The 72089-nt window shown below is 36.6% G+C and overlaps 1 protein-coding gene, 1 long non-coding RNA gene and 1 pseudogene across 2 annotated transcripts; all 3 read right to left on the reverse strand.

Moving 5' to 3' along the window:
• Positions 1-8237: 8237 nt before the first annotated feature.
• On the reverse strand, positions 8238-24235 carry LOC103092282 (uncharacterized). Its single transcript, XR_464885.3, has 3 exons — positions 23752-24235; positions 11244-11340; positions 8238-9438 (listed from the first exon to the last, which is right to left on the reverse strand). It is a non-coding gene; the product is annotated as an uncharacterized LOC103092282 (long non-coding RNA).
• LOC100020165 (tRNA wybutosine-synthesizing protein 2 homolog) lies at positions 14290-23757 on the reverse strand. The gene has a single exon (XM_001372731.3). It carries the CDS (start codon positions 23619-23621, stop codon positions 22248-22250), a length of 1374 nt encoding a protein of 457 aa, XP_001372768.2. The 5' UTR covers positions 23622-23757; the 3' UTR covers positions 14290-22247.
• A 7576-nt stretch (positions 24236-31811) lies between the features above and the next one.
• LOC100015102 (V-type proton ATPase subunit D-like) lies at positions 31812-32718 on the reverse strand (annotated as a pseudogene).
• Positions 32719-72089: the final 39371 nt, after the last annotated feature.

A 72089-nucleotide genomic window follows, 5' to 3' on the forward strand; every position in this document is an offset into this window, starting at 1 on the left:
TCTGCCTTAGTTTCTTCATCTATCAAATAGGGATGATAATAGTTCTTACTTTCTAGAGTTGTTGTGAGAATCAAATAATATTTATAAAAGCTTTTGTAAATCTCCAAGTACTATAAAAATGCTAGCTATTATTTGGGGGCATCAGGCATCAAGAAGCAGTTTTCCTGGAGTACATAGTACCTGGCTTAGTCCCTGAATATAGAATGATAATTTGAAGGATTATCAAGGTCAAGTAATCGGTTTTAGTTTTTTAGTTTCTTTTTTTCTTTTGTTTTTTGGAGCTATAGAAGAGTTGGATATGCTTTTAAGCAGCAGAGGAGACAGTAGATAAATATAGTCTGAAAATGAGAGACAAGAGTGGGGAGAAAATTGAAGAGGCGAGATCTCAGAGAAGGGAGAGCATTGAATCAAGGAAATAAGTAAAGGTTGTCTTTGACAAGAAAAGAGCTAGCAGAAATGCAGACCTAATGAGAGTTGATATCGAAGATTTTTGAGGTGTTCAATAGGATAGAAGAACAGGCTTCTGTTTTCTCAGTAAAGTAGGAAGTAAGGTCATCTGCTAGCAGTAAGGATGAAAATTGTTCTAGGAAAAGTAAGACAGGAGGAGGACTCAAAGGAGGGGGTCATGATCAAAGAGAGAAATTTCAGTTTTAGTGCATGAAGGTAGAACAGTTCTGGATAATTCTGAGATGAAGGGTATATATGGACATCTTCATGTGTGACTGAAATGGAATATAATTACAGGTCACAGGATTACCAAATTGATGCCTAAAAGACCAGTGTGTTTGAGAGAATATCAACACAGATTTTAAACTCCCAAGTATGAAGGAAGGAGAAGGTATGGAGGGAAAGACTATGATTAAAGTACTTCAGAAAGAAGAGGGAGCTAAATGAGGGACAGCTGAGGGCACGGAATATGTCTCCTCTCCTCATTGCTCCTGGCCCAAGGAATCAATGAACATAATAAAAGATGTACCCATAATACAGATTTAAATTAGACACAACACACTGACACAGATAACAATACTCTAGCTTTTATCTTTCAGGTAAATATAGTATGTTGATTATATCTCATTTGTTATCAATTCTCATTTTTAAAATTCTAAACTTAATACATAAAGCTGAAATGAACACTCCAGGGTTCAGAGTAGAACAGAAAAAGGGGACTGGATAGGCAAATGAGGATCTTTTATATACAGCTAGCTTTTCCTTTCAAGTACATATGTATTCACTCAGTAATTTTCAAATTTTTCTAGCTTGTCTGTGTTTCCTTATGACTTTACTTCTCTTCTTTTCAGTGCACTTTTATTTTCTTCTTTTTTTCTTTATGAAGAAAACTTTTGACACTGTTGAATAATACCTCCTTCTGAATACTCTCTCATCCCTTGGCTTTCAAAGCTCTGATCATTCCTACTTATCTTACTATTTTTCACATTGTTCCTTTCTCAGGATCTTTCATTATCCATTCAAGTCCTAAGGTTCCCCCCCCCCCCGCATTTATTATATTATACACAAACATTTATGTATAGCATGTATACACACATGTGAATATAATAATATGCATATGCACATATATGCTTATATGTGTGAATGTGTGTGTGTGTGTGTTTTTCTCTCCAGTTATCAAGGATTCAGTTATTTCTATGACTCACCACTATGACTCCCAAATCTAAATATCTAGCCCTCTTTTCTTCCTGGACTCTTTTTTTTTTTAACCCTTACCTTCCATCTTGGAATGAATACTGTGTATTGGTTCCAAGGCAGAGGAGTGGTAAGGGCTAGGCAATGGGGTCCAAATGACTTGTCCAGGGTCACACAGCTGGGAAGTGTCTGAGGCCAAATTTGAACCTAGGACCTCCTGTCTCTAGGCCTGGCTCTCAATCCACTGAGCTACCCAGCTGCTCCCCTCCCCATGGACACTTTCTTGAATAGATTATTAGACAAATACCCATAGATAGTATGAAAAAAATCTCTGCCTGTCCATAATGGAACTTTTTTCTTCTTCCCTAAATGTGACACTCTTATTTAATGCAATTATTCTGATGTTCTAGTGAACATATAGAGCTTTTTTTTTTTAACTTTTAAGTGAGTGAGGCATTGTCAGCTATTATTATTATTACTCTTCATAGTGATAGTGATATTATTATTATTAAATATAGCATAGCATAATGGAGAGAAAAGGCCTGCCTTGGAGTCAGAAAGACCTGGACTCAAGGTTAATCTCTGACACCTCCTGTGAAGATTGGATTTGGCTATCTCCTGATTATAACAATGAAGGTACTTAGTGCTTCCTTTATTGTGAAGATTAAATTGTCATTCCCTGTTTATTTTTAGATTTTAATCCCCAAAGTGTTAATTCAGTATTTAAAGTAGATCTACCAATTTTAACTACAAAAGGTGTTAACTAACCACAAAAAGGTGTTAACTAACTACAAAAGGTGTGACACTCATTTCATACATTGAGTGGGCAGTCCTGGAGAGGAGAGTCTGCTGTGATTGGTAGACATAAAAATTTAGGGGGGGTGACACAAGAGAAAAAGGTCTTTAAATAGAGGAAATAGAGGCACACAAGGATCAATCAAGGATTCAGTCACTTGGAGGAGAGATTGGAAGATGAGTCACTTGGAGTTGGACTGGAAGACAGACACTCAGACTTGGAGTGAAGACACTTGGCTGTGGAACTGGACCCCTGGAGGAACTTGTGCAGGAGACCTCAGACTGCTTCCTTTTTAGACAGTCACCATGGTGAGTATAAAGGCTGACTTCTTACCTTGCCCTTTCTGGAGGTGTGAACCTCCAAGAAAGGCCCATTGTCTTGAGACTCCTTTCCTCTGACTGGTGCCTTAAAATTTCTACCTGGCTCAGAGGAAGCCAGAGCTCTCTCTCTCTCTTTCTTTCCCCTTTTCTCTCTTAATATCTTCCCTCTATTGCAAAATAAACTACAATAAATTTCATTTACTTGAGTAATTCATTTTAGGATTTAGAAATTAAATCCCTGGTGACCACAAATTAATATTCAGTCCAACCATAATAAATTTAACACTGTAAAACCTTCAGCAAGTCATTTACTATCTCACAGCTTTCAGACAATTCTGTAAGACAAAATTTCAGAGAAGGTGCTGATCTACATTGGTAGAGGCAGTTTCCTTATGGAGAGTTTCCTATACCAGTGAAATCACTGCTTTACTTTTATTCCCTAATAATAATGACAGTTGACATTTATATGGCACTTGGAAATAAAAGGTATAGCTAACTTTGCCCTTTTAGCCAAAAGAAAAGGGGAAAAAAATCACAGGTGAAACAGATTAAACAGCAGACTTCCATCTAAAACATTTTAGTGCTTGAGACTTCTGCTTTCTTTGACACTTCTCAGTGACATACCACCCAATGTAATGTAGCTGAGTGAAATGTCATTTATTTTTAAATTTTCTATTACTTGGAAGAAAAAATATTGAATTTTATAATTCGATGAACCAAGCTCATACTGAGCATTACTTAGAAGCAAATGAAATTCAATATATTATGTCAGGTTGAAAGATTAAATTAGGGATATGTGGAATTCATTTTATTCTCTGTGTGGTAATATGCCATGAATACACCACATACCATGAGACTAAATTATAAAAGAATGAATAAAAATATATCAAAAAAGAGAAGAGATATAAAAACAATATCAGTAGAAATTTAGTTATACATTTTCACATGTTTCAAGAATGAAAACACGTGAATAATAGCTTATAATATATATCATCTCACTTTCTTAAATGAAAACTCCTCTAATTTGCTTGTACTTTGTGAAACATAATAGGAAAAACCAATATGGAAAACCTAATATATTCTATAGTTGCTTTTATTTCTAGATGTATTTTCTTATGAGAGATATAAATTAAATAATGGATTGAGTTGAGAATTAGAAAGGTGAGTGATGTAAAACTTAAGCCATTCATACAAATATTAAAAATTAAGCAGTGAATTAGACTCTAAATAAAAAAGTGAAGCAGAAACTGTAGATGTTATAGACCAAAGCTTACAAAAAGAAAAGATGATGCATTTTGGAATAGTGGTTGTATCATCAGGAGTATTTATTTCAATTCTGGAGTATCAATGTGCCTAATATTAATTTTGAACTGTATGGAGTGGAAAATGAGGGGACCTTGAAAATTCCAAAGTTCACCCTCTTTAACCAACATTATATGACTGGGGAAATCTATCATTTAGAATACAACGCTTTATTGAGAAAGAAATGTGGAGGCACTGTCTCATCATTGACCTAAGAGAAATGCTCCCTAAGTTTTAGAGAGAGAGAAAAATGACCATGTCTGACTCAGACTCAGCAGAGACAGCCTCACTGACTTACAGACAAAATCCTCTCAATACAAAACGTTCCTCAAGGTTTACAGAAATACTCCCAACTTATAAGAAGATACAATAGAAATAATATTTCTAGAGTCTGGACACATTCAAGCAAATTAACATATTCAAGAAATTAGAGAAAAGTTTTATTGTAGGATGTGAGGATCAGTCAAGCCATTGGGCTTGACTTCCTGGAAAAAGCTTCAATAGTTACCGTATAAAGCATTGGTACTTCAGGGTCCAAGAATAGTCCAGTCTGGGACTCCTGCCTCAGACAAATTAACTTAAGGCTTTAAAGTCTTTGTAAGGATGGGGGTAGGGGACCAGCTTTTACTAATTTTTTGGCTATATATAGCCAAAAAATTATATATATATATATATATATATGGAAGGAAGTGAGGAAGAAAGAAAAACCATGGTCCTTGCCTCAGAGAACTCCATTCTAATAGGTTACTTAACATACAAATAACTATGTATAAATAAGACAAATTGAGGGAAGCCACAAGCCATTGTTTCTACATTTACCTTTTGGGGCCAAATAGAACAACACATCTAACCATTCTTTCATAATAGATTTTTTTTTAAATCCTTACCTTTCATCTTAGAATCAATACTGTGTTCCAAGGCAGAAGAGTGGTAAGAACTATGCAAAGAGGCTTAAGAGGCTTGCCCAGGGTCATACAGCTAAGAAGTGTCTAAAGTCATATTTGAACCCAAGACTTCCTGTCTCTAGGCCTTGATCTCAAACCATTGAGCCACCTTGTTGTCCACTCATAAAAGATATTTAAACATCTGAAGATATCTTTCATATTCTCACTCATAATACTTCCCCTCCTCTTCTATAAGCTAAACATGATTCATTTTTAGTCAGTTTTAGCACAGGTGAAATAAAGTACAGTGAAGGAAAAAGCAGTTTTTCAATATTTTTGACATATTTAGAAAGTGAATCAGCATGTCTCAGGTTCTAAAATCCCTGTTTTCCCCAGTGAAATGTTTGCTTGAGGAATGATTCAGACATCTATTTTAGTCTATCTTTTTATACTCTGTTTTTACATGAAGTGAAATATTTAAATTGAAATCAAAATACCTCTGATATTTCATCTCACATGCAATATATTAGTAAATATGACAAAAGACATGAATAATTAATGACAGAGGGGCTAAAGAAGGAGGAGGACATTGATATATTTTTGGTGGACTGGTGAATTAGGGTAACTATTGGGAAAAACAATTTGCAGTGTCAACTTGAAATCTGAAGACCCCAATTTTGTCCCTGTTGCCTGAGAACTCACTCTGAGGGAAGTCCCATACTCACCCAGTTCAGACTGAACAATAGACCTTAAAGTACTTGATGATCCCTGCTTAGGTGGGGCTAGCAGATCTTATCAAATGTTAAATGTTTTAATGTTTTGTACATGTTTTAGTCTTAGAAGTTTCCCCCATTGTATCAGAGATCTGTTCCCAAGAAGACCAACCTATGCAGGAGCCATCCTTTTAGTATCCATTGTAAGTAGACACTCCCAGATACCCCCAGCCTCTGATGATGGCCTCTTTCTCGAGCCTGCTTACAACCTGTCAGTGTATGTTTGATGCCTTGAGTTCCCCAAAAGGTATATAAGATCCTCATGTTCTTTCGTTTCTTTGGAGAATCTTCTAGTGTGTTGATCCTTCCAGAGATACTGACCCCAGAGCCCTAGGATTTTGACACCAGTGTAGTATTTTGGCGCTTGGCTCTGTGATAGCAGCCGATTCTTATGGACTCTTTCCTGATTAAAGATTTGTTTTTTCTGATTACTTTAGTAGTTCTGTATTTTTACAAGTTGACAGTAGTTACAGGAAAAGAAAGGTAAATAAAAGATACATACACTTTGAACCAGAAATTCCCTTAAAAGACATATACCCCCTAGAAGTTTAAGGCAGAAGAAAAAGTTCAACATAAGCCAAAATATTCATAGCAATCCTTTTTTATGGTAGTATAGAACAGGAAACAAAGTAAAAAAAATGGGCAGGATTTTTTTTGGGGGGTAGTCACTGAAGCACCTCATTTAAACAAAAATGACTATGTGAACAATCTAAGAAATCAATTCAGTTTCTGGCCATGCATGAAGCAGTGACATATTGTTAGATGATGAAAAGTCTTCTAATTGACAAAAGCAGAAAAACTGATGACTCAAGAGTTGCTAAGCCAGGTAGCTCTAATCAGATCATAATGACTATAAGAACTGATTCAGTGTAAATTAAGTAGAATTAAGAAAATAATATACAAATGATAATAATGTACTAGAAAGAACTTTTCGTAAAACCAAAAAATGAAACTGAATGACCAAACTTGACCCTAGAAAGAGATGAGATAATCTATTTTCCTTCCTTCATTGCAGAGTTGAAGACTGTTAATGTGGAATGTTGTATTTACTAGTTGATATAGTTGATATGTTTAGTTTATGTGAATTCTTTTTCTCTTTCATTTCATATTTTTTATAACAAGGGTTTGCACCCTGGATAGGGAAGAGTAGGGAATATATTTGAAAAAATGCAAAATCAATATCTGTCAACAAAAATGAAATGATTAAAAAAAAAAGCCTTATCCAATCTTAACGTCTTTCTTGATTTGGTTACCTTATTTATTTGTAGTACAGAATATTTATTTTTATTTCTTTGCACTCTTCCTATGTATAATATTATTGAGGATATATGTAGCTTCCTCTACCATTTCTATTTAATAGGAAGTGGCTATAATTAATTTGAATCACTCCATATCTTGAGAACTTGAGAAACCATTGGGGAAATGGTGGGGCCTTCTTTAAGGTTCCAAATATATGGAGAAAACTTAGGTGGGAGACACATAATTTGAGTCCATAGGAAAGAGAGGATGTCAGGCTTTGATGTCATTTTTCATCCTGGTGTCCAAAATGAAGAACTCCCTGAAGATGAGAAGGAAGGGGTATTTTCTTTCTTTTTAAAATATTATTCATTCTTGTAATATAGTAATCTTTTAAAAATCAAAACAAAGGGGTATTTTCTTTTTTTAATTAATTTTTTTTAGAAAATCTTTTTATGGTTACATGATTCATGATTTTTCCTACCCCTCTTCTCTCTCCCTTCCCTGAACTGAGAAGCAATTCCACTGGATTATACATGTATCATTTACTTATTTCCATATTATTCATATTTGCAACAGAGTGATCTTTTAACCAAAACTCCAATCATTTCCCCCATCGAGCCATATGATCAATCGTATTAAATGCCTTTTATTAAGAGTTTCTTTCTCTATGCCCATTCATATCTGGTCATTCCCTTTTTCTTCTTCTGAAATGATAGCTACTACTCCAAATAGTTTTAAAAACTATTTTATTTGCAAAGGAAGTTGGTAACAGTACAGTGAAGATAATTTTATATAGTTAAATTCTTAAATTTCATTGATGAGGGAAATAATTCAATGAGATAAAAAATCCCTCTGAGCTGGGCTTGGATCTTCTGTGATGTGAGGGCCTCTGACAAAAAAGTTTGGATATTAATATGGCTATGACTCAGTTGTATGAAGATTCCCATAGTGTGGTAAAAATGCCACTGGATTTGGAGTCAGAAGTACTGTTTCTGTTATTTACTAGTTCTGTGATATTGGGTAAGTCATTTCACCTCTGTAGGCCCCAGTTTCTTCGGCTATAAATCAAGGCACCTGTAATCAATAATGTTTAAGTTTCTTTCTAATCTCTAGGTCCTGAGAAATACAATCAAAGCTTTAAAAAAATATTACATTTAAAAAATTTTAATTAATATAACATTTTTGTTTTATTAATTTTTATTTAATTAATTTATTAAAACTATAATTTTAAAATTAAAAAATAACTACACAAATATACCTCAAACAAAAAGCATACCTCAAACAGAAAACTTTTTGTTAATTTTAAAATGTATTTATTTGTTACATTAAAATCTTGATGTATCTCCCTTTCCTTCTTGCATTAGAAAAGTAGCACATGACAAAAAGACATATGTATTTATAAAACTATGACTTGCTTATTTCTATCAATTCTTTCTCTGGAGGAGGACATAAATGAGTAGTTCTTCAAACAACATTTCTGTTGCTACATATAATGTTCTCTTTGTTCTGCTTACATTATTCTTCATAATTTCATGTCTTTGTTTTTCTAAAAAAATTAACCTGTTTGACATTTCTTATAACACATTAGTACTCCATTACAATTATATACCTCAACTTGTTTCACTATTCCCCAATTAATGAGCATTCCCTTAATTTCCAGTTCTTTGCCATCATAAAGAGAGCTGCTACAAATATTTCAAAATATGTAGGGTTTTTTTCCTCTTTTCCTCTGATCTCTCTGTGAAACAAACTTAATAATAGTATTTCTGGGTCATAGCTTCATAACTCTTTGGGAAAAATTTCAGCTTGCTCTCCAAAATAATTGGATCACTTCACATTTTCACCAACAGTGTATTAGTATCTCCATTTTTTACTTCCCTCCAATATCTGCCATTTTGCCTTTTTATCATTTTAGCTAATCTGATACACACAGAAAAACTTTTTCCTACATTGTGAAATGAAGAAGGGGCAATGCAAAAATGTCCCAGAAATTTACAAATGATTCTATTTAGAATGACATGAATATTAGAGTTGCAGAGCAAGTTGGTAATGATAATGGTAATCTAACTGATCATCTACAGCTCCAGTATTCTTATTGAGATGCTTGAACAGCATCTAAATACATTAGAAGGAAAGAAAAACTGGAAACAAATTACTGTACTGTCATCTCCAGTCATAAGTATTACAACTTCCAGTTCTAAAGCAGCTAAAAGTTTTGATATTTCCCCAATGGTTGAAATAGTTTTGCTTTTACTTCAGGAGTCCAGGAACAGGTCAAGGAGAGAGAGAAATTTCAGGGAAAGATCTGGATGGCTCTGGCCAGAGTGAGTCCAAACCAAATCCAAACTCTTGAGAATTCAGGTAGCTGATCTTGAAGAGTCTTAGTGGAGGTATTTTGGGGTCCCAGAAGGAATAACAGGCCCCAAATGGATGGGCTCTTTTTCAGCTTTCAGGAAAACCACCTTCCTCCTCCATGTCCCAGGCTGGAAGAAAACCGTTGACTGTTAACTTCAGAGTTTTAACCCCTTTAGAACTCAACTCCTAGGCTTCCCTTTCTGCCCCCCCCCTCCGCTGCTCTTCAGCTGATCTCTCCTTCAGCCTGGCTCCTCATTGGAACCCCCTGGACCTCTCTCTTACATTACAAAATTCATTGGAACCCAAATCTTGTGAATACTATAACCCAATCTATTTTTGCTCATCTCACATTTAAAGGTGGAGTTTTTTTCTCATTCCTAAATGCCTAAAAGAATATTATGAAATTTCTGAGATATATTATTTATTTAGTAGCCAAAAAGCACCCAGACTAAATAATGATTATGATATAATTCTACAGAACCTGTTCTTTTTGTTTGATTTTTCTTTTAATTAAAAAAAAAACTATCTATACAATCTTTAATGACCATATCCTGACATTTTTGCAATTCATATTTTGTCTCCCTTCCTCTTCTCTCTACCCACCTCAGAATTTGATCTTTTTTGAGACTATTTCCAGTAGGAAGAATTACTAATGTTGAAGGCAAAAAGTTGCCTATTTCAAAGTCAATAATTTCTTCCCCCTCCAGTTAATGTTCTTTACTTTTTTTGTTACAAGGTTGAGAAAATTAATGTAACTTATTTTTAGGAAAGCCACACACTGACTTGAGAATTATATACCATTAAAAAATATTCCACTCTTTGAATACAGAGATAGTGCCACTACCCACTATTACTAAGACATGTAGTTAAGGCAGGGTTTTGTTTTTCCTCCAGCAAAAGATGTTGTATTTGTGATTTTCAAATTCATATCTTATCTACATCATGAAATTTTCTGAGATGAGGGAGGCATTAAGAAGGTAATGGTCTTTACAAAGAGTTGAAAAAAACTTATATCTGTGAGGCGACAATGGAAACACAAAAAAAGCTGGCCTCTTTTCCTGAAGTATTTGTCTTATAAAATGCTTAAAATTTGTCACTAATATAAAATTATTTCTTTGAATGGAAATGTTTCTGACGTACCAGGCCATGAAAGAATTAAGCAAAGTCGGATACTTTTGTTATGGAGATGATGACAAGTTGTTTGGCCAATGAAGTAGACACAGTTAGGCAAGGTGTCACCATAAAGAGTCCTAGAGAGCTGGGTGGCAACGTTAGGGTTCTCAGTCTGATGTGGAAGACCAGAAGGTAGAAAGGGAAATAGGAAATCTCACTTATTTCAAGATTTTGCCTATGGCCAACACTAGGTAGGGTCTATGGAAGAGAAATAAAATGAAATAAAGTGTCCTCCATTATGGAAGGAACCTAAAAATTTGGCTTTAGTAATGCCAAATTAACTAACTGTTTGATCTAATAGGACACACAGAGCCATCAACTGACTGCATTAATTAGGTGGCTGTCAGGTGTTAAGTGTGAGGAAATGTTCACTTTTCCAAGAACACAGTCAAATCTTCTACGAGCATCTAATCCTGTGTCATAGACCTTCATGTACACGTAAGGGGGGACGGGGATCTTTTCCATGGTGATAGAAGGGGAGGATAAAGACTGCCAATTCTGTCTCATTCTATGCCTTTGGTGTTTCTCGTGTTTTCTCTGTGTTTCTGGAGGCTTATTGGAGCTTCAGGAATATTGTGAATATTTGTATGAAATACTGGGAAGTTTGACCAGATATGAAAGAAAAGTTGGAAAAAAGTATAGGTGATTATCTCCAGGATAAGAAAGATTCAATAGGAGATGTAAATTATGAATGAAGGGCATGATGAAAGAGTAGTTTAAATTCAATGATACTAAATCAAGTAGGAGTCAAGATTCTCACCTAGGAAGAAAGAGCTGGAGGAGTCCTGTATGTTTGCCCGAGTGGTCTCTTTTATGTGTCAACAGGGTGGAGGCTGTAGCAATCATTTATGGTAGACCTGAAAAATATATGGAGTAGTACAAGGCAGGTGATCCTGGAGCTCTCACAGATAAAGAAATGACATTTCCCATGGAGGCAGCAATGGGTTATGGCAGAAATGGGCAGAGAGTAGCAGCAGAAGAAAGAACAGCAAATAGTGGCCATAAAGTCCAAAGAGCAGTGGAGAGAAATAGTAGATAAAGGACATTCAGCAAATGATAGTTACATTGGTGGAGAAGCAGAATGGCAAACTAAAATACATTAGGCAGATCTATTTCAGTGAATTCTTTCAAAGAAGTTTCCTCCCCCATCATGCATAAGCCTATGGGAGATGTACCCTCAAGAATGGGCAGAGGAAGACAGGAACTGATGTTCTCTATTTCTCCTCAACATTTACATTGCTATTTTGTCCCAATAAACTATTTTGCTGTATGATTTGTGGTTTCTGCTTGCTCTATTGATAAAATGTATAGTGTATGGGGTCAAGGAGAGAACAGTAGCCTTGATTAAAACAGGATATGGCTTATGCTTGTGGGGCCTCTTTCATGCCGAATAATACAGGCTAAATATACCCTCTTTGTGATCAGCACTTCCCTCTGACTTCTCTGAGGTTGGAGATAAATTTTGTACCCCTTTCTGGTCTTTCAGATCCTGTTACTTCCCTTCTTCCCCTTCCCCACTGGCAGTCAATATCTGATCATGCAAATAGCTCTGAAGTGAAAATAAGCCTTCAGAAAGAACTAGAAATACTGGAGGGGAAAGAGACAGTGCTATCAGTCTTTGTCCTTTATCATTACCCCCAAAGCTGAAGGTTTCTCCCCTCACTGATAAACACACAACTCATCAACTGAGGCACAAAAAAATAAATTTCCTGTGACTTAATAGGAGTCTCCTGACACCATGACTTTCTCCTGTCTGCTAAAAATGGAGTGAACTACATTGTAAATAAATGACCCTTTGAAATATATTTGAAAGGGAATAGTGTAGACAGATCATAGATAAGAGTTGTCCTTACCCAAGCCTATAATTGTATTCTTGAGAAAGAGGCAAATGAGTGGAAGGGATTGAGGCCTAACTGCAGTGGCTAAGCAAGTGCCTGCCAAATGTTTCTAGTTCTGTCTTTGGTCAAGGATATAACTATGTTAACAAGCTATTTTTTTCCCCCCTCTAAGGTATGCTCACAATAGGCAAGCTTCTATAGTCTCTTTCTAGGTTTCCAGAATTTACATTCTTGTCGCTGTCTGAAAGATGTGAAAAATTCTCCCTTGAGTTTAAAGGGTCAGTGAGCTAAATAATGGGCAAAATTTGCTTTGTCAAAATATCTCTGGGGTTGTCTAGATATTTTCTAGAGGAAAAGAGTTGGGAGTTTTATTCATATAGACTTCTTATATCTCTTGTATGTCCTTGAAACATAGGAAGATGATACTTGTCAAAAGTTCCATCCTGAATGTGACCTTTCAATTCTTATTATGCCTATATATATCCAATGGTCAGCTAAGAGGATAAACAATGAATGGAATCCAGAATCCTTAGTGGGTACTATTTACTATAGTTTCTAGAGCCACAAATGGTAGAAGGGTGCTATTCCAAGAACCATTTGTAGGGTCATATGGATCTGGTGAAATGTAAATTTCTGCTTGGGTTTGGGCTACTTGGGAAAAGGGGGAAGAGTAGATTTGAATGAAGGACAGATGGATGAGAAGTTTCCTGGATTATTTCGCCTCTTAATTTGAGATAGTTCATTTAAGTTTTTAGAGAATATTGTTCTATTTTATAAGCTTATAACATGATGGGTATTTGGAAGCACAGGTTCTAAATGTCAGAAGGGACCTAAAGATCATCTTGTCCAATATCCACCTGAATGAACAGAAAATTGATCTTCTCTAAGAAGCAGTGGTATGATGGAAAGGTCATTGGCTCTGGATTCAGAGAGCTGGATTAGTCTTAAATCTTACTGCTGATCTATGTGGCTCTGGGAATACTATTTGACCTTCCTGGTCCTCAGTTTCATCTGCAAAATTAGAAAGTGGGACTAGATGGACTCTGAGATATCCTTCATCTTTAAATCTATGATTCTCTAATCTGTGACAGGAAGCTCACTATCTCTTAAGTAGCCTGGTCTATACTACAGAGCTATAATTGTTGGATAAAGCAGCAGCAGCAGGAGTAGTAGTACCACCATCAACAAATATGACTCACAACTTTTAGCCATTTATCTTAGCTTTGCCTTCTGATTCAAAATAGAACAAGTCTAATCCCTTTTCTATAGCATAGATTTTCAAATACTTGGAAGCAGGTCTAAGGGTCCCCCTAAGTCTTCTTTTCTCTAAGTCAAATAGTTAGCCATTTCTACCAGTGAGGAAACATGCCTACAAAATGATTTTTTCTCCTCTTTTCATCCTGGTCACTCTCTTTTAGAGCTACCCTGGCTCATCAGTATTAGTCCTAACATGTCACATTCAGAATGAAACAATATCCTGGAAAGATTCTGAAAAAAGCAGAATACAATAAAACTGTCCCTTCTAAAATTTGCCTTAGACTTGGAAATCAAGTCTTATAATCCTGTAACATGCAGAGACATTCTCATCTTAATGCTTCAGAAATTGGTTCAGGCTCTAGTAAGTAGAAAATTCAGAAGCGTGATGGAACAAATACAGGTCTGACATGTTGTATGTCTTTTTGGGCCTTTTCTTATTACTTCTGCCCAATGATCTACAACTTGCTTTGATGTTATGTGTATCTTTTAATTTTCTAGTGTCCTACCTGCTTGATCTCCTATTTCTGGAGGTATACCAGAAAGAATATAATTAAACAGAGGCTTTTCAAATAGAAATAGTAACAACAAATTAAGATGGATATTGTGGAAAGAAATATCTTTCAGATATGTGATATTGAAATCACTTTAAAATGACTGATATATATATTAATTTAAGGTTGCCAAGGAATTCACTTATGTAATTCCTAAATGAAACACTCAAGATAGCTGCCAATTTTTTTTTATGGTGTTTAATTAAAAAAAGGAGGAAGAAAGTATCAGAGGGGAGGGGCGGGGGGAGAGAGAGAGAGACAGAGAGAGACAGAGAGACAGAGACAGCAAAACCAATGTTTTGCTGGGCGCATTGACAAAAGCCAATTGGGGGCAGTCCCCTTTGGCAGAAGTGTACATTCAAAATAAATTCAATCAACCTTCAGTTCAATCAACCACACCCCAAGGTTCATTCTTGATCTTGATGTAATGTATGTTTTCTGGCATCTTTCTGCAACAGTTCATTCTCTGGATTTAGGAGTTAGCAAGTTCCTTCTTTGAAGATCTTTCTCAAACAAAAAAAGATTTTCAAAATCTTGGATTTTTATTAAAATACAATCCCCCCTAACGCGGGTGTTAAAAAATCCAGTTCAGCTCAGGATGCATTGTTGAATTATGGGGTGTTGTGAGTCAGTTATTAAAATAATTCAAAAACAATAAAAACAAAACAAAGAAAAACAAAACAAAAATATATAAAGGGAAAAAATATGGAAGAAAGTTAAACTTTTGGGAGAAAGGGAAGAAAAAAATTCAAAATCAGAATCAAAATACCAAAATCTATGTATAAAATGTTGAGTAATCAAGAATAACTTCATAATGAGCTCTTGTAAAGGTCCAATTTAAAGTAATTTCTATTCCACAAGTCTGTAGGACAGAATGCAGTAATATTTCACTTACCCATCTTAGCCAAGACTACAGGAAGTTGCCATACTATAAGAAGGAAAGGAACTAGAATTCTATTTTGATAGGGAAGCGTCATTCCATGGTCTGACTTTTTTCATTCTCAGGGATATAGGGAGCCAGCATGATAGTCAAATTTTGGTACTTGTATGAGTACTTCATAAAGAGCGTAGATACAAGGAAGTCCTACAACTTAACGTATGTCAAGTGTCGCAACCTCGGGTCCACATTAGTATTTCCTGTGTGCTCTTTTGGCACTATTCAGATTAAGTCTGTGCTCCTTGTTTTTATCCCATTTCCTGGAATCAGACACAAACATTAATAATAGTCCCATAACATTTTATCAAGAAATGGCAGGTTCCCACAGTATAAAGCTGTTTGGGTATGTATTAATAATATAGTAAGTATGTATATTTAAACTTATATTACTGCAGAGAGAGAGAAAAAAATTAATTTTTTTGTACCTTTTGTACAAGAAATGAGGAAAGGGGGAAAAATCAAATATTCAAAAGAAAAGCAATAATAAAAAAATAAGGGAAAGAAAAAAATCAGGAATTCAATGTGTTTTTGAAAAACAGCATCTACTTGTCAATGGATTATTATCTTCAATGCATGTGATAGGATATAGTCAATCAGTCTCAACAGAAGATGCTCTCTTTACATGTGAGCAATGAATCCAAGAGTCCTTCTCTCCAACCTTTATAGATGTTGAAGTAGTTAAAAATATTTGGAATGGTCCTTCCCAGGAAGGCCGAGTTGCTCCAGTACGCTGGAAATTCTTAATATACACCTTGTCTCCTTGGTTTAGGTCGTGAAGTGAAAAGTTTAGTGGTTCAGCTTGTACTGCAGTTCCGGGTTCATGGAATTCATGCAGTTTGTGCTGTAATTCCTATATATAGGAAGCAATAGTAGTATCTCCCCCTAATAGTGATGTATATACCAGGAAGAAAGGATTAGCCTGTATAGGTGAATGTCCAAAAAGCATCTCAAATGGTGAGATATGTAAGTCTCTTCTAGACCTGCTTCTAAGATAAAATCGGGCCAGAGGGAGAATTTCAGGCCATTTTAAATAGGTCTCGGTACATAATTTGCCAATCATAGTTTTAAGTTCTTTGTTCATCCTCTCAAATTGGCCTGAGCTCTAGGGATGATATAGAACATGGAATTTGGGAGTTATCCCCAAGCAAGAATATATTTGGTTTAAGACAGAATCAATAAAATGACATCCTCTATCTGAATCAATACGTGCTGGCAGGCCAAAGTGAGGAATAATTTCTTTTAAAAGCACCTTAGCAACAAAAGCCACTGTGGCTCAGGTCTCAGGAAAAGCTTCCGTCCATCTGGTCAGTTGATCTACTATGACTAGACAAAATTTATAATTTCCGGCCTTTGGCATTGTTATGAAATCTATCTGTAGGTGCTCAAAAGGAGTATAAACCGAAGGATGCCCACTAAAAGCTTTGCCACGCAAGGTGTGTTGGTTATATGTCTGGCAGGTAGAGCAGGCTAAACAAACTTTAGAGGCTATGGTAGTTATACCGGGGGCTATCCATACTCTCTTAACAGAGTCCATGATTCCCTGGGTATCAAAGTGACCATTTTTATGAACAGATTGGCAAATTTGGTGATAGAAACTTATAGGGAGCAGGAGTTTCCCTTCAGATGACACCCAGACTCCATTAATCTATTTTGCTTTAAATTTTTGTTTCCATTTTTCCACTTCCTTTTCATAATAGGAAAGTGATAAATTTAAATCATCAGTGGTTGTTAATGTTAAAATTAATCCAGGCCCTTCTATGGCTGCTAGCTTTGCAGCAGTATCTGCTTGGTCATTTCCCCTAGAGACAGGGTCAGAGCCACCTGTATGGGCAGAGCAATGAACTACAGCTAGGGCTTTAGGCAGTTTGAGAGCAGAAAGAACTTCATTAATAATTTCTGCATTCGCTATGGATTTTCCAGCTGAGGTTAAAAATCCTCTCTGGAGCTTAGCATCCTGAATGAGTGACAAATGCCGAAAGCATATCTAGAATCCGTATAAATTGTTGCCTTTTTACCCTTGGCAATTATACAGGCATGTTTGAGAGCTCTGAGTTCTGCCCCTTGAGTGCTAATATTAGAGGGCAGCAAAACTGACCACTCAGTGGCAAATTCTGTGACTACAGAAGCTCCAGTGTAGCATATGCCATCTTTCATAAAAAAAGAACCATCAGTAAATAAGACCAGATCTGAGTTGTTTAAGGGAATGTCCAAGAGATCATCTTGAGGCTTTTCTGCCATGGACACTAGCCTCCAACGGACTCTAGCCCTCTTCACAGGAAGTCCTGAGAACTCCAGAGGCTGTTTTCTACCTTACTTCCTGCATCTCACATGTGCCAGTGGTGGCTATAGCTTGACCCAGAACCGCCCAGAGGTCTGTCCTTTTTTTGCACATGTCTGTTGAAGGCCATATTCTCAAATAATTAAATCTTGAGTTTGCTGCAGCCTTTCGTAATCTTGTTACCCTGAGGTGGGTGGAGAATAAAGATCTGATTCTGTTATTCCAAGTATCTCTATTGTTATTGATCAGGAAATAGCTAAATCTGATCTTTTAAAGAATGGTCTGAATAGGGTGGAGTAGTTTTGAAATTCACAGATATGAAATTTAAAAAGTAGAGATGAAACTAAGACTTTAACATCTCCTTACATCTTCCTTTTTGGGTAAACACATTACCCATATGAATTGCTACGGGCCTCCTCTGATTATCATTGGATCATTTTTGTAATCAGTTACTTGCTGGGACTGTGTCAAAATGAACCAATTTGTTCTTATGAATTGATAATTTGTGACGAGAAAACAAGTGTGGATAGATATATGTATTGTACCTGGCGTAGATAGTAGAGAGAAATATATCTACATGTGTCTGGAAGGCCATGGTAGAAAATGCATGCTAGGCTCAAGAAAGAAGTGGGTTATTATTATTGTTTGTTTTGGTGTTTTTGAGTATGTATGTGTATGTGTGTGCTTTTGCAAGAGACCTCAGAGAGGAAGCAAAGGAAATTTCTTTGGAAATTTGCTGTTAGAAAAAGCTGCTTCTTACATTTTTTGCAAATACTTTGGTCTGTGTTTAGTTGAATAAAATGGATTTTTTAGACATTTTTGTAAATTAACTAATGGGATATCAAGTTGTACTGAATACAGATGATCTTGGTTTCCTCTATAAAATGAATGTTTGGTATAATTTTGTAGATCTTTTCCAGATCTAGACTCTCCTGTGATCTTTTTAGGCATAGTTCCATATGATTTAGTTCATAAATTAAGATGCCAGTTGAATTAATGATTTAAAATTCATTTTTAACATATAGAAGCATTTTTTTCTTTTATATTGTGAAAATAAACTACTCAGTGAATGAAAGCTGGTGAATTTTGTTTTTGTTTCCTATTTACTTTGTCTATCCCCAAAATGTAGGAAGATTTAGTTTCATATATTTCTGACTTTAAATTTAGACTTTGAATATGATTGTCAAAGAAACAGTGTTTTGCTTTTTAGCTCTAAAGCAAATTTACTTGGCAATCTCCCATCTTCTCTAAGTAACAGTGTCTTAAGAGGAAAGTAAATAGGATAGCAAGACTTATTATGTCTCTACTCTGAAATATACTTTAATCTTTTAAGGGCTACATATGACTCATAATAGAAAATTTTGAAATATCTCTAAAATTGCTGCAGTGTTATCTTTGCTAGAAAAATGTCACTGAAACTACAGATTCATGTAAGCTAAAATGTCTTGTCCCAGATTTGAAAGAATTATGGAAGTATGAGGAATCCCTTTAGGTATGAATTTGATATATTCATGTAATGTGTGAGACTAGTAACAATTGCTAATACTACAGTACTTTCAGGATTGAAATAATTAATAACAATAATAGTTATTATTTGTACAACATTTTAAGGTTTGCAAAGTGCTTTACAAAAACTCCAAGAAATAAGAACTATTATTATCTTCATTTTACAGATTGTTAAGCAGGCATTCAGAAATTAAGTGACTTGAGTAGGTTCATATAACTAGTAAATATCTGAGGCTTATGAAGCACTTTGCTCATAAAAACTCTGTGAGTTAGGTAAGCAGGGGAAATCCATTCTTCAATCCTGTTTTTCTTGTACTTAATTCAAATGGAGGAGTAAGATTATATGGTACATGGACTGGTCCTAACAGTCAGTCACCTGATATTTATTAAGTACCTATTATGTGCCAGGTATTGTGCTAAGTTCTGAGGATAAAAAAAAAGGCAAAAATAGTCCAAGACCTCAAGGAGTTCATGGTCTAATAGAGACAACATAAAAATAACTATGTAGAAACAAAATATGCACAAGGTAAATTGAGAACAGTCTCAGAAGGAGGGCATTAAGATTAAAGAGGACTGGGAAAGGCTTCTTGCAGAAGTTGAGACTTTAGCTGAGAACTGAATGAAGCCAGGATATAGAGAGGAAGAGGGAGAAGTTTCCTGGCAAGGAGAACTGGGAAGAGAAAGGAATAAACATTTAGTAAGTACCTGTGTCAGGCACTGTGTAAAGCATCTTACAAGTACTATCTCATTTAATCCTCATGACAACAGTGAAGTTGAATGTTATTATTATTGCCATTTTACAGCTGAGGAAACTAAGCCTGAAAGTGATTGACTTCCCTAGGGTTACAAAGTAAGTTTCTGAGTTTCTATTCTGAGGTCTTTCTGACTCCAGGCTTAGTGTTCTCTCCATTTGTGCCACATAGCTGTTCACTTGGAGAGTAAGTGAAGACACTCAGATTCTGGAGATAGAATGAATTTGAGGAAAAGCAAGGCCATTCTCACTAGATTGCTGAATATATGGAGGGGAGTAAGATACAAAAAGCTAGAAAGGTTGGAAGCAGTCAGGTTTTAAAGTGATTTGAAAACCAAATAGGATTTTATCTTTGACCCAATTCAATTTATTAAACATTTATTAAGCCAGACATTGTGTTAAGCACTGGGGAAACAACTAATAAAGAGAAAGACAGTCCCTGCCCTCATTGAGTTTATAATCTAAAGGGGGAGACAACACACAAAATGATGCTGGAAAGTAGAGGTAGAAGACTATGGAGGAAGAATCTCCATGGGGATGGAGACACCAGGGGATATCTTGTTTCATGGAGATGAAACCAGGAAGAGCAGCAGATGTAAGATGGAATGATCTAAGAGCCCAGTTTCTATCTTCTTTTAAGAAGGCACTGGGAAGAGTTTAGTATTTCACCCTCTGGCCTTCAGAGGGGAGAGGAGACCATAGAAGGTAGAGTCAATGAAGACTTGAGTTAACAATATGATGGTGATTTAGAAGTGATGAGTTTATACTGGAAGGGGGAAATGTTATTTCATGTAGTTGAAACCAGGCAGGGCAGCAAATGGAAGTGAAGGCAATAGCAAGCCACTAGAGTTGATTGAATATGAGAGTCTTTTATGATGATCAGTTTGATAGCTTAGAAGATAGAATGAAGTAGTAAGTAGTAGTAAGTAGTAAGAAACTTGAAGCAGGGAGACCAACAAATAGAATAATGAAATAATCTAGGCATGAGGGCCAGCATCAAAATGACTGCAGTGTCAAAAGAGAGGTGGAAATGATAGGACTTAAGCACTGGTTGGCTTGTGGGGGATAGGGCCAAGAATGATACCTAGGATTTGAGCCCAGGAACCTGGGAGGATTTGTGATCCCTGTATATTAATAGAGTAGTTAGGAAGAAGGGATTTTTTTGGGTGGGGGGAGGTAAAACGTTCAGTTTGAGACATGTCTCGGAGACATACAGTTTCAGTTGTCTATGAGGCAATTGGAGATATGAAACTGAAAATTTGGAAAGAGGTTAGGGCTGGACTAGGAGATCTGAGAGTCATCTACATAGAGGTGCTAACTGAAAACAATAGAGCTGATTAGATTACTAAAACAGAATATAGAAACAGTATGGGTTTTGGATGACTCCTACTATTTGTGGGCATGACATTAATGAAAATTCAGCAAAAAGAGAAAGAGAAGGAATTGTCTGCTAGATAGGGGGATAACCAAAATAGAGCAATATAATGGAAAACTAGATAGAAAAGAATACCAAAAGCCTGCAGATAAGTCAAAGTTTGAGAAAAGGACTAGTTGGAAAGACATCATTGACATATTCACTGGCTATTGTTTGAGGATTAGCTTGGAGTAGTTTAATACCAGAAGACTGATGCAAGTTGATCTTTTGGGCCACAGTAATTCTAGAAGGTAGCATGGGATAATGATAGGAGTTATTATTAGGAAGACACTGGTTTGAACTGGTTAAGCCAACTAACAAGCTCTGTTATTCTGGGCAAATAACTTTACCTCTCAGTTTCAGACTCTTCCTCTTCAAATTGGGTATAACTTACCACAAAAGACTGTTGGGAAGAACCAGTGAGATAATATGTGTGAAATGATTTACAAACATTAAAATGCCAAATAATTCTCTCCCCTTCCCCCCAACAATTAGCAAATTTATAGCAGCACTCTTATATTGATCAGTCAAAGCAAGAAGCTATTCAGAAGGTCAGTCATGGGACATCAGAACTGAGGTGCTAAGGACAAGATTTGACAAGGCTACTCAAGACCTGGCCTCACTTTGGTCCAATCTGGCAAAGTGTGCTCTGGCTCAAATTCACCAAAACAAAACCACTCCAGATCTACTGTAGGCCAGCAACCGAGAAGCAGCACCAAGTGCTCTGTCTCCAAAGGACAATCTCAAACACTTCAGGAGGTGGACAGTTCTGTACCTCTAATTCCAAGACTTCTATGAAGAAATACTTCTGTTCATTATAAACCCACACTCCTTAAACAATAGCTACATGAGGTATTTCAAGGTTAACCCTATCTCTGAGATGAGATTCAAAGTCAACAGTCCAATAAAGCAGCAATTTGTCTAAGGCCATACAGATGGAACTAAGGCCAACCCGCAGAACCCCATGCTCCACAGATTGCACTCACTTTAAAACACCATTCTGCTTCAGGTAGACAATTCATCTTGATTAGTGGGAGAGTAGAAGACAGAACTTCTAGACTAGAGTGCTCAGTCTCAGATTTACACCAAGCCCTTGGAAGAGATATTCTAATAACCAGTAACTGTAAAAATTCCTTATAAAAATGTAAAAGATTAATTTTTAGGGACTAAGGGGGCAAGAAGTAGAAGTAAGCTGCTGAATTCCAAATTTCCAGCCACCTCAAACCCAGACCTCAGACTTTGGGCCTCTGGTTGCAGGTCTTCTCAGCTTTCTCAACTCCCTTCCCAGAATAAGAGAGGGGACGACAGTCCAAATCTAAGACTATGTGATCCACATGGGGAGCATAAGATTTCACTGGCTGAATATGCAGGATATGGGTCTCCCAGGGGTTCCCATGCAGCTGCAAAAGCAGGTCTCTAATCCGAGCAGCCACAACTTCAGCCCACTTTCTCCATTCTAGCTTAGGGACCTTTGCTGGTGTTTGTCTTCCAGAATTCCTGGCAGCTATCTGCTCCTTTTGCCCTGCCTCACTGCTACTGGGGAGCTGAAGGTCTTTCCCTGGGAAAGACTCCACATTGTGATGGATATGCAGGATGCCGCCAGTGTCCTGGCGCAGTACCTGGCAGGCAATGGGCCAGCCCTCCTCTGAGGTGGGGATGAGCCCCAAGTTCACCCTGTTTGCAATGCTCCGTAACTTTAGCTTCCTGTTATCACCAAGGTGTATACTGCAGCGATCCGAAACACCATTGAGCTCCAGGTTCTTTTTCAAGGCTGCTGCGGCATGAGGATCCCACTCACAGGCATGGACAAAAGCAGCATTTGCATGAATGAGGAATGGCAAAGTGAAGTAGCCAATCCCTGCATAGAGATCCACTAGCACTTCTCCTGCACAGGACATTGATGCCACTCGCAGCTTTTCTGTGATGTTTCCAAAGGAGAACATACTTTGAGTCACATCAAATGTGTACCTGATGCCATTATCCACATGCTCCACCCAGCCATGGTCACCCAGCATTAGGATTACTTTGGGAGTTCGTGTTCCACCTGGCGACACACGCCCTCGCTTTGCCAAACGCTGACCTCCCAGTGCAGAGGCTACTGTCTTCCAGAGCCCTGGTTCCAGTTTTTTCCAATGGGGATCTTTGAAGCTGTCCTCACTGAGCAGAAGGAGGTCACCATGACGTTGCCAGGAGCGGGGAAGATCTTTTTCTAGCTCAGTTGACCACATGTGTCCTTGACTTTCCACCAGGCACTGAAGCTCCTGACATAGCTTCTGAGCAGGTGAACATCTCTGAGCTTTCTTGGAAAGAATGGGTTTCGGGATGTGCACCAGCCGGCAGATGTTCTCAGGGGTCCCTTGCTGCCTCAGGGCTAGTAGGTGCTGCTCACTGAGGGTCTCTCCCACAACAGGTAGTGCTATGGTACCATCGGGCAGCTGCTTCACTCGGTGACGCCTGTCCAGGAGCTGCTGCTTCTCAAGATATTCTCTATAATGCTGGGTAAACTGAGGTTCTGTCACAACAGCCAGCATAACCTCAGACTTTCCGTCTTGGGCCTCCATTTTGCCAGTCTTGTACAGATCTAGTACATACACGGTTGCTTGCATGTGGTTTTCCCCATTAGACTGAGAGCTGCCTGAGGGCAGAGACTAGGATTTTGCCTCTCTCTAGTATCCCACTGCTTAGCACGCAGGGTGCTTTAGAGGAAAGCTGGTTGAAGACTACCTGCTTGCCTACCTCAGTCTGAAGCCTCCCTGCACTTGGCCATTAGAAGGCCGTTGAGCTCCCCGGCCGCGGCAGCTGCTTCCTGTATTGCTCAAGAGATGGGGGGAAGCAAACCTCAAGCTCGAGAAGCTTCCTTCCGCTGGAACTCGGGAGCGGGTGGGGCTAGAGCGTCTACCTAGGGAGAAGCAGTGCAGGACACTCTTTCGCGTAGTTCGCTAAGCAGCCCTCCGTCAGGCACAGCTTGGAGAGAAAGATTCCCAGCCAGGTGCTAGGTTCTAGGGAGGAAGAAGGACTTTAGAGGGTCAGGACCCATGCCGGGGCCCGGGCTGGATTGGGTGCTGAGGCTGCAAGGCGCCGCACTGCTCCGCCAACAGCCTATTTGGCTGCCGCCCCCTTCTGGCTGAGTGGCCTAAGAACCCCGTAGCAGGCCCGAAGAAGCGTTCCGGAAAGGGGCGCCGGGCTCAGAGGAGGGAGCCTGCCTTGCTCCGTCAACACTCCCTCCTACCACCGTCTGGCCCCGCCCGGCCCAGCCCCGAGAGTCCCACCCCTGCGCGCGGCCGCACCTCCTAGGCTGTCTCAGCCGCCTCCTCACGTATCTATTTTAGTTATTATAAATTGTGGGGTAGTGGAGTATTTGTGATTTCTGTCAGTGGAGGGAGTCCATTCCCTGAGGAGCCGATTTCCCAGATACTTGAAATATTATTTTCGTCTTTGAAAATGGTTTTTGGTTCTTATCTATATCAATCCTTATTGCTCCCCTCCCCTCCCTTCTCTCTTTCCTCCAACCCCTTCCGTTTCCCCCATATCTGTCTCTACAGTTTTTGTCTGAGAGTTTGAGTGGTTAATAATGGGTAGCTAGGCTTGAAGTTGGGACCTGGGTTCAAGTACCATTTCTGCCTGTGTGAACCTGGCATCACTTAATTGCTCCCTGCTCTGTGGCATGCTCTAATACGATAACTTTCAGAGAAGGCACTGAGCTGAAGTTAATCACACCAACGATATTACTGGTCTGATAAAGGTATGTCTCATTTATAAATATGACATCAGTTGTCCACAATGCGAGGGGATGTCATAATTTTCTGAATAGATATATAAATCTTTTAAAACTAATACATAGGGATAATAAATCTGAGTGGACGATAGAATAAGTGACAGAGAGACATGAAATTTCCTTAAGGACCTCAAAACTTTGAATTCACTTATGAGAGTATTAATGGGGGGTTTATCAGCAGATATGAGTAAATGTCATATAGCACACAGAAATGAAATGATATTTTCTTTACAATTTTAATTCAAATCTAAATTCAAAGTTGGAACTGTTTTCTCAGATTAATAATACATTTTAGGAGATATTTATAATATAGGAAACATATTCCTTCATTTCCAAACAATTTTTCCCCATTATACCCCTATCTGAAGGTTTTCAAGAAACCACTGGATACCCACTTACTCCTGATGTCGTTGAGGAGATACTTAAGTACAAATGGACTTGATAGTACCTGAAATCCCTTTATACTCTGATGTTCCTAGATATGAGTTCACTTTCCCAGTAAATAATAATAAAAAAATTATTTTAAAAAATGACAATGGATTCACCTCCAATAGATTGAAGATAGTTCAGGAATTAAATGTATATTTCTAAAAAAAGAAAAAAAAAAGCTCTATCCACGAGCAGAATTTAGCCTAAAGCATTTTTAACTTTATAGCTTATAGGAACTTTCTTATAACAGCTATTGTCCAGGAGAACTGTAGATATGATTCATATCCCTGGGTCTCACTGACTATCAACAGGGACATGTTTAATTTTCAATGTAGCTTTATATCTCCTTTTAGGTCTCTAGTTTTGTGTATGCTTCCTTTTGTCTCCACTTAGATTTAGCTATTCCTCATAGCCTATTTTTACAAAATCAGGTCTTGCCTTTTAACATTTCTTCCACTGTTCTAAATCAGATGGCCTTGATATGGAGTCATAAGATGCCCCTCTCACCCAGTTCTGTTTGAGAGTAGTGGAGAATCCTAATCTAATTAGATTTGCTTTTGCTCAGAGGGTTAAATAGGAGCAATGGTCTAGAGTAGGTAAATTTCTATTCTATATAGGAAAAAAAAAAACTTTGAGCAATAATTGTTAACACCAAGAATAAAAAAGTTGAGTAGATTTCCCTATCACTGGTTTTCTTGGCAAAGATTCTTGAGTGGTTTGCCATTTCCTTCTCTAGTTCATTTTACAGATCAGGAAACCAAAGCAAACAGGATTAATGACTTGCTGGAGTTCACACCCCTAGTGAGTGTCTGAAGCTGGATTTAAACTTGGGTTTTCCTGATTCAAAACCTGGTGCTCTATCCACTGCACCACCTAGTTACTTTAGAAACTGGCCAACCGTTTGGTATCTGACACCTCTTATGAATGTCTTGGACTTTCCTCTCCAATCTATTTAGACACTGGCCAAACTGATAACATAGACTTGAACCTGATATTCTCTCCTACACACACATGGACACCCCCTCTGTACCTATGCATAAGTGGCTCCTGATGTCTGAACATTCTCCCTCCTCACACCTGCTACATAGAATTCCTGACTTCCCATAAAGCACAGCTCAGATGCCACCTCTCACATGATATCTTTTTCCTATTCTTCTAATTATTGTCACTGATTCTCTCTTAAGAGTGCTTTGAATTATTTTGGCATATACTTTGTATTTACTTAGTTATGTAATATTCAGTTCCCACATTAGAACTCTGGCTTTTTTAAGGTAGAGAATCTCTCCTCCTCTATCCCTGCCCCTTTCTCTCTCCCTTCTCTATCTCTCTTGTCTTAAAAGATTCTTTGTGTCCTCAGGTGCTGTATACATCCATGATCCTCAGTATCTGGTTGAAGAGGACATCTAGTGTGGTCCTCAGTAGATTGAAACCAGGACTAGAGATGGAAGGCGTTGTTTTCAAATGTGGCCTCAGACACTTCCTAGCTGTGTGACCCAGGGTCAGTCATGTAATCCCCATTGCCTAGTCCTTAACTACTATTCTGCTTTGGAACTAAAACACAATATTGATTATAAGATGGAAAGTAAGAGTTAAAAAAAAAGTTTCTTGATTTGAATTGACTAAATGATCTCTGATATTACTTTTTAATATGATATTCTATGACTGTTGAAAGGGAGCCCTTCTAAGCAATGGGATCATCAAAATTGCATCATTGCCTCTTTATTATCCATACTGCAGTGAATAGAGGTATGGCACAATAGAAAAGGACCTAAGTTCCAATTGTGATTGTCACTTAATAGCTATGTGACTTTGTGCTAATCATTTAACCTTTTTGAGTCTCTTTCCACAGTTGTAAAATAATGTGATTGGTCTAGATGGCCTAAAGTACCCATTTCAACTCTAGCTGTATGGTCCTAGGATACTATAATGAGGTCATCAAAATATGGGGACTACACCAAAATAACAGAATCATAGAGTTATAGAGTTTTGGAGATATAGGGACCTCTTAAAGATAAGTTTAAATGACTGTAATAAGTGTGACTATTATAATATTCAGGAGGCTCCATATCTGCTTTTCCATTGACCCGGAATTTTACAGTGCTTGTTATTACAGTTGCTCTATGAATGCCAGAGACCATTATACCTTAATACTTTGAGAATCTTCAAGTTTTGAGGTAGTAGGTACTCTCTCCATTGATGTTTATCCCAAACCATTACTAGGCCTATGCTTAAACCTTTCTAGGTTGGTAACTATCTGCTTCAGTTTACACTCTGCAGAAATAGCTTTGAGGAACCCATGTTCCCTCAAGGTCATAATGAGGGATCAGAGAAGGATTTCAGTGTATATATATAAAATATCCCTATGTGAAGGCAACAGTATATTGACACAGAAAAGAAATTGAGGAAAATATGCACATTATTTTATAGTCTCTCCTTCCCTCCATGGGAACATAAAGTTATATAATTTTGGAGAAGGAAGAAACCCCCCCAAAATACAATCCAAACTATCTATTTGACAAGTGAGAAAACTGAGAAATAGAGTGGTGGAGTAACCTAAGCTAGGCCTTAGGACTAATCACTACAGAGATAGATCCATAACCTGGGCCTCTTTGTGTTACATACTTCCTCAGGAACCTCTGGAAGTTAACTTCATTTTGTGAACTTGGAAATTACTCCACCCTAATTAGAAATACTTTAGGGGAAGATAAAGTTGTAAACTCCTGATTGAACAATGAAGGTACTTAACTCATACCTTATAGTGAAGCTAAAACTTAAGCTGTCTATTTTTAGATCTAATAACAAAAAGGGTGTTAAGTACCTATAAAGGTTAAATTAATCACAAAAAGGTCAAGTAACTCACAAAAGGTAAGCTTAACAAAGAAGTACGAAAGTACCTCAGAAGATATAATCTAACCAGAGAATGTGAGAACTAAAGAGCAGACAGTGCTGGAGAAAATCTAATCAAAGAAGGTGAAAACTAAAGAATAGGTAGTCCTGGAGAAAAGCTCCTACTGTGATTGGTAGATGTGAAAATTTAGGAGAGGTGACATAAGAGAAAATTTCTTTAAAAGGAGGCTAAAAAGTCAGTTTAGGCAATTGAATTCAGTTTGGAGTGCAATTAGATTTGGAGTTCAGTTCAGTGAGGACTTGAACTCAGCCTAGAGGATCCCCCTCAGACAGCTTCCTTGTTGATGATCTCATGGTGAGTGATGACTGACTCCCTTTCCCTTAGGCTCCAGGGAGGCCACTTTGGCCAAGGCCTTTAACTACAGCCTGGCTCAGTCTGAGCCAGAGCAGTTTAAATTAATTCTTCTCTCTCTCTTTTCCTTAATTCCTTCTCTCTATATTAATTAAAATCACCATAATTCCCAGCTGACTTGGGTATTTTATTATTTGGGAATTTTACCTGGTGACCAATTATTTAGATTTCAAGTCACAAAGCTAAAATCATCTTTACAGTTTGAAAAGCTATCTTAAGGTTATACATTTAGATTATTAACTCCCGGGGGGGGGGGGGGCGGGAGGGAACCAAACCAATATGAATAACTAAACTTATCTGAATGGTAGGGGGTTGCTTCTATTCTAGCCTAACAAATTTAGCTCTGAAGTCTTAGAAACCTGTTTCTGGTGAGACCAGTTATGATTGATTGTTGTCTTGTTTTATACAAACATATCCATAGCAGCTAGGGTCATTCTAAGAACCTTTCAAAAATGTTAAACCCAAAATGATTTCTCTCTTTCTCCTTTGTCTCTTAGATTTTTCTGTCTTCCTCTCTGTGTGTCTTTCTATGTCTATTTTTCTCTCCCCTAATCCTACTTCTATCCCTGGTCTCTAGCTGTTTGGGTGAAGATATTTTTCAGTTAAAAAAAAAAAAAAAACATAGTATTTGTACCTAAAGATACCTTATGTTGAACCAACTTTGGATTTTCTAAACTTAATCAGCACTGAAAAGCTATCATGTAGAAAGAGTATGGTATTATAGCATCATCACTACTATACTGAGCATGCCTTCAGAGAAGTAATTGAGATATTAACAATTTGCAACTTATTTAAGGTCACATAATGATAGAAAAGCTGTATTAGGAACCAGTTTTCCTAATGTCTACTCATGTATTTTCTCCAATAAACTATACTTTGAGAAAATAAGACACCATTCTGGCAATTGAAAGGTTAGGGCTTCCCTATTAAAAAGGAAATATTTTTAGTTTTACTGAATTTAAAGGGGAAGAAGAGAGCCTTGAAAACAGTAGGAGAAAACAGGGTCTGTTATTACAAACTTTAATATTAATAACATTTCTTGCTCCTATGGATCCAGTTTTCTTTTTATCTTGCTGTTATTTAATATTTAAGGGACAACAAATGACAACAAAAAAATGACTTTGAAGATATGGCACACACACCTTCTACCTCAAACAGAAAATCTTATGCCAGATCATAAATAAGCAGTATGCAAACAACTGAGTTTTCAACGCAGACCCCTCCTCTTCAAGATGGAAATAGTTAATGATGCCTTTTGTGTAAACCCAGCCAAGTGCTCCTCAGGCCACCCAAAAGCTCTAACTATAGGCTAGAGGAAGTTTCCTCACCTAGAGTTTCCTATATCCATGAAATCACAGATCTAGACATTTACCAAAATACAAACAAGCAACAACAACAGAAACAACAACAACAACAAAACCCAAGATGGAGAATTATTACTGTATCATAAACAACATTGAAGTCACATGGTACAGTAAAAAATTGCTGTGCTTAGGGTCATAGGATGTATGTTTATATCCCAACTCTGTCAGTTACCATCTTTGTTGATTGTGAGCCATCAGTAATTCTCTGTACACCAGTCTTATTAATAAAAGAAGGGAATCAATATGGATGGCCTCTAAGGTCCTTTCCATCTCTAGATTTATGATCTTAAAGAACTGATAGTTCTAATGAATGTGATAACTTAAATTAATTGATAAAGCAAAAAGAACCAGAAAACAAAGACCATCATAATGAAAAGGAAACTAAATTATAATTAACCATAATGACCAATTTTTGTTCCATATAATAGATTCTGAAATGATAAAACACCTTCCTCTTAGAGGTGGAGGTCTATGGCTTCAGACTGGGGCACACATTATCAAAAACAGTTGCTGTGGGGGACAGCTGGGTAGCTCAGTGGATTGAAAGCCAGACCTAGAGATGGAAGGTCCTAGGCTCAAATCTAGCCTCCGACACCTTCTAGCTGTGTGACCCTGGGCAAGTCACTTAAATACCATTGCCCAGCCCTTTCCACTCATCTTTCTTGGAACCAATACATACTATTGATTCTAATGCAGAAGATAAAGATTAAAAAAGAAACAGTTGAGGTGTCAAATATTTTTGTAAGGAAAGGTTTGAAATTGGAGATCATACATATATCTATAAATCTAGACTGGTATAAAAATAAGTCATCAATAAAATTTTTTAAGAAGTAGGCTTTGGGGGGGATGCTCATCAATTGGGGAATGGCTGAGCAAATTGTGGTATATGTTGGTGATGGAATACTATTGTGCTAAAAGGAATAATAAAGTGGAGGAATTCCATGGAGACTGGAACAACCTCCAGGAAGTGATGCAGAGCGAGAGGAGCAGAACCAGGAGAACATTGTACACAGAGACTAATACACTGTGGTATAATCGAATGTAATGGACTTCTCCATTGGTGGTGGTGTAATGGCCCGGAACAATCTGCAGGGATCTAGGAGAAAAAACACTATGCATAAGCAAAGGATAAACTATGGGAGTGGAAACACCGAGGAAAAGCAACTGCCTGACTACAGCGGTTGAGGGGACATGACAGAAGAGAGACTCTAAATGAACACTCTAATGCAAATATTGACAACATAGAAATGGGTTCGAATCAAGAACACATGTGACACCCAGTGGAATTACGTGTCAGCTATGGGGGGTGGGGGGGAGGAAAAGAAAATGATCTTTGTCTTTAATGAATAATGCTTGGAAACAATCAAATAAAATATTATTTAAAAAAAAGAAAAAAAAGAAGTAGGCTTTGGATGACATTATTATTTTATGTTCCAAGTGAATCAAATCAGAATAACTGCAAATAAAGCAAGTCATTTTAAAATTCTTTTACTCTGCTTACATACTATAGTTACACAGGAATTGGCAGAATTTCTTCCATAATGGAGGGGGAAAGTCTTCTTCCACAGGACTGAGACCAGCCATGCAAGGAAAAAAAAAGACATGAAGCAATTTACCCAAGGCTAGATTGAAGCACCATGGTGACAAAAGCAAAAGTTGAAGTGGGTCAAAGCAATGACTATGTATGTAGAAGTTAGGTTATTAGATCCATGTGAATCATTGCTGTTTCCAAAGGGATATTTTTTTCAAATACTAGAGTATAGAACACCAAATTGAGTACATACACAAACTAATGAAATGAGGAAATATCAATAGGTTATAGTTCTACAGGTTCCTGGACTGGTCAATTACCACCAAAATAGAGGCAGATCCTACAAATGACATAATCACGATCCCTCCAAATAATCCCAATAACTAATATCCACTAGTAGAACTTTTGGGCTATAACAAATCGCCCATTACACACAGAACCTGGATACCATGTATTATAAGAAAAGCACAAGACCAAGGTCTCAAAGATGATAGAATGGAAAGGGCTATTCAAATAGAAGATCTTCATCCTTTTCTATTGCCAGCAGATTAGCAGGCTCTGGCAATTCTCCAGATGCTTTCAGGCAGGATATCTCCTTCTCTAATTTTTCTTTGACACTCTTCTTCTCCTGTATTTTCTTTAACCTGTAAAACTCTTCACGTTCTCACTCATCCAGTTCTGTGACAATGTAATTAAGTGTACGCTCAATCCGGGGAATGATCACATGCTCAATGGCATTCACCCGTCTGTTTGTTATTTTAATGGCCTCATCCAGCGTAATAAATGAAGTCTGGAGGGATGCTAGTTCCACTAGCAGCTCTACTGCTTTGCCATAGTTCTTCTTCAGTTTGGTCACTTGTTCCCCACCTCTGGCCAAACCAGTCAATTCAAACTGTCAGTTCCTTCATGGTAATGTTCAAGTACTGGCAAGGTAACACCTGCTACATTATCTTTCTTTGTTCTAATCTTCACTTGAGCTTTGTTCACATTCTGAATAACAGTGGCACTAAAGTTGCCAGCTGTGAATTTGACTTCAGCAAGTGAGAAAGCAGCTTCTCCCATCACTTCACCCATTAGTACTTTGGTCTGAATGACCTTCTTTAAGATCTGCCAAAATCAAAAAGTCATGGCATCAGACTTTTTCTTTAGGAGGTTCTGACCTGTTTGTGCGCCTTTTAATCGAGCCTTCATAATGGTCTGTGCCATTTGCGAAGGGAAGATATCGATGCGGTCTTTGGTAGACATCCTGGTGGTTGTTGTCTGGTGGTGACAGATTAGTACCCAGGCCTATTACTTCTGGCTTCTAAGTCTCCAGTCACTGCAGCTAGCCTCCCCCACCTTCTCATGCAGTGGACCTAGTTTTCTATAATTCCATTTCTTTTGATTTCTTACACATACTTTGAATTCTGACTTCTCCTAAATGACACCCTTTTTGGTGGGGGAGGGGAATATCTTGATCTGTTTCTTAATGGTAGAACAATCAGAGCATAATTGACTAGAAATATTTCATATTCTAGAATCACAAAGACTACAGTATCAATCTTCATCAGTTACTCAAATAAATATATCTTTCCAGTGTTAAGATTAAAAGGAAGATTCTATAAAAACACCAGAATTTTCACATTCTTTTTGTAAAATAGCACATTCCTTTCCATGGCCATAATGGCCATAATGTTCAAAAGGAAAAACAATTTTGAAAAGCTTAAGAATATTGGTCAAAGTTATGACAAAACATAATTCAAATGGACCAATGATAAAGTAGTTACCCATCTCCTGAGAGAGAATTGATGTACTCAAAATGAAAAAATGAAACCTATACTTCTTCATATTCATCACATTAATAAATCTCAATTGGTCTAGCCATTTCTCTCTTGCTGGGTATCTACTTCGTAGTTCTTTGCTACCATAGAATATGATCGTTTGAATATTTTGGTTTATATGAGATTTTTCACTCTGTCCCTAATCTCACTGTGGTATATTCCTAATAACAGAATCCCTGGGTCAAAGATTGTATACATTTCACTTATTTACCATAATTTCACTTTGTTTCGTAGAGTGAATGGTTGAATGAATTCATGGTTTAGCAACTCTGTAGTACTGAACTTACTTTTTTTCCATAGCCATAACATTGACTACTTTGAGTTTTTTAAACTCTTTCCAATTTTTGGGGTGTTAATTATTTTGATTTTAATTTCATTTTCATTATTAGTGACTTGGAGCAATTTTCCACATGACTTTTAAAAGCTTGCAATTCTTCTTTGACCACTTGTCCATCATATGATAAACTATGACACTTAGTTATTCTTATTAATCAATAATTAATTGTTAATAAAAATTAAGGCTTTTCAGTATTATCACAACAAATATGTTGTAAGTAACTTGCCATTAAATTAGCAAGCTCAAATCAGTTGGAGTCAGCAAGCATTTAAGTTTCCCTTATGTATAAGGCATTCTTCTTGGTCTTGGATCCCAAAAGACAAAAAACAAAATGTTTGCTGTCCTTAAGGAACTTAAATTCTACTCTGGAATACAGCACATAAATAGATAAGTAAATGAAAAGTAATTTTTTAAAATTGGGCTGAAAAATTATATCATCCTGGCTTTTTGTGGGTTATGCTGTTCCAGAATATCATTCTGAGCCATTATGTCCTAGTTTGGAGGGTAACTCAGCAGAGATTAGGTGCATCTATCTACCTTCTCCTCCATCTTGGCTCTGCCCCAAATGAAAGGTAATTTGAGGATAAGCAGGCAACTGATAGCTAGTGGTTTGGAAGAATTTTTGAAAGCCTTTAAGGAAATTAAGTATTTTAAGAAGCATATGTGAGCCAAGAGCACATTTTTAGTCACTAGAGCAGAGGAACAGGATAAGCATTTATTAAGTGCCTACCATTTATCAAGCACTGTGCAAAGTGTATTGCAAATACTATCTCATTTGATTCTTACAGCAAGCCTGTGGGGATAGATATTATTTTATAGTTGAGGAAACTGAAGCAAAGAAAGGTTAAATGACTTACTCAGAGTTACACAGTAAGATAGCCAGTGTCTGAAGCTGAATTTGAACTCATGTCTTCCTGATTTCCTGGCCAGCCCTTTTTCTATTTTACCATCTCTTGCCTCTAGGCAAGGAGTGCTTATAGTCTGTAACAAGGGATATAGGATGCTAAAAATGGGAAACAAGTAGCCTGGAATGTAGTGTGAATTAAGGGTATAATGTGCATTGTTTAGAAGCAAATTGTGAAAGGTTAAGAACTCTTGAGCTGAGTAGATTTCCACAAAAATTATTTTTTGGCAAAAGTTGGATAGGATCAAGGTTAATAGGGGCCAGTTATGTCACTAACTAGGGAAGAAAAATCAACCACACAACTAGCAGACAAAGGAGAACTAGCTTCGCCAACTGCCCTAAATAGCTTGGTGGTTTCATCAGTATCCATTTAGTGCCAGGGGGTAATGAGAAATCTAAGGTTCCCAGGATTACTGCAGATTTTTCAAGCTCCATGAGGCTGTAGCTATGGAAAATTTTTATTTTTGATGATGCTTCTTCCCTTTCTCCCCTCCCATCAGACATATTCCTCTTTAACCTTCCTGGAGAATGTGTCCAAAGAAGCACTAATTCCCACGAGGAAGAAAGAAGAACATTTCACAACAGAGGCCTTTAATTTTTTTTTTTTTTGTATGAAGACAAATTATGATAGATTTAAGTATTTCTGCTCTAACTCATTCTTTATTTCACAGCTCCATATGATGTTCATTGCTATCATAATCATGAGCATTGTGGTGAGATCTTGACTTCTGAGACTCTTTTCACTTTAAGGACTGAACAGGATCCCCAGGTGATGTAAAAGGTTTCTGGGGAAGTTGCCAGATTTGACAAGCTACCATTCCTCTGACCTAATTGACATGTCATAGTCTGATTAATTTCTTAGGCAGTTTTGGTTATGATTTTCTTCCTAGACTCTTTGTATCTTCCAGGGTCATAGTATTTATTTAATACAGAATTCTAACAAGGTATCGAGATTTTCTTTCTTTTGTTTTGGGTAACCATTTGTCGTGATGTCACGCTCTTCCATTATCCTGATTTTGATGTTATTGGAATGTTTCTGACCACCCAGAAGAATCTCAGAAGTAGAAAATATCAGAGTTGAAAAGAACAAAGCAATAATCTAATATAAACCCTTTGTTTTTCAGAGGAGCGAATCAAGGTTCATACAGGCTGTGATTTGCTCAATGTCACCTAGATGCTCTTTGCTTCTGCTCTAGTTTGTAGTGTTCAGGGCCATCTGCATGTGACAGTTATTCAGCCTTGGAGAAAAAGGCCTTCACAACTGACTGCCCAGTAGTGGCAAAATGTAATACAATATTTTAAAAGTAAATATATATTAATCTCATACAAATCTGGGGTTTCTGCTTGTCATAAATCATACTAAGTTTTGCTATTAATACTTATTTTTTTTTGTTTAGTCAATAGTATGTATGGAAATATCTCCCACTGATAAGAAGCAGCAACTATCTATAATTTATAATCTTAGAGAATTATATGGAGACATTAAGATGTTAAGCAATTTATCCAGGAACAAATAGTTAGTGTATATCAGAAATAGGACTTGGATTCAAGGCTTTCTGACTCTAACGCCAGCTCTCTAATTATTATACTATTGACTCTCTCTTGAATCCATCATAACTGCTTTGTCTTTTTTACAAATGTATTTATTTATTTTTATTCAGTCCCTCTCTCTCCTCCCCAGAACATAAAAGGCATCATCCAGAAAAAAATATCTAGATTATGTATGTTTTTTTATGTTTCTACCTCTTGGTTCATTCTGTGAAGGTAAACATTCATAAGCTATTCAAGTATTAAATCTGTACCAGTATATTAATTTTCCTTGATTATACTTGTTTCAGTTTTCCTTGTGTCATGTAGTTCTTTCCAAGCTTTTTAAAAATTAATTTACTTGTTGTTTCTTACAGTTCAGTAGTATTCTATCACAATGATATTTCACAGTTGCCATTCCCCAATAGATGGGCATCCACTTGATTTCCAGTTTTTTTGCCACCACAAAAAGAACTGCTATAAATATATTGCAACATATATACTCTTACTTTTCCTCTGATCTCCTTGGGAAATAAGGATATACACAGTTTTATAGATCTCTGGGTGTAATACCAAATTGCTCTCTGTAAACAGATTGGAGCAGTTCATAGCATCACCAACAGTTTATTAGGGTCCCCACTTTTCCATATTCCCTCTAAAATTTGTCATTTTAGCCAATTTGATGAATGTGAAATGATACCTCAGAATTATTTTGGTTTGTATTTCCCTAATTATTAGAGATTTAAACTATTTTTTCATGTACCTATATACATGGCTTTGATTTCTTCATCTGAAGACTATTCATATCTTTTGTCCATTTATCAACTGTTAGATGGCAATAATTCCAATAAATTTGAAAAAAATCTCTATATATTTTAGATATGAGACCTTTATCTGAGGGACTATAAAGGTTCCCCCTCCAAATTTTCGACTTTCCTTTTAATCTTGACAACATTTGTTTTCTTAAAAAAAACAACTTTTCAATTTAATGTACGCAAAATAATGATTTTATATTTAACAGTGCTCTCCATCTCTTGTTTACTTATAAATTCTTCTCCTATTCATAAATCTGTTAGGTAATATGTTCCCTGTTCTTCTAAATTATTTATAATATCTCTTTTTACGTCTTGATCAGGTATCCATTTATCATTCTTTTCTTAGCTTTACTGCATTCTGCCTTCTTCCCCCAACCTTACCATGTTAATAAAATTTCTCTCTCAGAGGCCACCAGTGACATTCTAGCTACCAAATACAAAGTCTCTTTTAGTCAGTCTTCATTCTGTTGTGCTTTACTGGAGAGATTCATTCTTTTTAGTCACTTGCTTTTTCTGGATAATCTCTTTATTTCTTGCAACCCAAGACATCATATACTTGGTTTGTCTTCTCTTTCTCTAACTATTCTTTATTATTTCTCTGGTTCTCAACCTTACCTTTTAATGAATTAATTCTTCTAATTTTTGTCCTTGATCCTTTTTTTTTCTAAACACTCTGCCTTAGAAATTTTATTCACTCTCATATGTTCAACTATAATTTCTTTGAAGACAACTCTTAAAGCTTTATTTTCATTCTTAAACCATATCTCCAACTAGCAAAAAGATATTTCTACTCAATATTACACTAGTACCCTAAACTATGCAATCTATAATTAGGCATATATATGTATGTTTAAATTTTTTCTACAAGAATCTAGGGAATGTGATATAAGTTTTACCTGTGTTATAATACTTATTTCTATGTTTATCATGTTGTGAAACAAGAGACATATAGCTTACATTAGAGAAAAATTCATGGTGGAAATAAAGTGAAGAATGACATGCTTCAGTCTCCATTCAGACTCCATCAGTTCCTTCTGTGGTGGTGGATAGCCTTTTTCATCATGAGTCCCTTCAAGTTGTCCTCTATCCTTGACTTGTTGATAATACTTAAGCCATTCACAGTTGATCATTGTACACCGTTATTGTTACTATATACCACATTCCCCTGGTTTGTCTCAGTTTATTTTGCATCACTTCATATAAGTCTTTCCAATGTTTTTTGTGTTCATCTTATTTGTCATTTCTTGTGACATAATAGTATTCCATTGCAATCATATACTATAACTTGTTCAACCATTCCCCAAGTAATGGACAACCCTCCAATTTCCAGTTCTTTGCTGCCATAAGAAGAGCTGATATATATGTACATATATATATATATATATATAAATATATATATATATACACAGTTGTACAGGTAAGTTCTTTCCCCATATTTTTTTATCTCTTTGGGATACAGACCTAGTAGTGGTATTGCTGGGCCAAAGGGTATTGCACAGATCAGGCCCTTTGGGCATGGTTTCTGATAGCTTTCCAGAATGGTTGTTATCAGTTTATAGCTCTACCAAAAATATTTTACTTGTTCTAAAATGAAATCTGAAATCACTTCTGACAACTATTTTTGTGAGTCACATGACCATTTGCTCAGTCTCCCATGCTTCTAATCTTGGTATTATCTTAGATCCTTCCTTTTCCCTCACCTCTAATATGCAATCATGAGTAAGTTATATCAATCAACAACCATTGACTCATTGACTCCAAGCAAGGCATTAAAAAAGTATTAGGATAAAAATTTTCTGGAGAATGTATTACTGTATGTAATTATTTACTAGATAGTAAAAGTGAGTTGTAGAGAAAAGCAAATCATCACATGGCCATGACTAGCTAATCTGACTTTGCTAGCCAAGAGAGACTATACTCCAGCTGAATGATTGAAAAATCTGTTACGCTAAAAAAGAACTACATATCCCAAGAGTTCACTGACTTCCTCTCATTACATACTTCCTGTAGACAGAGGATAAAGGGTGTTGGCTTTGGAGGCTCACTCTCTCTGATGTAGAATCAGCATTGATGGTGGTGAGTGGGGTTGACTAAAAAAATGGCTAACCAGCCATGGGCACATGGTCTTTATTTTGTATCTTATTTATTCCCTGATTTCTAATGATCACTAATAAATCTCTTAAAATATAATATTATTATTGAGATTTAATTTTAACTTTTACACAGCTTCCAGGCCAGGAAAAATCAAAAGCCAGCATTTTGCTTCCAAGCCCAGAGACTGTGCATGAGCTGTCCTGTCAGGCAAGACCCCAGACCTAGAGCCTGGCTGCTTCCTTGATTCCTAACTTATAACCCCAGTTATTTCACTCCTGCTAGGTCTCCCTGGTTGGACAGACTTGACCTCAGTCCCCATTAGAGGCTAATCTTCTGAATTCCAGTAGTCATATGGGACAAGAAACAAATGTCTTCCTAGACACCAGGAAGCCAGGAGGCTAGGAGGCCTCTGGTTCTCCCATAGTATTCATGCACAACCAATCAAAGGGTGGGCCTGAGACCCACTGAAATGGATTTTCAAAACTTTCTTTTTTTTTAAAAGGAAAGAGGAATGCAAATTTATATTAAATTTACTCAAAAATAGAGTGAAAGAGTAGTAGTCACTGCTTTCAAGGATTTTGTATTCTAAAGAGGGGAGAAGACATGCACATACATAAATATATAGAAAAGCATACAAAATAAATGTCAAAGTTTTAAAAAATTATGACAAAAATAAAAAATTACATATAAAAGAAAAAGTCCTAGTAATAAAATGGAAAACATATCACCCCCTGGCAAAGTCCAAAAAACATTTCTCTTTTTGCGTTTTTGAGTATATGAGCTGTCTATATTAAAGATGTTAAAACTAGGCACTGGAAATGGAACAATCCTAAAGTCTGATTTGATCATCATGACATCAAGTTTTGTTATAAATCTGAAATGTTGTATTCAAGAACTTTAGTATGTAGATTACTTTTTTTCTTTTAACATACACTAGTCCATTTAAAAATTTTTTTCACCAAAAATATAACTTTACAAAATTTTATTTCCTTATCTGCAAAATAAACTTTATTGAAAACAAAAGGAAAGATACTTAGCTACACACATAATGTGACCAAATTATCTTAAAAGCATTTTCTTAGTGAATAATATTTGTTTTTAACTCAGTATAGTTAGAATTTATTATAAAAAGTTCTTTGAATTCTTGTTGATATTATAGCTTGTTTTGAATTAAATTTATGTTACTATCCTGTTCAAAGTAACATTAATTTCTAAAAGAGCATTAACTTTTGGAGATTTCTGTAGCATATATATATATATATATATAGTGGAATGTGTCCAGGAGAACATGTATGTAGTAAAACTAGAAAGGTTGTTAAGAACTTTAAATTCTAAATAAAGTATATTGTTCTATTTTATTCTTTTCTATTCTTTTTTTTAAACCCTTACCTTCTGTCTTGGAACCAATACTGTATGTTTATTGGTTCCAAGACAGAAGTGAGGTAAGGGCTAGGCAATGGGGGTTAAGTGACTTGCCCAGGGTCACACAGCTAAGAAATGTCTGAGGCTAGATTTAAACCTAGAACCTCCCACTTCTAGACCTGGCTCTCAATCCACTGAGCCACCCACCTGTTCCTTGTTCTGTTCTATTCTATTCTAATATTTCTTTTTTTTTAAATTATATTTTATTTGATCATTTCCAAGCATTATTCATTAAAGACATAGATCATTTTCTTTTCCTCCCCCCACCCCCCATAGCCGACGCGTAAATCCACTGGGCATTACATGTTTTCTTGATTTGAACCCATTGCTATGTTGATAATATTTGCAAGAGTGTTCATTTAGAGTCTCTCCTCTGTCATGTCCCCTCAACCGCTGTATTCAGGCAGTTGCTTTTCCTCGGTGTTTCCACTCCCATAGTTTATCCTTTGCTTATGAATAGTGTTTTTTTCTCCTAGATCCCTGCAAATTGTTCAGGGACATTACACCGCCACTAATGGAGAAGTCCATTACGTTCGATTATACCACAATGTATTAGTCTCTGTGTACAATGTTCTCCTGGTTCTGCTCCTCTCGCTCTGCATCACTTCCTGGAGGTTGTTCCAGTCTCCATGGAACTTCTCCACTTTATTATTCCTTTTAGCACAATAGTATTCCATCACCAACATATACCACAATTTGCTCAGCCATTCCCCAATTGATGGGCATCCCCTCGTTTTCCAGTTTTTGGCCACCACAAAGAGCGCAGCTATGAATATTTTTGTACATGTCTTTTTGTCCATTATCTCTTTGGGGTACAGACCCAGCAGTGCTATGGCTGGATCAAAGGATAGATATTCTTTTGTCGCCCTTTGGGCATAGTTCCAAATTGCCCTCCAGAATGGTTGGATCAGTTCACAACTCCACCAGCAATGAATTAATGTCCCCACTTTGCCACATCCCCTCCAGCATTCATTACTTTCCTTTGCTGTTATGTTAGCCAATCTGCTAGGTGTGAGGTGATACCTCAGAGTTGTTTTGATTTGCATCTCTCTGATTATATTCTAATATTTCTTGAGGTAATCAGGAACCACTAGAGTTTACTAATAGGGGGAGGTAGATGAAATAGGTCAATCTGCCCTTTATTAAAATCACTTCAGCAGATGATTTTTGAAGATTTTTGAAAGCTGGACCAGCGGTCTCTCAAAACTGAGGGTAGTTTTCTGTCTAGGTGTGATGGCTTAGACGAATAATTATTGAGAGACAGCTTGAGTGCTCAAACCTTGTGCTCAGGCATCACAAAGCTGTTCTGCCTGGCTCAGAGTTTGTGTTTATTATATAGTTCAGTTGGTACATGCTTTTCTGGCACACAATCATTTTTCATCATACATGAACTTCTACAGATAATTGGAAATGTCACATATTAATGAATTGCTTAATCAACATTTTGTGATCATATACCATTGTGAATTTTAAAAGTCTCCATCTTGGTCTAGCACCCAAAAATTGTGCACACCCACACTACACGGGCATGTGGTAGTCAATGACAAATCAGAAATAACTAACTGCCCACCTGGGCTGTCCTAAGCCAAGCTAGAGCCAACCATTGGCATTTGTGAGACACAGGAAGTGAGGTAGGGAACAGCCTCTGGAATTCGCTCACTTCCTGTGGAGAGAGCTAGAGGGGAGTTGGTGTTAGGAGCTTGGAGAGGGAGGACGCCCGCAGACAGCTTTCCTTCAGATCGGTCATGTGAGTTAAGGACTGATTCTTTCCACCTGGGCCTTTGGGCCTAAAACTCCCTCTGCCTTGGTCAGAGGTTGAGTAGCCCCTTTCCCTTTTCTCTTCTCTCCTTCTCTCCCTCTCCTTTCTCTACTTCCAGTGTGATTAAACCTCCATAAACTCCATTCTGACTTGAGTGTTTCATTTTAGGAATTTCATAAGTAAATTCCTTGGCGGCCATTGTTCAATATTACATAAATCCTGTAGCCACAATTTTAGCCATTACAATATTATAACCTCTCTCAGAAGCCTAAAATTTCTACATTTACACCATGTTGCTACAATAGAAAAATACATGATAGAGATGAATGTCATAGGCAGGGTAGCCAGGGGGTCATTCCCCCTGACCTGTGGGATAATTAGCTAAGAGAATCATTGTTGTTTTTGATCAGCTTTCACAATCAATCAGAATTACTTTGGAGATGGGTAACAAAACATTTCGCAGCTAGGTACAGAGTTAAAGGGAAATTTAAGACAAACCAGAATCAAGAATCAAATTTCATGTTACATATTTCTTGTGTTTCATTAAGGCGCCTAGCAATGTTGCCTGGTTATTGTACAAAAATGTATTTAGTGGAGTGTGTCAGTAGTTTGTGCTTTACAGGAGTGATTGATATACTTGTTGGCTTGGTCTTCAATGGGTATGGAGAATCTGAATGTAACTCTTCTAAAGGAGAGAAGGAAGGGGTAGTGGGTGCATGGAATTCTTTAGGCTTTAATTCTGTGAATATGATCTTTGAAGTGGATTTTTAGGGTGATATTCTCGGGGGGGGGATTAAAGTGGGGCATATGTGTGTTAACCCTGTAAGTATTTGCTCTCATATTATTTCTCCTGTACTGGGGAGAAAATAATCATAACAATTTTTTTAGTAAGGGAAGTTAATGGGAGGAGTAACATAATAGTGGGGGTTCAGTGGGCATCTCATCTTTCCTGGGGATTGCCTTGCAGTCCTCAGTTTTGAACTGTGACCATGTGAGACAGTGTGGTCTTTGATGGCTCCTGGCAGAAGATGGATTGGAATGTGATAAGATATGATCCAGGAAGAGCAACGAAGAGGTGATTGCAATTGTTCAAGCATAAGACAATAAGATATATAAAGATTTTTCAAGGAACTTGCCTGGGAAAGTAAAAGAGAGCTATACATAGAGAAGTCAAAGGAGGGTTTTTAAATCATAGAGGATAACTTGAGCATCTCTGTAGGTATCAAAAAAGGAACCAGTTGATAGGGAGATATTGAAACCTAGAGAAAGAAGAGGCACGGCAATAGAAGCAACCTGATGAAAAAAGATGAGAAAAAAGTGCATATGAAGAGTCATTGACCTTGATGAAAAGGAGGTCCAAATCTTCATCAGATTGGAATAAAGGAAAATATAGAGAATATAGAGTAAAGGAGAATATATCATGAAACTGTGAGATGATAAGAGGAAAAAGGGGCATGGAAAATGGTCTTCATTTTTTTTTCCTGCAAAATGAGAAAAGACTCTGACTGAGAATGTCCGAAGAGGGGAGCTATGGGATACTAGAGGACAATAGAGAGGTTTCAGATAATTGTTATGATAAGTGAGATAGAGAATTAATTCTGGATGAATATAAAGGATAACACTTCTATGAGGACCCAGATGAAACTAAACAAATTCATAGTGGATCAAGTCAGCATAATTTTGCTTTTCTCTTGCTCTGTTCAGCATCATATGACTAGGAATAGAATCTTATAGATAAGTCTTAAAGGTAACATCTCTTGCATTTGACTGCCCCTTTCTATTTTCTCTTCATTCTAGGACATATCCTCTTGCGCCGCTCCTCCAGACTACTAGAATATCTCTGAATGAGTCTTTACATTTTGGCTATTCACTCCTGTCCATCCTTCCAAGGATGAGAGCTCTAGAACTAGAAGAGATCTTTGGGGTCATTTAGCTTAAACAACTTGGCCAGGGTCACAAAAAGATTGTAAAAACAGAGCTGGGTTAAATTCTTTCCACTGCATCAAGTTACTTTCCATACCACTGCCAACTTAATTTTCCTCTTAAATTCATCCAGTGGCATAATTCTGTTGTGAAGAGACTTGAGGTGAACCCCAGGTTCAGGACAGGTACCCTTTGCAAGAATGCAAGACTCCATAACTTAGCTTAGAAATAAAAAGAGAAATTTATTAATTTTGTATTCATGTTGAATTTGGCTGGGAGGACAGTGCAGGTAGGACACTGCCTCCTAGAGAAGTTGGATTCAGACCATATTATACCCTTTTGACAGTGGGGTCTACCTGATTATGGAGGAGGGAATGGAATGAGGTTGGGCAGAAGTTGGGGATATTGTTATCTCACAGGGGCTAAAGTGATGTTTTGTGTCCTGAAGACATATAGTTGACCATAGTTTAGAGGACAAGTAGATGCCCTAGATTATAGTCCATTGGAATCAGAGTATAACTGGAAGATATATATCTGTGTCCATCTCAAAATCTATGGCAGAAGCCAAGGGGAATATTTCTCTCAGGGGTCTTTCCTTATCATGAGTCTTTGATGTTCAGAGTTACCTTTTCCTCAGCATTAGCAAGAATACAAGGAAGGAAAGGAATTTTCCTGTTTTCTGTTTGACCTGAAACACTTCTAGGGTTTGGGATGTCCAAGAGAAATTTAGGGTCCCATACTAATTCCTTTATTTAAGAACCTATAATTACTATTAATTCACACTCCAATGATTGGCATTTAAGTTCTCCTGCAACCTGACACTACCCTCACCTTACTAGTTTTATATAATTCTTCTCCATCCTCTAGGAAAGCTTTAAGCAGATGGTGACATTTGAGCTATTTTTTTTTTTAACTCTTACCTTCCATTTTAGAATCAATACTTTGTATTGATTCCAGAGCAGAAGAGTGGTAAGGGCTAGGCAGCTGGGGTTAAGTAACTTACCCAGGGTCCCACATGTAGGAAGTATGAGGTCAAATTTGAACCCAGGGCGTCCCATTTTTCTTAATCCACTGAGTCACCTATCTGCCCCTTTGAATAAGTTTTAAAGCAAAGAATAGATTCTGACACCATAATGATGAGAGAGAACATTTTAAGAATGGACAAAAGGTATTCAAAAGCATGGACAGAGGCTTCAGTGTTATGTGTGAGTCCATGATGTAGAAGAAGATTGAAAAGGTAAGAAGGCAGGTTATAAAGTTGTTAAATGTTAAATAAAAGAGCTTACATTTGATAAGGGCAATAAAGAGCCAATGGACTTTGCTGAATGAGAAGAAGAATGACAGCTAGAAGCCTAATTAGGAAACACTTTTGATTATCCAGGCAAGAGGTGATTGAAGACTAAAGTGGGGTAGTAGTATTGGAGAGAATGAAGAGAAGGGAAGAGATTTGAGAGATGTTGTCAAAAAACTCTTCTAGCTTCAGAAAATGATTTAATATATGAAATGAGGGAGAGTAAGGAGTTCTGAATGACACTGAGGTTTGTAAAAATGGAGACTTGAATCCAGGACTTCAATCCCCAGAAGTCCTTGCTCCACTTCCCCAAAATGCTTTGTAATATCACTGAATTCTCACCTGGGCCAAGATCGAGATGGGGTATTTAACCTGATTGGAAAGGATTCTGGGGCTCTCTTTTCTTTCCTGTTTCTGCTTGCAAGAAGACAGGTCTTTTCATGATGTAGGTGAGATTGTCTAGACCTCTCTCTGGCCTAGACACGTGCTTTTCTTAATTGTATATTCTTAAGTTCTTAATCTTAAATAAAACTCTAAAAATATAATTCTCCTTGCAGAGAGAAACTAATTTCTAACTGCCTCAGTTTCCCTAAATCATAACTGTTACAGGTTCTAAACCCACATGATTAAAAGGATATTGGTGAGTAATTGTTTGTTCAGTCATTTTCAGTCATATCTGGTTCTCTGTGACCCCATTTTGGGTTTGCTTGGCAGTTACTGGAATGGTTTGCCATTTCCTTCTCCAGTTCATTTTATAGATGAGGAAATTGAGACAAACAGCTTTAAATGATTTTTCCAGGGTCACACAGCTAAGAAGTATCTGAGTTCCGATTTGAACTCAGCAATATTAGTCTTCCTATCTCTATGTCTAGTAGTCTATCCACTGTGCTGCCTAGCTGCCCAGTAATGGAGAAGTTTAAAAGAAAGGCATGGCTTGAGGGAAAGATACTAAATTTTGTTTTGTATAAATTCATTTTGAGTTTCCTCCAGTGCATCCAGTTTAGTTGATGATGGGGTATTGGAGCTTGGGGGTGTATCTAGGGTTGGGTATATGCATTCAAGAATCATCTGCATAGAAATGATCTTTGAATTCCAGCAGCTGATTAGATCAAGGAAGGAGAGAGTATAGAGGTCAAAGAGAGAAGTGGGCTTAGAAGTAAGCCCTTGGGGCATTCACATTTAGTATATAATAGGAATGAATATTCTTTGTTGTAAATATAATATTCTTATTGTACTTTATGTTCCTATTAGACTGTAGCTCCATGGGCAAGAATCATGCCTTTTAAAATTTTTGTATTTTATCCAATGCTTAGTATGGTCTAGTAGATGCTTAATAAATATTGAATGAATTGGATTCATTAAGAAATATTACAACTCTTTCATTTATTTCTCATGCAACCTTGCACAGATCGCCATACCTGTGGGCAATTAGGTGGTATAGTGACTAGCATGCTTAACTAGGAATCAAGAAGACCTGAGTTCAAATCCCTACTGATACACTAAACTAGCTGAGCAAGTCATGTAACCTCTATTAACTTGGAAATATCACAGAACTACCAAAGTAGTCACAAAAACCAGGATAGGAATAAGTCCAGTATTTGGCCCTTTACTCAAGAGTCTGGTGCCACAACTTTTACAGGTTTTACACCCTAGACTCTAGGGACATTATCCCTTGGAATGCCACCCCACTAGATGATGACTCCAAGGAGCAAAAGAACTTGGGGAACCTATATACCATTTGGGGGATTAGGGGCAGAGAAAGATGATTGATTGACATTATAATAGTTACAAGGAAATGGGAGTGTTCAAACTATACTGCTGGAATACAATCAAGCTTGGGAAAAGAATCATAGCTAGAGGCTAGGGTATAAGGGAAGGGGCTGCTTACAATGTATACTAAAAGGGTGGTCCCTGGCCAGGTGTGAGTCTTCTTGAGAAAGGGTCTCTGATACAGTAGGGTCCATTATTCAGTTTGAAACTGCTAGCCTGAGATTCCCTTCAGGGTGGATTCTCACAGGAACAGGGAACAAGTACAAACTTTGGGGTCTCCAATTTACAATCCAGTCCTAAAACTTGGGGTTCATCAGGTCTTACTAGGCTACAAGTTTGGGGTTTCTAGATTCCATGTTGATACCTCTCAATGCCTCAGTTTATAAAATATGGATAAAATACCACCTATGCTATAATATGTAAAAGGCTTTGTAACTTTTCAATTCCTATATAAAGGTTAGGTATTATTAACCCCTGCAGCACTGAATTTTCCCATCTACAAAATGAGATTTAAGTAGATGTTCTTCCAACTCTAACTTTATGATATTATGTTATTATTAGTGATGAAAGCTGTAGTTTGGAGGCACATTAGTCTCTCACTCAGCCAAAATCTCCCTATTTAAGTATATTTCAGGGCCATAAGTATATGAAAAATAATGTCTTAAAATATCAATGAACTTCTCTGTACTCAACATATCCTAATCACCATTGTTTCTTCCCCACTACATGCCAGTGTATGATTATTACTTGTCCTACTTGCCCTGTAGACATCCAATTCCTTCCTTGGTACCTATTTAAAGAACTTGAAGTCAATTATAGGGAGTTTGTATTTCAACAAAATCTATACAGTTATATTGGTTCCAATTTGGAATAGTTGAAACTTCACAATAGCATGTGGTGTGTTTTATACCTCTTCCCCTAACAGTGTTTGTAGAACAGATGTAAAGGTCCTATAAAGCCTGTAGACTCGCAATTTCACCAAATAACAAACCTTTACTGCTAATTGCTAGTATCTACATGAGTCTTACCTTTTTGTAATTTCTTCCAGGAACTGCAGTTGTGCAGACATACATTAGGATATGCTTTATTTCTCTGGAAATTCATTTCTGCAGATTTTCTTATGTGACCCTGATGAGAAAAATCTTTCGTGTCTCAGGAACCATTATTCTAAGAACTCTTAAAATTCATACCATGTCTTCTTTTTTTACTTATTGAAATTTATTTATTTTCAATTACTTATAGAAACAATTTTTGACAATAGTTTTCTGACATTTTGCAATTCAATTTCTCTCCTCCACAAGGCAATAAATAGTCTGATATGGGTTATATCAGTGCTTTCATGCAATACATATTTCCATATTCCCTGTGTTATAACTGAAGACATATATCACATCTACAATAAAAAGACTCATAAAGGAAATAAAGTGGAAGATGGTGTGCTTTGATATGCAGTCAGATTCCAACAGTTCTTTGGCTATAGATAGGTTTTTTTTTTTTTTTAATTGTGAGTCCCTTGGGCTTTTCTTGGAAACTGATTTGCTGATAACAGTTTAGTCCTTCATGGCTGATCATCGTAAACTATTTCTGTTACTGTATAAACCGTTCTGGTTTTGCTCACTTCATTTTGCAGTTCATATTAGTCCTTCCAGATTTTTCTGAACTCATCCTGTTCATCATTTTTATGGCACAATAGTTTTCTATTACAATCATATACCACAGCTTGTTCAGCCATTCTTCAACTGATGGACAACCCCCCCCCCCCAGCTTTTAATTCTTTGTCACTACAAAAAGAGCTGCTGAAAATATTTTTTGTATAAGTAGGTACCTTTCCCCTATCTCTGATCTCTTCATCTTATTTTTTGTCTTATTTATCCTTTTCTTTCTCTTTTCAGCTTTTCCCTATTTTCAAATGTTTATCTGCTTCTGTTTACCTGGCTGCCTGAGTTCCCCATCCCTTTTGTCTGTGCCCTGCCTTTTTGTGCCCCCTCCCCTTCTTACTTCCCAATTGGGTTAGATAGAATCCCATACCTACCTGAGTGTGGATATTATTCATACTTTGTGCCAATTCCAATGAAACTAAAGTTCAAGCATTGCCCACCACCCCTTCATCTTCCCTTCAACTGTATTGATTCTTTTATGACTCCTCATGTGAGATAATTTACCCCCAACTTTCTCTCCTTTTCTCTTCTCAGTTTATTACTTTCATATTCCTTGATTTAAAAAAAAAATAATATCCCATTATATTAAACTAACTCTCTCTGCTCTTTGTCTATATATGCTCCTATTCAGCATGCTAAAAGTGATAAAGTTCTTAAGTACCCTCAATGCCTTAAGCATCTTAAGTACTTTAGCTATCTCAGGTACATCAAGTATCATAGATATCTTAACTACCTTTTTACTTGTAATCAGTTTAACTTCCATTATTTTTTTTTTGATTTTTTAAAAGTATATCAAGTTCTTTAGGTATCTTTTGTACTACAGAAATCTAAAGTATCCTGGTTACCACTTTCCCATGCAAGGATGTTATGAATTTAATCCCATTGATTCCCTTGAAGTGACCTCCCCCCTTACCTTTTTTATGATTCTTTTGAGTGTTGAATTGGATCATTGAATTTTCTTTTTAACTCTGATTATTTCATCAGAAATGCCTGGGATTCCTCTAGGTCCAGGTCATTAAATATCCATTTCTTCCCCTGGAGGATTATACTCAGTTTTGCTTAGTGGGTGTTTTTTGATTGTAGGTCTAGATCTTCTGTTTTGTGGATTATCATATCCCATGCCTTCCTATTATTTAATGTAGAGATGTGCTATGTCCTGTGCAATTCTGATTGTGGTTCCACAATATAGAATTTTTTTTTCTGGATGCTTGTAGTATTTTCTCTTTGGCTAGGGAGTTCTGGAATTTAACTCTATTTGTACTGGGATTTTTAAATTTGAGATTTCTTTCAGGAGGTGATTGGCATATTATTTTAATTTCAATGTTTCCCTCATCAGGGCAGTTTTTTCTGATAGTTTCTTTCAATCTGGTATCTAGGTTCTTTTTTATTTTATTGTTTCCTGCTGTCTCATGAAGTCATTAGTTTACATTTGTCCAATTCAAAAGAATGAAAGAACATAAGACAATTTGAAATTTCTCACTGGAAAAAAAAAACACAAAACCAACCTGCAAAGTAGATCCAGGACAGAAAATTTAAGAATCATGGAAGGCAGCAAGGTATTTTCTCAATGCTTTATCTTTGATTTCTTCTTTCTACTTTGCATTTTCATTCTTTCCTCTTCAGATTCAAATCATTTTCCTTAGAAAACAAGCAAAATATGAGTTAAGTAGTTCAACTTTCTCCTTGTCTCTATTATCATCCCATCTACTCCAAACAGTAGTTCTATACTATCTTTTAGTCTCTTCTTGAACCCCAAACTTCTTTTGTTAATTTTAGATCTGACCATCACCAACTTGATGTTGTTCTTGGTTTTAGTGATTCTAACTTATTTTTTTTTTATATTTCATTTGATCATTTCCAAGCATTATTCATTAAAGACATAGATCATTTTCTTTTCCTCCCCCCACCCCCCATAGCCAATGCGTAAATCCACTGGGCATTACATGTTTTCTTGATTTGAACCCATTGCTATGTTGATAATATTTGCATTAGAGTGTTCATTTAGAGTCTCTCCTCTGTCATGTCCCCTCAACCGCTGTATTCAGGCAGTTGCTTTTCCTCGGTGTTTCTACTCCCACAGTTTATCCTCTGCTTATGAATAGTGTTTTTTTTTTCTCCTGGATCCCTGCAAATTGTTCAGGGACATTATACCGCCACTAATGGAGAAGTCCATTACATTCGATTATACCACAGTGTATTAGTCTCTGTGTACAATGTTCTCCTGGTTCTGCTCCTCTCGCTCTGCATCACTTCCTGGAGGTTGTTCCAGTCTCCATGGAATTCCTCCACTTTATTATTCCTTTTAGCACAATAGTATTCCATCACCAACATATACCACAATTTGCTCAGCCATTCCCCAATTGATGGGCATCCCCTCGTTTTCCAGGTTTTGGCCACCACAAAGAGCGCAGCTAACTCATTTTTAAAAATTAGATCATCTTATCATTGTTATTAATCCTTGTTTACTTGCTCTTCTTTCCTTACCTTTTAAAAATCTAAGATGTTGAAGGATCTCTGTTTAGTCACAGGGATATCTTCAGTTCTTTTTTCTTCTTTATAGGAAATATTTTCACTTTGATGTTTAGAATTTAATGTTTGAGAATTTGACAATTACTTTGTCTCAATTTTGCTCTAAAAATATTAGGTCATTGAGTCTTATATATCCTTTCTCTGAATTTTTTGCTATAGGCTTTGAAATTTTGAATCAACATTAAGAAAAATGTCTTAAGAATTAGAGTCATCCAAGAGTAATTTGATTTGCTTTCAGTAATATTGCGTTCACCATCAACAGAATTCTTCCTGTAGAAGCAGGATAACAACTTATTGGCAATTTATTATTATATTATTATTATATTAATCTGTTTTCCATTTGATTTACTATCTCTTCTTCCTTTACCCAACTTTTAATGTATTTTTCTAGGTTCAGTCCTTGGCTTCCCCATTTTTTTCACTCTATAACTCATCTTTGTAGATTATGTCTGTTTTTACTGTTTCAGATAGAATATCTCTCTGGTTTACTCCAATGACTGAGGCCAACCATTTACCTTAGCTCCATCCTTAAGTTCCTGCCAGTCATTTCCACTTAATTTTATATCACCTCAGACTTACCTGCATGTAAAATCTCCCTGATTTCCAGAAATTGACTTCCCCTCTTGATGAAAAAAATCAGTGAAGGGAATTCTTATACTGAAAATATGGGAAACATCTTTAAGCCCTTCCTATTCTCTTTCCTATTATATGTAATCAGTTATCAAGTATTATTGATTTACACTTAAAATAGAATGGAGTAGAATAGAATTGACCTCTCCACCTAAATAGAACCTTAGAGATGAGAAAATTGAGGTATTTTATTTAATATGTAAGAAAACCATAACTGAAAAGTGTACAGTAACTTTTCCAAGGCCTCATATATAGTTACTTTAAGAGCTCATACTAAAGACTAGGTCTCCAGTCTTCCTCTACTTCTCTTGCTTAATCCTTTACTCTTCTTCTCAATTTTATTCTATTCTTCCTTTCCCATTATAAAGTTACCTTCCAAAATTTTTATCATATTATGCTAGATCACATATATTTTCCTTTCATATAATTGATCAAACACTTAGCCAAAAAACAAATGTCCTAATTATATATAGAGAAATATTCATTAAAAATGAAGTTATAAAGACAATAATAGAAAGAATTTCAATGAGAAAGAAAAAGGGAACCTGTCTAACAAGATGATATGGAAGAAACAAGAGCATAATCTTGTAAGAATAGTGTTATGGGGTGCAGATGTATACCCCTGGGGTTTGGGAAGGATACCTTTTGTAAGAATACAAGACTCCAAAACCTAGCTTAAAAACAAAAAGAGAAATTTATTTATTTAGGAGGTAATGTTGAGAATGGCCAGGAGGATAGCAAGGTGGAATAGCAAGATGGGGAGCAGTTCCTTGGGAGGACAGTATGAATGGAAAGGCACCCCCTGCCCCCCAGGATAGCACAGATGGAAAAGCTGTCCTCCAGATGACGTCAGTTCTGGGGATTTTATACTTTTTACAACAGAGAATGTTAGTCACTCAGGCATGAGGTGGGGTGATCATCTGACTGGGGTCTGCCTGGGGACATAAAGATTCCTTAGTTTTAGGGAACAAACAGATGTCTGATAGGATCGAGGTGTGGTGCCTCTTTCTGTCCATCTTAAATCTAGAGGATGATCAAAGGAAGATAGTCATCTCAGGACTCTGGGGGTGGTCATTGGGTGTTTTGAGGCTCAGAGTCATGAGGATGTAAGGGAGCGAGGGAGTTTCCCTGATAATAGTTTGCCTGAGTTTCTGGAGGTACAATGCCCATGTCAAATAGTATTTGAAGAACTAAATATCAGAATGAAATGGTTCCCCCCCACCCAAGTTTTATACTATTTCATATTTATATACCTTAACATGTTCAGTTATTTTACAATGACTAACCCCTTAGATTTCCATTCTTTACCACCTCAAACAGATCTATACATATTTTTGTAATCATTAAGAGATTTTGCATAGAATTAATCACTCCTTTAATCTATCCTCTACTTACCACTTCTATCTTTTCTTTTCCTCTCATTTCTATCGAATGAATTGTATTTCTGTACTCAACTTTATGTGTTTGTCTGTATTTGTACTCTTCCCTCCTTTGATCAGTTTAGATGAGAATGTGCTTTTCCTCCTTGTTTGTAGCAATGACTTGCATAGACTGCTTAAGTGAGGTACTTTCCCCTAATTTTCTTTTCCTTTGCCCCTCCAATGTATTTCTCTTCCCCTTGCATTCCATTTCTCAGTTAATCAGTGAGACATGAGACTCCCTGTCATTCTTGATGATGATAGGGTTCAGAGGAAATATATCATCTTATATTAGAATCTAAGCAATATATACGTTCAGTTTTAACATGTGAGCATTCTTATCTCCCTTTTTTCAGAACCAGGATCTTGCTTCTTCTATGTCATGAACCATTCATTTTATGTCTCACTGACTACTTACCCCTTCCTAACTTCTCAGATTCAACTGCTCCATCTATGCAGAGGACTAATAAGTGAGGGAAGACATGGAGAGGTGGGAGGGCTTACTGATTCCAAGGAGCTCAGTCTAATCTGGGAGATAACATATAAACATGTAAATAAATATTAGATAAAATCACAACTTTTAAGAAGAATTGGGCAGAGATTCTTGCATAAGCAGGTGGGTAGGGGAAGATAAGTTCAGGTTTTGATATGGATTTAAAACATCTTTGGAAATCTAGTTTGAGATCTTTAATAGATAGTTGGAGATCCAAAATTGGAAATTAGTATAGAAGTTATGACTAGATAGGGGTGTATGGGGTGCTCAGGGAGGGGTAGTATCTCTGGTATGGAGGGCTTGTCGTGCCCTCCTAGGGCAGCTCTCCAGCCTCTGACCCCACCTGACACCCAGCTCTCACTTGTGGCTCCCAGTAGCTGCTAGCATGCGGCAGCGGCCACACCCCGGGCAACGGCTTCGACAGGCTGGCCAAACCTTGTGAGGGTAGCCATCGGGTCTTGGACCCCTGGTGATCCAGGGCTTTGCTCACCCAGCCTGTGAAGACTGCTTCGGCGGAACAGGTGGAAGAAACCAATAAGAAGGTTCAAAGGCTGAGAGGGCGAAGCAGCAAAGCACTGTGGAGTGCTCAGGGCGTGTTGGAGCACAAAAGACAACACGACCATCCAATGCAGCTGAGGAAGTCTCCAGGTGTAACGACTTTTCATGCCAATGGACCCAGGCTTCCAACGCCGAGAGTGGGACTGTCTCTGTGCACTGACTTTTCTACTTAAATCTCAAAAATCCCCTTGCAGAGCAATGTGCTATTTCCAAGTATGTTGACAAGTGTGTCTTCCCTGGAAACCCCTAACTATGCTTTTGCTAGGCTGTGTCCCTTTGATGATGCCCCAGCATGCTACAGGTATTATAAATTGTGGTTCACTCTTTGCTAACTGGGTCAAGCTCCGTGCTAAGCTATAGGTGTTATAAATTGTGGCTTCAGTTGTTATAAGTTGTGTACTGTTTTCTGATTGGGTAAAACCTTAGATTGTAAATCAAGACTCAATGTGTGGCTTGATGGGGAGGGAGGAGGATTGAGGTGCACTTGCCCATGAGCAGGCCTGAAGGGTGGTTTCCTTTTTCATGAAAAAGAAGTAGAAACTCTGTCTTTTCTGCTCATAACTTCTGACTCTAGGTTTTCACTGTGAGGGGTGGTCTCCACCCCCACTTCACATGGAGGGAGAATAGAAAAGGGCCAGGACAGAGCCTGGGGGAAATCCACAATTAGTGGTAATGGCCCAGATAAAAACCCAGGAAAGGTGAGTTTGCCAACTCCTAGCCCTTTAATTTCTCCCTGGGAAGGAGCTGTACAAAAATCACTGAGTTTTGTTGTAGTAGCAAAGTAAAGAACCCAATAAGCTTTGCATTATAGTTATCAGTGAGCTAAAATGAACCTGGCTTTTGTCACTGCACACATCTAGTGTCCATTCTTTTGCCAACTGGGTTTGCTACTGTTACAGGCAGCCAATGTGTTGCTCTCCATTGCCTCGAGATCCTCATCTGTGCCTACTGACCCTGAAGTCTTCATCACTGGATGATTGATTAATGATGTAGCAACTCCTACTTCTGAGGGTCTAAGAAGCTCTTGGGCCTTAGGCTGAGACAGTGCTGTAGGCTTGGGCACTGCTTTACTGACAAACGGAACCTGATCCTACTCCTTATGTGTAAACTTACTGCAAGACCTGGATTTCTACTGACCACCTGTGCTCCATAGGAGAGATGTAGTTGTTGGTACTGGTTGGCTATTCTCAAGAGCAGTCCATGTGTTCTCTTTCCTAGGGGCAAGCAGTAGTTATTTCTGTTGGGTTGGGGATATGCTTCTGGAGCCTTAGGTCTTTGATCTTCAGGGAGAAAGAAAGACAGAGAAAACAAGACAGAGACAGAGGGACAGAGGAACTGAGAGAGGCAGATTACAGTTCAGGATTGAGAGTAGAAACTTTTAAAAATGATGTAACACTCCTTCCTATCCTCAGGTGTATTATAGGTACAGAAACCCCTCTCAACATTACATGCCATTAATGAGGGAGGCGATTCTGTCCAATTCCTTTTTACTCCAAGTTTCCTCAGCATGACCACAGACAACCATTTTCCTTCATCTCAATTTTTTTTTGATAGAACCAAGTAATTCGATATCCTCTAGTACAAATGGTTACCTCTTGACATTGTCACTTCATAGTAAAGTAGAGTAGATTGCCCTGAAGCCAGAATTTATCAATGTGAAATAGGATTAATTCAACTTTACTTATATTTTATATCACCCAAAGACCAAATCTATGTGAATTGAATGGGACTCAGAGAACTTTCCCTTTTAGCAAAAACATGGAGCAGAGCTTTGAAATGCTCACCTCAAAAGCTTCCCACACAAATCCAGTCAAGTTAGCCTGTTCATCCCATTGACTGCCCATGTTAGACTCTATCCTTTTATAGATACAAGTCATGTCTTATGGATTCACAAATATCAGGTGATATGGATACTCCATTATCATAGTTGATCCTTGGTGCTCAAGTAGGAGCCAAGTAGTAAGAGAATCATGAAGGTAGTTTTTTTTCTTTCAAATTTTAATATGTGTGAAGGTGAATGTACTTGCCTGTTACTCCCTTTGTGATCTTAAACAAGTCACTTGCCCTCTCTGAGCCTCATTTACTTCATCTCTAAAATGTTGGGGCTAGACTTGGTGATCATTGAGGCCATTCATAATGTTAACAGGTAAACTACTGAACCCACAAACTAATCTTCATACTTCCATTGGTGTATCTATAGTTTCATCAGCTTAGCTCCTGCTTCCATAGATATCTCCTTCCTTAGCTTTATTTCCTACAAGAGTCTTGATTTTCCTCCCTTAAATTTACAAGAGAGTAGTCACTCTAATTTCTAGGTCCAGCTTATTCTTTTAATATTTTGGAGATAGTATGTAGCATGTAGGCAGTATACCTGATGACTCTTATTTTACTCATATGACTTACCCCCTTTATTTTTATTTCATAAATTCTTAATGATGTCTAAAAACTTAATGAAACCACTTTAAGCCACATTTCACTAAATCAAGAAGGGTAGCCCTGTGACTGGATTGATAACCTCTCAAAACAGTCCTTTTCCCTAAAATGTAATTCAGTGCTAAAGCAATGTAAAACAATGTAAAACAAACCAATGCCTGTGAGACAAAACTTGCATGATCAAGGAGGAGAAAAAAGTATTGCCTTTATAAAAGGTACATAAAGCTCATGTGTACCCACATGGGCAACCAGGGCTTTTATGTGCCTCCTGGTGCTTAACCAGAATAACTACTTGGAATGCATAGCTGAGCTGCTCTCGGGCACACATGAAAAACTTTTAGTTTCCAGTGTGGAGCAATTTGTCTATTACTACCTGAGCATGCCCATACTTCAGTGACACTAACTTCTTCCCTCAATATTTACCTTTCCAGGGAACCTCTATCTAGGGATAACAATCATGATAATAACTCATGCATCCACAAAGTGGCCCTGGCTCTCATTTACACAAGACTCATTTATTTTCTGACTTGAACAACTTGAACAACTCATTTGGATTAAAGAGACTTGTTACTCTGGGATTTTGGTTTCTCAAAGGATCATGGGATAATATCTCTAAAATTAGAAGGGCCCTCAGACTCACTTGTCCAACCCCCTAATTTTGCATTTCCAATAAGGAAGTTGAAGCTTCTCTGTGGAATTAAACTTTATTTTTTTCAAAGGGAACAGAAACTGGCAATCTCAAAGCATACCTGGTTTCAGAATCATAAGGGATGATGAAGGAATTTCTTGTCTTACCTCATTCATTCTGTGAAGCCAGTGACAGGCATCTCTGTTTTAACCAATGTTGAATAAAACACAATTGAAAACTATTTGGAGGCATTAGAAATGAGTGAAAGCTTAAAAAAAAAAAACAATACAATGGTAGACTGTTCTTACTGCGATAACCTAGTTTATCTAAACTTAGTTATCAGTTCATAAGGGAGACATTAGTCACATGATCTCATTCTTCCTAGGAGATGATAGATAATATCCCCATCTTCTTTTTTCTGATGTCTGTCCTCCCATGGCAAAGCAAGTAATACCCATTATTTGCCTTCTTTATGAATACTTATTAGGAAGGGCTTATAACACCTCTGAAATTAATGCATGTACTTTTTTTTCCCACTTTTTATAACCCACTTAAGTCACTTGTACAAGATAAATGGCAAGATAAGTCTTTTTTTATATAGTCTGTTCACCTGAGAAGCTTTGCCCCAAAGTAACACTTTTTATTTTACTAGTCTGAACAGAATATCTACAACTGCATTGATGAAGACAATGATCTTTATTACACGTGTAAGATATTACTTGCCCTTGGAAAGTGATTTTTTATTTTTCTTGCCTATGCCAGACCATGTTTTATTAGTACAATAGCGTCTTTCTACCAGAAAGTTTCCCTATTTTGCTGGTGTCCTAGCTTCCTTGATATACTTTCTTCTGCAGGAGGTCTCTCCCAATTCTTCTTAATTATAGTACTTTCCTTCTTTTGATGATCCTCGATTATCCTGCATATGTCTTGTTTAAGTTTGATAGCTTTTTTGCTTTTCATTGTATCCCCAACATTTTGTTCAGTGCCTGAAACATAGCATATGTTTAATAAACATTCATTAACTGGTCAGTGTAGAATAAATGTATGTGGAAATACAATAAAATTTAGTTTATCAAGTATCATCAGAGAACAGTGTGTTCTGGTTAACCACATATCTATATAAATTGATTAACGTTTAGTCTGACTAATTTGCACTATATGCAGATGACTAGTTTTCAAAGAAATAGAATGCAACAAAAGGTGATTGGTAAAAAAAAATAAACAGAATCTGATTTGAGATGATTCAGAAAGTATAACCCATAGTGCTTCAGAGACATTATTATAAGCTTCAATAATAAAATACTGACAGTATGTAAAAACAACAGCTAATAGACATTGATAATTAATATAATGCCAGATATGCCTATGTTATATATTAAATTCATAGCTTATGGTTTGATAATTAGGTTTTTTTTTTACCTTCCCCAGCTCTCTAGTCACTTTGTAAAAAATATTATGAAGCTTCCTAAAGCAATGGTTATTTTCAAGGGTAAATTTCCTAATGTGGAAAGAAATAGAAGTGTTGAGATTTTATGATATTAGTACCAAAATGGATGGAGCTAAATATGAGCAATTCTGGACACTTTCAGCAGTGATATGCATAGATAAATTGTCCTGCAAGGAGGATTAATTGAGATAACTGATGTGCTTGGAGGGGAAAAAAAAAACGTCTTCATAAGTAATCACCTTTGCTGTCGGTAACAGGAATGGGGATTTGAGGTACATTAATCCTTCAAACTAAGTGGGAAACTCTTTGAAAACAAGGATTAAGTTTCCCTTCAGGATAACTCAGCACCATGATGGGAGGACAAAGAAGGAGAAAATAGCTTCTAACCATGATGTTAATCTTCTTTGATTCAGAGTCACATGCATGCTCTGTATGATTGCTTTTGCTGAGATTGAATGAAATCTGACTAGCTATGATAGGTAGCAGCAGTAATGCTTTTTCTTTGTGGTATGTGTGTTTGACAATCAAAGAACAGTTCCACAAAACCCATAGAGGCAAGATGCAAACTCTTATCTATAAATACAAATAAACTTTATTTTGACTTTTTCTTTGGTTTCTATTCTAATATTCTGCCAAATAACACTGAAAAAATGAATTAAACAGAAAATGAGCTTTCATGTAATAGGGAATCCCAAGGACAAGACGGTATTATAAAGAAAACCTCTCCTCTCTGTATGAACATTTTAGGTCAATTCTTATTTTTTCTTGGACACCACAGAAAGCCTAGTTCTGTTGCTGGATGTATTGCAAAGCCAAAAATAAGAATGTGTCAACATACTTGATGACAGAGTGGTTCCACTGATCATTTAAATTGTAATTTTTTAGTCATAGTTAAATCAACACTATACAAACTGCATGGCCAGAATGACCCAAAAGTTGTGTCTCCTTGTTTGACCATTAATTACATTGTTGTTGTCAAACTTGATTAGAAATGGTTTCTTGCTGGCTGTATGTCATCTTAGGAAAACTCAAATTAATATTATGTATGTTGTATTATATTTTAATTTTTTGTTAAACATTTCCCAATTACATTTTAATCTGGTTTCTAGTGTATTACCATAAGTTTGATTCCTATGGCTTAGAAAAATATTGCTTATAGTTTGAATAGGCAGTGTGGGGGGAAGGTTCTTAGGACAATTAACATTACGGTGGGTATAAGTACAAATATTTTGGACAAAAACCTTTATGTTTTGTCATACAAAGTGCTTCAGAAAATATATGAATTTTAGGTTTCCAAGAACAACTTAGTAGCACTTATATTCAGTGTAGGTGACATAATGCTAGACTTATGGAAGGGAAAAACTTAATTCTTGTCCTATATCTGACACTAGCTATGTGGTCATCAATAAAAGTTAAATTTTCTGTTATGCTAAAGTTCCTTTTCTATAAAATGAATATAACATTAAAAAAAACACCTCTTAGTACTGTTGTAAGGATATAAAGAGTTCGTAAATGTTAGCTTCTTTACAGACTTTAAAGTATTATATAAATGTCAGTTATTGTTATCATAATTGTTTTCAATTTGTGGAACTAATTCATATAAATCAATTTTTAAGAATGGTAGAAAATTAACTCCTCTGAGGTCTTTTAAATATATTCTCTTTTGGACAGGATGGTATGACATTGAAAGTTCCCCTTTTAGACTCATGGCAATATATTTTGAAAAAAATTGAAAAAGAAAATACAATGAAGAACACAAACCAAGGTTATGCTCTCACATTGAAGCTGCTGAGAAACTCTATGCTATTGAATTATTTTTCTCCTATAGTGATGAGATGTTTGAGAATCCCTAGCTGTGTTGTCATGAATTTTTATTCTACTCAGAATGCAACCGAGACCTTTGCCATTAATGATCCTTTTGATTGCACAGGCAGAAGTCTGTGTGGGAAGCATCACATCTGGTAATTGCAAATTGGCAAAGATTTTCCTTATTTAGAAATTTCAGTTTAAGCTTGAATATGTCCTAAGGTTTTCTTCTAAAACTTTTACTAATATCTCTGTCCTCTTGAACAGTCTTGGTTTCATTCAGTGCACTTGTATTCAAAGGTTTAATAATATCAAGACATGCCTTTGGGAAAGCATTACTTTAAACAAAAGGCAGTTTTTCTATCTTTAATAATATATAATTATGTCTGATAATGCAGATATAATACTTGATATTATGTCCATAACAAGGATGGGGGATGGACTTATTGTAACCATAATATCACAGGTATATTTTAGTGACTTTAGAATCTATTTCTATAAAGGAATTTAGGAACATGACTTTGAGTCAAAACCTGAATTCATCTAAGCTCACAGACTCAGGCTTCTTTAAAAATGGTCTATTACCAATGATTCTTCTTCTTTACCACTGTTAAGGTATGATTTGGGGTGAGGTGAGGAAAGAACAAGAGGGAAACATAAATAAATTCTGATTTATTGTTTGGGAAGGAGTAGTGTGGTAGAGGCATGGAGAGAAACCGAGAGAAGTTGTAAACCAAGATGCAAGAAACTGGGGACCTAACCTGCCTGTTAATCAAGGAGTTTTCAAATGCAATGTTCCCAGGAGTGGCAGTTGAGCTGACCATGGGGAGGGGACTGGATTTGGAGTCACTCTCTCTGAAGGTTGAACCTGGCTGAAAGACCCTGGTGGGGCTGACTTGGTTTGGGGATTCTCTGGCTTTGGACAGTTGAAGTTGACAAGAAGGAGAAATGGCTTTTGAGTTGGTGGTCTATTTGAGAGTTGAGCTGGCCAGGAGAAGCTGAAAGACTTTGAACTTTGTTTTCTATCTTGAGGGAGTTGTCTCAGACTAAAGGACCCTTGGGGGGGGGGGGCTTCAGAAATTAAGCTGAGAGACCTTGCTGACTTTGTGAAGAAGAAGAAGAAGAAAACAAGATTTTAAAAAGCTGTTGTCCTCCATCTCTGACTGTCTCTCTGCCACACTTATGACTTCCCAAGCCCTCATAATCCTCATTTTAGATTAGGGACATCCTCATCCCTCTCACCTCAGTTTCCCATCCTGTTATCCCAATAAACCCCCTGACTTGAAAAGGAAAAGAAAGGAATATTTTTATAATTCACTCAGGGGGGAGGGAAGAAGCCAAAGGCTTCAAGAAGAACTGGGAGGAGAGGGTTGGAAAATGGAGGGAGTGAAAGGGGAGGAGATTAGAAAGATATACTGATCCATCAGCCATCAGTAGGGATTAGTAGGCAAACCCCAGAGTAAAAACCAGAGTAGTTCCCTTGTGTAGCCAATCCCCTGTGTACCAGCATCCCTGTGTGGCAGCATCCCTCAGCATTTCTCATTCCTACCTCCATTACAAAAAAAGCAGTTTCAGGTTCCCTTAGCAGCTCTCTCTCTAGTCATAAGGCAGAGGACAGCAGTCATTGCAGAAGAAACAGTTTCCGCAGTTTACTATTCTATTTCAGTAAGTAAATTTCCTCAGTTTACCTTTCTCTAGGAAGGAATAAGGGTTTAGGAATAAACTTATTCTCAATTTAAAAGCTACTATCTATTAACAACCTAAACTATATTACCAAGCTAAACATTAACTTCCCAATATCCAAGTCTCACACCAGGAGTCCAATCAAAATAGGGCCAGGATCTCAAGTTGGTAGATGTCCAAGTAGTTTCAGAGATCTTCTCACTGATGCTGCCAGCTGCCAGATCCAGAAAACCTCCTTCCTCTGTCTATCACAGGGAAAATCCTCTTCAAGCCTTAATCTCAAATCCTTCAGGAGGGAAGACAGATAGAATGGGCAAATAGTTGGGCAGATAGAATCTTCTCCCAGATCCCTCAGGCTCCCATGTGATCCTTGATCATATGCTCCTGCCAATTGTTCTCTAAGGTTTGCATCTCTCAGTTTTTGCAACAGGTTTTGCAAACTTTTCATCCTTTATCAAACCACTCACTGTCTTCTAATATCATATAATTTGTTTTCCAGTTTCATTGCTATATTAGAACTTCTGTTTCAAATCACCAATAATTCCCCTAATGCCAAATTACATTTTTCATCCCTTATCTTCTTTGTGTATTCTGTGGCATTTGGTACTATTGATTACCTTACCCAGCTGGATATGCTCTTCCCTTGATTTTTATTTTGAGAAACTATAATCCCTTGCTTCACCCTCTATTTCTCTTATTATTCTTCTGTCTCTGCTATGTCTTCACAATTTTCCCACTTTTTAAAGTTCTTATTTTCTCAATTCTGCTCTAAACCCTCTAATATTTTCCTTTTCTGGAATATCTCCTTGTTCTCCTAATTTACATCATGGTTGTCACTATCATTTCTAAGCAGACAATTCTCAAATTCACATAATTTCGCCTTTGATCTAGACCTGTTAATCTCTACCTATAGGACCTGGAAGTTCTGCTAGCACCTCATGTACATTGTGTCCAAAACAAGTTATTGTATTTCCTCAAAGCAAATTTTCCTTTGATTTTCCATAATTTCTGTCAATTTTGCCAACATTTATTTATCTTTCATTTTTTTCTGTCCTCTGTTCATGTTCAGTCAGGAACCATAGGGTCATATGATTTAGAGTGAAAAGGAACCTTAGAAATCATTTAGTTCAATCATCTCAAAATTGTCCAGATGTAGAAATTAAGATTCACAAGGGTGAAATAATTTGCTTAAGCTCATATACTAAGTAGCAGTATTGGGATTAGAATTGTCTCTAGAATTGGCTCAAATTGATAATCTTTTTACCCAAACACATGATTATATTAAATGTCCCCTTAAAATAAATATAGTATCCATTCCTTTGTCTTTATTATCATTGAAGAATTAGTGCTATTGCAGGAACTTATAACTATACTTCTGGACCACTGCAGTAGTCTCCTACCAGTTCTTTCTGCTTCCATTTGATCTGTCTTTCATTTCGCTGTCAGGCTTATCTTCCTCATGCACCCTTGTAATCATATCACTCTTCTACTCACATTTCTTCAATGTTTCCTTGCTTAGAGTTGTATTAGAAAAAAAAGAGACTGGGAGACTCAAAAGTCTTTCACAATTTTATTCTGTCTTTCCTTTCTTTATTTCTTTTCTACTAATCTATTCTATACTGTCTCAATTTTATAATATCCTTGCATTTTCTATATATTTTTATATTGATACTTATGCCTGGAATGTCTTTCTTGCTGCCTATCTTTACCTATTGATTTACCTACCTGTTCTTTAAAATCAGTACCAATGAAACTTCTTACATGAAGTCTTCCCAGTTAACTTCCATGCTTACCCTTCCACTCAAATGGGAATTACCTTCTTCACCTTCTAACACTATGCTTGTATATTTTTGATACACTTATTATTTTGTAAGATTATTATTGTCAAGTCCACTGATCTTTTCTCTATCTTTGTTGATACTCAAATAGAGAATGGATTGAAGTGTGGAGAGATTTAAGTTAGGGAAATCAAGCAGCAGACAACTGCAACAGTCATGGATTGAGGTGATGAAGGCCTTCACCAGAGTTGTTAGAGTGTCAGAAGAGAGAAGTGGGTACATCAAGGAGATGTTACAAAGGTAGAAATAACAGGACTTAAACCCTGATTAGATAGGAAGGATACGAGAAAGAGTAATGAGCTGATGATGACACCTAAGTTCAACCCCGGATGACTTGGAAGATGGTGGTAATCTTGACACTGAAGTTAAAAGGAAGAGAGGGTTTGAGAGTGGAAAAATGAGTTTAGGTTTGGAAATATGGTGTATATGAATGGGAAACCAGTTTGAGGAGTCTCAAAGGCAGCAGGAGATGTGAAACTGTGGCTATATAGAGCGTAGGAAAGGCCAACTAGATCTGAAAATCATCCACATAAGGATGATAATGGCTTATTATAATAGCTTCCTAAATAGTTTCTCTTCAGATCTTCCTCTGTTTTAATCCATTCTTTCTATACATCTGCCAAGAGATTTTCATAGAACGTATATCTAACCTCACCCCTCTACACAATAACTTTTAGTGGTTTCCTATTACTTCTGGAATTGGTATAAATTCTTTTGTTTGACTTTTAAAGTTCTTTGCAACTTGGAGCCCTTCTCTTTTACAAAATTTTAAAATGCATTTTCTTCTCTTCATATACTTCGGCATCCTTTCTTTGTCCTCAATACTTATAAATCTCTCACTTTACTTATTTTGGAATTCTTTGTTTCCTTCAATACTCAGCTTGAAAGTAGCATTCTACAGGAGACAATATTCTGTAGTTCTCTAAGCCATTAATTTCTTTTCTAAGGTTTGTTTACTCTGAATGTTATCTTATATGTAACTTTTTATGTACATATTGTCTCTTCTGATAGAATATAAGCTCCTTGAAGACAAGGATTTTTGTTGTTTTGTTTTTTTTCATGTGTTTTTTATTTATGTCTTCCAAGGTTAGCATAATACCTGGTGCATAGCAAGATGCTTGATATATTTTTTTTTGTTGTTGATCGACTAATTGACCAATTGACTTATGCACAGAAAAATATTTAACAAATATTTATTATTATTGTCATCTTTATTATTGCTTTTATTCTTTCTCATGTTTCTCAATGGAGTTTATATTCAAATGGTCCAGGGACATGTCCCTATTCTACTATTATACTTAAATAGATAAGGCACTGTGAACTATTTACTAGGTGGACAAAATGACTTTTTAAAAAAAATTGAATGAAATCATTGGAATGCAAGCTCATCTTCTGTAATCTCACTGAAGGTGACTTTAGGATGACTCTAGAAGTAGATAGAATGGTTGAGATGATAACTACTTCATCCTACTTTCACATTTAAAAAATTTTGTTTCAGCTAGTTCTATATAATTTGAAAGTTTTCCATGTAATGTATCTTGAAGATGATGATAATTTAGTTGGTTAACAGCTATTAAATTTTTTGTTCTGGTTCTAGCATGCATTATTTATTTAATTCTCAGTAATATATTGAAGTCTCTATTTTTACTCTGTTGATTTTCTATTATTAGCTAATGAAAGATAATGAGGTTATGATATATGATTATAAAACATGTCTTATCTTTCTAAGTATTCAGTAGGTGCCATCTACAGAAATGTGATGCATAGTTTACACTATTTCTTTGAAAACTCTCTCTTTCCTTATTGAGAAGTTAAAAATCTTTCATTATAATCCTTTTACAGTGTTTTATGGTGATGATCTAATCCTAAACTGATATCATGAATTCATTTGTTTCCTGAATGACTAAGTCATAGTTTTATGCTTCTTTGTAGATACATTGTTGGTTGAGCTCAAATCAAGTAAATTTATCCAGAACTTATTAAGCAAGTACTATGTGCTAGGCACTCGACTGAATTTATGAGGATATTGTCTGTGGTAGTAGTAGTAATTATTATTCCCATCACCACCCCTAAGATGATCACAACCACCATCATTATTACATATGATATTATGTCCTATTATTATATTGTATAGTGCTATTTTATCATTGTATACTATTATTGTTATTTTATTGAATATTATAACTCCAGGTCAACAATAGTCAGTCCTGTTCTTTAGCTTTTTAAAAAATTCACAAAAGTTGGATAGCTCTAGGTACTCCCTAACTTGCTCAAGATGTAGTGATCAGCTCTAAATTTTAATGAATAATTTCAAAACCAAGTTGCCTTCCTGTTACATCCCAATTGACCGTTTCAATAAACACTAAATGATGTCACATATATTACTTTACCACTGTGATCTAAAACTTTATGGACTTAATAATGATAATTTCTGATATTTTTTCTGAATGTAAATGTTTTATGTAAATGTAAATGTAAATATTTTAAAAGAACTACAATGAAATAAAAATTCAAACTATTTCCTACTGAGAAGTGCAAACACTCACTCAATTTCTTCTATCTTATAGAAAACACTACTTTTGTAATGAATTTTGAATGGTTCAGATTTTGAATCAAGTTAGGATAAAAAACAATATCCCATACCAAGAGAGACTAGTGGAGGTGAGAGATGGCTTTATATTTATGAGAGCAATGTTATATAATTGTTCTACTATGGTCCTACCTATGTCAAAAATACTGAAGAAGGCAACCTAGATCAGAACTTTGACGGTGTTTATGCGCTTTACCATATAAATATCAACAGTACTGTCTCTCAAGTTACGGGAAAGAAGGCAAAACTTTTCAGCAATGTTTGGTCTTTTGGACATTGCATCAATTTAAAATGTGTTGTTACTAAGGAACCAAAAGACCATCAAAAATTACACACAGGAATTTGATGAAGTTCATGGGCTTATTATTTTTCTGAAAATGAGTCACTTTCTTTTGTGTGATGTCTACTATCAAAAAGAATAAACTGTTCTGCACCAATCCACTTGTTAGATAAAATATTTCCTTCTTGTGTCATGGTATGAATTTGTGAAAACATACTAGATTATATTTTTTACTTTTAGTGATAGGGCATTTGGGGTACATAGGAAAGATTCTATATTTGTTATACAAGGAAAATTAGAGGTTTTTAATTTTAAACTGTATGGGCAACATCTCTATCTTACTAATTGTGAAGGAGACCTATGATGTTTGCAGAAATTTTATAGTGTCCAGTATAGCCTTGGAATGTCTAAAGCTTGCTCAGAGTGCTATCTAGAGAAATAATTTGTTGAATGAGTAGAGAAGTAGAAAAGAAAGAGGATGTGTTTAGATTATTCTATAATTCCTTTATCTTCCATCTGTGCCTGGCTAAGCTATCAGGTATATAACAGATAATTAAAACCTTCAATAGCTGGGCTATGATTGATTAACAACTAAATTAGTTAATGACCTTGGTGGCAAGATGGAGAAGGACTAGTCTCTTCCTCAAAAAGTATAAATTTTGATGGGACGTTTCTGAAACCAATCTAGATAAAGTTCCTGGATATAGTCAGGTCTATAGAAGACATGAAAAGCTGGAAAGAAAGCAAAGCAGGATGCCCCTCTTGAGTAAAGACTGAAATTTTGTTTGTTGTTGAGGCATTTTAGTGGTGACTAACTCTCATAACCTAATTTAGGGTTTTCTTAGCAAAGATGCTAGAGTAGTTTGCCATTTTCTTCTCCATTTAATTTTATAGATGAGAAAACTGAGGCAAATAGCATTAAGTGCCTTGTCCAGCATCACAAAGCTAGTGTCTGAGGCTAGATTAAAACATAGTTTTTCCTGACTCCAGGCATAGTGCTCTCTATATACTATACTACCTAGTTAGCCCATTGAAATTTTAGAGGGAAGGTGAAAACAAAACCAAAATTAAATAAAGGTCAGTTGTCCTCAGAATCAAACTAAATGATAAGGCTACTGTTTTTGTCTTCATTTGACAACAGATAACCACCAAAGAAATACTTTACAAATTATATAGAAAATTTCATAATCAGTTTAATACTGCAAGTAATTGTGAACTAGAATTAATGGCCATCTAAAATTCAGTCTTGTGTGATCCTGAAATTGTAATGAATTTTAAATTGGGAAACAGTCCTAAATTTGTCCAAAACACAATTAAATTTTTTCATCTCTCCACTTTTCCTACTGTGGCTAAACATTCATTCTTATCACATAAGGGTTAATCTACACTACAGTCCCAAAATATCATTCTTGGAAAGAAGTAGAGAAGAATAGAAGAGGAAAAAAAAATTATAGAGTGGTCAATATTGCCAAGTACTATGCTAAGTGATTTTTACAAATATTATCTCATTTGATCCTTACAACCACCCTGAAAGTCAGGTACTGTTATTATCTCCATTTTACAATTGAGAGAACTGAGGCAATCAGGGATGTAAGTGAATCACATGGGTTACATTGTCTAGTAAATGTCTGTAGCCAAATTTGACCTTAGATCTTCCTGACTGTGTGTGCACTATATCACCAGCTGCCACTTTTCAGATCACACTGGTTCCAAAAGAAAGTAGCAGATGTCACATATTACTTTGTTAATAATACAGACCCCTTATTTTGGTAGATAAAAGTTTACTCATTGGAGTACCAAATAAGAAAGGAATTCTGTAGTGCTGTTTATTAGCCCATTTGATTACTAGCCCATTCAGCAAATTCATTTCAAAGAAGTCACCAGGTTGGAGGAGGCACAAACCATTTCTCCATCTCTGTGTCTATCTCCTTCTGTCTCTGTCTTTGTCAGTCTGTCTCTCTCTCTCTCTCTGGGGTCTCTTTCTCTCTATCTTTCCTTTTCTGTCCCTTTTTGTCTCCCTTTTCTACTGTCTTCTGCCTACTCCCCCTCCCTCCCTTGACTATAAAAAGTGCAAACAATGCATGTCACTCAACAGGCCAAGGAAGAAAAAAATACACAAATGATCATCTTCAGTTGTCCAGACTTCTCCCTAATGCACAGAAGATTGATCCCAGCTGTGATCATAAAGCAATTAGACCTCCTCATCATATGGTTTGTGCTAAGCTATTCAAAATCTGAATTAATTTTAGAAGGCCCACTTTTCCAATGGTGAGCAACTTTGAAACCACTCTAATCATACAAACTAATTACAATCAAGCCTTCTGGCTCAGGGCATGGGCTGTATGTAATTTAACAAATTACTGCAGTGTTGCTGTGAGGTTGATTTTAATGAGGTGGCATCCTTAGAAAGAAAGATGCCTTATACAAAATAACACTCACTACCTTTAATTTGTGTAATGCTTTTCACTATTTCAAGTTCTTCTGCATATGTCATCTCAATTGATCACAACAACCATGATAGGCAGAGAGAATTGTTATACTTCCTACTTTACTGAAGAGGCAGCTGAAATATAGAATTGTTGGAATCTTGCTTCTTTTATTCTCTATTGGAATAAGTCATTAGTGAGATAGTAGAAAAAGCAAAGGATATGTATATGCTTGAAAACTTAAAATCTGACAGTTAGGGATTTTTGACTCACAAAGAACAAAGCTCCACTACAAGTAATGCATCACCAGCATGGCTGCCACCTGAGGGACCACAATCTGTTGCAGGTGGTAGCAATTTCATAACCCAAATGTCAAGAAGAAGCCATAATAATTGAAAGGAAAATCCTAGTTCTCAGACTACCTATTACAATTAAGGTAAAAAAAGAAATTTCTTTAATGTCACCCCACTATCTTTTCTCCATGTTACTTTCTGTGACTTTTTATTGTTCTTTTTGTTTCTTAATTTCTTCATTTGTGTAACACCTAATATGGGTAAGAATCTATGGGAAAAACTGTGAGGAAGTAAAAATTAAATAATATGTAGTTTTTGCTGGGAGTAGAAGGGACATGACAAATAAAATGATCATTATGATAATTTATAGAATGTGAGACCTAAAAGAAGTGGAAACAAAGTGTTGTGAGGTTCAGAGAAAAGAACTAGCTCATCACTTTGGAACATTGGAGAAAGGTTAATGAGGAAAGTGAAATTTGAAGAACAGATAGAATAGGTAGGGGTGGATAGGAGATGGCATTCTAGGAAGACATAATGGGAATAAGTGAACAATGTGAAGGAATTACTCATATTTGGGGAACATCAAAAGCAACATAATTTGGATGAGTTGTTATGTTCGAGAAAATGGTTAAGACCTTTAATGCCAAAATGAATAGTTTGGATTTAATTTAGTAGGCAAAGCATAGATATTTAAGGTTCTATATAGCAAAATGACTGTCAAATTATGCTTAATTTTTCTTATTAATTCATCCCCGTAATCATAAATTCCATTTCTGATCTCTTTTCCATCTTTTTTTATTTGCTTACATTATAAAGAATAGGAAGGTCATTATGTTGAAAGGGACTTCAAGATCTTAGTATTGGTTCCAAGGAAGAAAAATAATAAAGCCTAGACAATTAGGGTTAAGTTACTTGTCCTGAGTCACACAGCTAGCAAGGATCTAAGGCCAGATTTGAATTTAGGACTTCCAATCTCTACTCCTGGCTCTTTATCCATTGAGCCATGTAAGGTGCCCCTCTTCCATTGTTTTTCTTTTCTTTTTTAAAATTTTATTTAGTTAGTCAATTTAGAACATTATTGCTTGGTTATAAGAATCATATTCTTTTCCTCCCCTCTCACTCCTTCCCATAGCTGATGCACCATTACACTAGGTTTTACACGTGTCCTTGATCAGAACCTATTTCCATATTGTTAATTTTTGCACTATGATGGTCATTTCAAGCCTACATTCCCAATCATGTCCCCATTGACCCATGTAATCAAGGAGTTGTTTTTCTGTTTTTCTGCTCCCACAGTTTTTCTTCTGAATATGGATAGTGTTTTTTCTCATAAATCCCTCTGAGTTGTTCAGGATCACTGCATTGCCACTAATGGAGAAGTCCCTTACATTCGATTGTACCACAGTGTTTCAGTCTCTATGTGCAATGTTCTCCTGGTTCTGTTCCTTTCATTCTGCATCAATTCCTGGAGGTTGTTCTCATTCACATGTGTAAAGATAATTTTAGGGTTGTGACTTAAATCTAATTTAGTTGGTCCCCAAGGGAAAAAACCCAAATAAAATACCCAAGTCAGTCTGGAAATTTATGGTAATTTTAATTAATATAGAGGGAAGGATTTAAGGAGAAAGAGGGAAGAGGGTATAGGATTTCTCTCACCAGACCTATGCCTGAGGAGTTCAAGATTTCTGCCGCTAGTTCTCTGAAGATTAGAGGCTTCTAAGAGGATAAGTTTGGAAAGTAAAGGAGAAAAAACTCAGCCAGAAACTCACCACCAGACCGGACAATATCTTGTAGCCATGTCAAAATGCTGAAAGGCCCAGCATACTGCCACCAGCCAAATCTTCACCGCCAAAAGGTCCTGAAGAGAGGAAGTGAGCCAAATATATAGACCTTTTACTCGTGTCCCCTCCTCTAAATGCCTATTCTTTAGTACTCATCTTCTTTGATTAGATTATATCTTTTGAGTTACTTAACACGTCTTTGTTAAGTGTACCTTTTGTTAGTTACTTGACCTTTTCGTGATTAATTTACCCTTTATAGTTACTTAACACCTTTTTGTATTAAGATCTAAAAATAGACTTAACTTAAAGTTTTAGCTTCACTATAAAGTAAGAACTAAGTACATTCATTGTTCAATCAGGAGATTACAATTTCATCTTCACCATAAAGTAAGATCTAAGCAGGGTGGGGGTAATTTAAAGTTAACAAGACATTCCTGATTTTCTTGTTTTCTTGTTAATATGGTCAGCTATGTGGATGTTTTTCCTAATATTGTGAATTCTTAATTCTGTGAATCTTAAAACTACTCGGACTCTACTTCAGAAGATTTGATTAAGCTATTCTC

The sequence above is a fragment of the Monodelphis domestica genome, chromosome 3, assembly GCF_027887165.1.
Source record: "Monodelphis domestica isolate mMonDom1 chromosome 3, mMonDom1.pri, whole genome shotgun sequence".
Classification (NCBI taxonomy): Eukaryota; Metazoa; Chordata; class Mammalia; order Didelphimorphia; family Didelphidae; genus Monodelphis; species Monodelphis domestica.

Coding starts and splice junctions, on each gene's coding strand:
- LOC100020165 (XM_001372731.3), bottom strand. CDS start 23,621: ATGCAAGCAACCGTGTATGTACTAGATCTGTACAAGACTGGCAAAATG.